General features: G+C 35.0%; 2 protein-coding genes across 13 annotated transcripts; one reads left to right on the top strand and one right to left on the bottom strand.

Moving 5' to 3' along the window:
• The first annotated feature begins 7,182 nt into the window (after window positions 1–7,182).
• On the top strand, window positions 7,183–35,066 carry GNPDA2 (glucosamine-6-phosphate deaminase 2). Of its 10 annotated transcripts, none has more exons than XR_003432132.1 (9): window positions 7,184–7,305; window positions 10,274–10,435; window positions 14,540–14,641; window positions 15,701–15,883; window positions 21,689–21,873; window positions 27,513–27,687; window positions 29,305–29,501; window positions 29,942–30,103; window positions 34,037–35,057. XR_003432132.1 is itself a non-coding variant. In XM_027103053.1 (9 exons), the coding sequence occupies exons 3-8, from the start codon at window positions 10,312–10,314 to the stop codon at window positions 29,466–29,468; spliced, it is 933 nt and encodes a 310-aa protein (XP_026958854.1). In that variant the 5' UTR covers window positions 7,225–7,305; window positions 7,863–8,073; window positions 10,274–10,311; the 3' UTR covers window positions 29,469–29,501; window positions 34,037–35,057. The 10 variants fall into 10 exon arrangements, 6 of the variants coding, with proteins under 6 accessions (XP_026958857.1, XP_026958852.1, XP_026958853.1 ...); XR_003432133.1 differs by having other exon boundaries at window positions 29,942–30,098; XR_003432134.1 differs by having other exon boundaries at window positions 29,305–29,481.
• A 2,375-nt stretch (window positions 35,067–37,441) lies between these two features.
• On the bottom strand, window positions 37,442–59,090 carry GUF1 (GTP binding elongation factor GUF1). 3 transcript variants are annotated; one of them, XM_027103048.1, is made up of 17 exons: window positions 58,747–59,090; window positions 56,579–56,690; window positions 56,282–56,430; window positions 55,920–56,000; window positions 54,937–55,014; window positions 53,219–53,302; window positions 49,788–49,852; window positions 49,071–49,274; window positions 47,452–47,591; window positions 46,210–46,333; window positions 45,727–45,859; window positions 44,767–44,910; window positions 43,699–43,832; window positions 40,821–40,922; window positions 39,825–39,944; window positions 38,481–38,517; window positions 37,442–37,645 (listed from the first exon to the last, which is right to left on the bottom strand). In XM_027103048.1, exons 1-17 carry the CDS (start codon window positions 58,909–58,911, stop codon window positions 37,508–37,510), a joined length of 2,010 nt encoding a protein of 669 aa, XP_026958849.1. In that variant the 5' UTR covers window positions 58,912–59,090; the 3' UTR covers window positions 37,442–37,507. The 3 variants fall into 3 exon arrangements, with proteins under 3 accessions (XP_026958849.1, XP_026958851.1, XP_026958850.1); XM_027103050.1 differs by lacking the exon at window positions 38,481–38,517 and having other exon boundaries at window positions 37,527–37,665; XM_027103049.1 differs by lacking the exon at window positions 38,481–38,517 and having other exon boundaries at window positions 37,598–37,645.
• Window positions 59,091–72,089: the final 12,999 nt, after the last annotated feature.

Raw genomic sequence — 72,089 nt, forward strand, 5'->3', positions numbered from 1 at the left:
AGGTATAGAAGTTACTTACCTCAATATGACAAAGACCATATATAGTAAGCCCAAAGCTAACATCATAGTAAATGGTGAAAAGCTGAAAGCTTTTCTTCTAAGATCAGAAACAAGGCAAGGATGCCTACTCTTGCCACTTTTAAATGTAATATTAGAAGTCCTAGTGAGAGCAATTAGGCAAGAAAAAGAAATAAAGGGCATCCAGAATGTAAAGAAAGAAGTAAATTATCTCTGTTTGTAGATGACCTAATCCTATATGCAGAAAACTCTAAAGACTCCACAAAAAAACTGTTAGGACTAATAAATGAATTCAGTAAAGTTTCAGGGTATACAATGAACAGGTAAAAATCAGTTTTGTTTCTCTACACTAACAAAGAACTATCCATATAGGGAAATTAAGAAAACAATCCCATTCACAATAGTACCAAAAAGAATAAAGTAATTAGGAATAAATTTAATCAAGCAGATGAAAGACTGAAAACTACAAAACACTGAAAACTACAAAAAACAGATGAAAGAAATTAAAGAACACATAAATAAATGGAAAGACATCCCACATTAATGGATTGGAAGACTTAATATTGTTAAAATGTCCATACTACCCAAAGCAATCTCCAGATTCAATGTTATGCCCATCAAAATCCCAATGGTATTTTTTACAGAATTAGAAAAAAAAAATCCTATAAGTGATATTAAGCCAGAAAGACCCCAAAGAATAAAAGCAATCTTGAGGAAGAACAACAAAGCTGGAGGCATCACATCTCCCAATTTCAAAATATAATGTGAACCTATAGTAATTAAAACAGTATGGAACTGGCATAAAGATAGACATATAGGCCAATGGAACAGAATAGAGAACCCAAAAGTAAACCCAAGTATAAGTGATTAACTGATCTTTGACAAGGGAGCCAAGAGTACACAATGGAGAAAGAACTGTCTCTTCAACAAATGGTGCTTAGAAAGCTGGATATCCACAAGCAAAATCATGAAATGGATACAAAAATCAATTCAAAAAAGATTGAAGACTTAAACATAAGACCTGAATTGTAAAACTCCTAGAAGGAACATGGGGGAAAAGACTCTTGACATTGGTTTGGCCATGATTTCTTGAAGATAACACCAAAAGCACAGGCAGCAAAGCAAAAATAAACAAGCAACACTACATCAAACCAAAAACCTTCTGCATAGCAAAGGTGACAATCAACAGAATGAAAAGACAACCTACGGAATGGGGGAAAATATTTTCAGACCATATATCTGGTAAGGGGCTAATATCCAAAATATATAAGGAACTCCTACAACTCAATAGCAAAATGACAAATGACTCAAATAATTGGCAAAGGAGTTGAATAGATATTTCTCCAAAGAAGACATAAAAATGACCAAAATGAAAAAGTGCTCAATATCACTAATTATGAGGGACATGCATATCAAAACCACAGTGGCTATCCTGCCACACCAGTTAGGATGGCTATTATCCCCTTGACCCCCACAAAGAAGATAACAAATATTGGTCAGGATACAGAGAAATTGGAACCCTTGGACATTGCTGGTAGCCACTACGGAAAACAGAGTCCTCAAAAAACTAAACAGAACTACCATATGATACAGCAATTTCACTTCTGGGTATATATCCAAAAGAACTGAAATGAGGATCTCCAAGAGATACCTTAACTCCCATGTTCACTACAGCATTATTCTCAATATTCAAACTATGGAAACAATCCGAATATTCATCAACAGATGAATGGATAAAAAATAAAATGTGATATACACATACAATGAAATATCACTGAGCCTTAAAATGAAGGAAATTCTGCCATATGAGACAACATGGATGAACTAGAAGTACATTATGCTTTGATTAAGCCAGTCATAGAAGGACAAATAATGCATGATTCTACGTATATGAGGTATCTAAAATAGCCAGACTCATAGACGCAGAGAATAGATCGTTGGTTGCCAGAAGCTAGGGGCAGGAGAAAATAGAATTTGTTGTTCAATGTATATAAAGTTTCGGTTATGTAAGATGAACAAGTTCTAGAGATTTGCTGCGTAACATAGTGCCTATTACATTAACAATACTGTACTGCACTCTTAAAATTTTAGTTAAGAGGGTAGATCTCATGTTAACTAAAGGCAAGAGGGAGACATATGCACATTTTTGGAGGTGATGGGTATGTTTATTTCCTAGATTATGATGATGATTTCACAGGTGTATGCATATGCCCAAATGCATCAACTCGTACACTTTAAATATGTGCAGTTTTTGTATATCAATCATACCTCAATAAATCTGTTTTTTTTTTTAACTTTAAACATAAAGATGTGAATAAGTTAAAAGAATGGAAAATATATTCCATTCAAACACTAATCAAAAAAATGTTGGAATGATGATACTAATATCAGACAAAGAAGATTACAGAACAAAGAATATCACTCAAGATAAAGAAGATCCTTTCATAATGATAAAGTATTTAATTCATCAAGAGTACATAATAAACCTAAATGTTTATGTACCTAATAACAGAGCATCAGAAGACATGAACCAAACACTGATAAAATGGCAACAAAAAATACACAAATGTCTGTAATTTCAAAACTACTCTCTCATTAATTCATAAAATTAGTAACATAAAATCAGTAAAGATATAGGAAATTTGAACACTATCAACCAACTTCACCTAATTTACCGAACAGGGTAATCCATCCCAAAATAGAATTCACATTTTTTTTCTAATGAACTTGAAAATATACCATATTCTGGGCCACAAAAAATCTTAATATATTTTTTAAAAATTAAGTCATACAAAGGATGTTCTTTGAAGAAAAATGAAGTAAAATAAAAAACAGAAAGCTATCTGGAAAATATCCAAATATTTGGAAACTAAGAATACACTTCTAAATAACCTGTGGGTCAAAAAGAAATCAAAAATGAAATTAGAAAGAATTTTCTGCTGAATGAAAATGAAAAGACAAGATATAAAAATTTGTGGGATGCCACTAAAGCAGTTTAAGAGGGGAAATATACAGCACTACAAGTATATATGAGAACATAACAAAGGTTGCAAAACAATAATCTTAGCTTCCACTTAAGAAACTAGAAAAAGAAGTGAAAATTCAACCCAAAGTAAGCAGACCTTGGGAAATAGTAAAGATCAGAGTAGAGATCAATGAAATGGAAAACAGAAAGCAATGCAAAACTCAATCAATCCAAAATCTGGTTCTTTGAGAGATCAATTAAATTAATAAACATCTTACCACGGTGATTAGGGAGAAAAAAAATGAAGATACAATTTACCAATATCAGAAATGAGAGCAGTGAAATCACTAAGGATTGCACAGATAACAACGAATGTTACAGTGTTATGCCGATAATTTTGGCAACATAAATTTTAAAAATCCTTGAAAGACAAACTGTCAACGCTCACTCAAAAAGTAATCAATTGAGGACTTCAGCAAAAATGGCAGGGTAAGGATATCCAAAAATGAATCCCCCCATAAAAACAAAAAGAAAACTGACAAACTATAAAAATTTACATTTCTGAAAACTGTGAAGACTACTGAAAGTCTTTCAGCAACCTGGGAGGCTTTTTCATGAAAGTTGAAGGACTATCAATAAGAACGGTCAGTTTTGTTTGTTTTAACTTACCTGTATCCCATCCCCTGCTCCCAGAACTATGGTAGCCTTGGGAAAAACAAAAACAAGTTTACATTCCAAGTACTATAGGGAGTAAAACTGGGCTGGAGCACTTTCAAACCCTCATTCCCCAAAACAGCCATTATTATTTTACCTCTCTCTCTCTTTTTTTTTTTTTTTTTTGGTTTGTTTTTTGCGGTACGCGGGCCTCTCACTGTCGTGGCCTCTCCGCGCGCAGGCTCAGTGGCCATGGCTCACAGGCCCAGCCGCTCTGCGGCATGTGGGATCCTCCCGGACCGGGGCACGAACCCATGTCCCCTGCATCGGCAGGCGGACTCTCAACCACTGCACCACCAGGGAAGCCCTACCTCTCTCTTTAAGACAGAAGAAACTTGGAAGAAGCCACTGAAAGCCTTTTTTAATTTTGTCTAATTCAGAACTCTTGCCTAATACTCAAGCCACTCTTGGGGAAAGAGTCATTTGTCAAAAACTATCCAGGCAAATGTTTAGTTGCTTCTGACTGAAAGTCCATGACCATGACAAGAAAAACCATGCCCAAGTCAGCTTTATCTCAGCAATGCAAGGTATATTTAATATTCAAAAATCAATCACCATAATTCACCAACAGATTAAAATGGAAAACCACACCATCATTTCAATAGATGCAGGAAGTGTTTGGTAAAACCAACATTTTTGATAAAAAACAAAACAAAACAAAGCAAAACCAAAAACTCTCAGCGATTAGTGAAATGCCTAGTACTATGGCTGGGGCAGGGAAAATACAAAATGAGCCTAGAGTCTTTTTGTGTACGGATTTTTGCTGCTATCATACAATCCCCACCCATTCTACTTCCTTCTTCCTAAAACACAATCTGCTAGTCTTTACTACACTCATAAAGCTTAAGTGGTTCCCCACTGCTTACAATATAAAGTCCAACTTGTATGCATAGCCTTCCAGATTCATTTTCTCTAGTTTTTGAAATACATCCTATCTTAGCCACTTGGTAGTCAGAATTCCATATATATGCCTTTTACTTTCCTGCCTGCATACCTTTGTGCAAACTATTTCCTGGGCTTACAGTTTCCCCCTCTGTATTCATTCTGGCAAAATCCAGCTTTCCCTGATCTACTCCTGACCCAACTTCAGTCTATTCTTTACAGGCATACAGGGTAATTTTTGTTTTACATACAAATCTGATCATGGTATGCCCTGCTAAAACCTTTTGTAGCATATAGAAATTGCATAGGCCATAAATTCCAATGTGCCATTTCTTATTTTTCTGTAATATCTCTATATAATATACAGCTTTAATGTAACTTTTACTTAAATCTCTCCCTCAAGCCCCATTCTCATCAGAGCAGGAAACAAAAGTTATCTTTCAGGTTCATTTAATTGTTTTAGTGTTTCCTTAGTCATTTCAAATGTAAATTCTGTCATTTCTATCCCTCTTCCCCACCTTTGACTTAGGATGGCATCTAAGGTGGGGAGGCTACTGGCATCTACATCGGTGGAGGCATCTGTTCTGGGGCCATTTTCTCTTCTCTGACATCCACTTAATGTATAGGTATCTCTTCCTCTGCATTTTGGTCTTCAGTATATATCCCCATTGGTGTCTGCTGAAACATCTTTTGTCCATCGGCCTCCATTTGCATGATACATGTTGACTGAAGCACTATTTCAGGCTCTGTATCAGCTAACTTCAGCTCCGTGCCAGCTATCAGGATGACAGGGTATGACTGCTGTTTGATGCTTCTCTTTGTGACCTGTAGTAGACCAGGGCTGTCATCAGGCATATTTTCCTGTCACCTATCTAACCACCTATACTGTACTGCTCTTATGCCGCTGTAAATCTATCACCTTCCCTGGGTGATAGCCTGTTAAAATTTTCCTACCAAACTCTTCATCTAAAACCTTGGTTCAGAGGATCTTTCTGTTAATCTTATCATTCCTTGGGGCTTTATCTGGAGGACAAGACACAGGTTCTTTCTATGCTCAGGTCATCCCCAAACATAAAGGAATGTCTCAATTAGAGTCTCATGACTGAGACTACTTTCCTTTATTAGGATTTGCTGGGTAATGTCTGTATCCCCACAAGACTCTTAGTTCACTGACAGCAAAGACTGTGTGTCTGTTTTCCTCATGTTGGTGTCTGACACATAATCACTAAATATTTATTGAATGGAAAAATGAGTGACTCAGCATACTTGTCCCTGTCCTTGTCAAAAACAAGTTTTTTCTGTTTAGTATTAAATATTTTGCTTTTGATGGCAGTAATTTCTTGCTTTAATCTTATACAAAGCATGGCATATGGGCTGCAAGAGGTGAGAAACACCAACTTGGGAGAAAAGGAAGACAGGACATGAAACAGTGCAATCAAAGCAGAATTAACCATTGCCAGCACTTACAGCAGGGACAGAACTTATTTTTCTAGTGTCAGAAACACATGAAGAAGTAAAACCATTGAGAAAGAATACATTTCACAAATATCACTCTATGCTCCAATAATATTCCCTGCAAGACTCTTTTTATTATTTGTAGGTCTTTTTGACTACAGTAGATGCACACTAGATTTTTGTTAGATGATAAATTATAGTACTGGGGTGGTATTTGAAACTGTCTTTGTAAACTAACTCAAAGCTATAGTGCCAAAAAACTCTGTCCCCTAGTACCAGTTTGTGAGAAATTTTGCTGTTTGAAGTTTTATCTGAGAATGGAACATTCTACTCTTGCCTTAAAAATGTGAGCCAGGGGGGTTCATTTGATCCAGAGAAGCAGGGTGGATTTACAACCCAGGTGCAGAACTTCAGATAAGGAATTTGGGATTGTAGCATTACACATTTATCTTAACTTTGCAGTGTCCAAGGAAACTTGAGTCTGCCTGTCACGCCAGAACTCTAAACAGTGTTTCTAATGGGACCTGGTGAGGCCACAAGACCCTTCCTTTGAGTGACTGCTGCTTTCTTAACAATAACTTCCCCAGCCCTGCTTCCTTCCATCCACCTCATGAACAAAGATCTATGATACTCAGTACAAAGCAGATTCTGCTTCCTCTACCCCTTTCCTAGAATCTCAGCACAAATTCTTATCTCATCAGAATTTCCTTCTAGAGTTTACGCTTATTGAGCCACTCCAAGATTTGCCTTTCTGCAGCATGTTAAATTTAACTTTGATGAGCTTATTGATAAAAAGCGCTTAGTTGTCATTGTGCTTGCAAAGTAGACATTCAATAGCTTGGGGTAGAGAGACATGAATTCATATTGCTATTATAAGCAGCAACTAAAGTAATGCTTATGTATGAGCACTGTAGTCCTACATGCTAAATCTCATAAACCCAAAGAATCTACCGCCATTCAACCTATGAGAGATGAAAAGCGAACAACGTCGAGGTGATGACCCAACAACTTGAGACTCACGTTAAGTAAAGACTTCCGGTCTCGCGCAACTCAGAAAGACCTCTTCGCAGCTCACCCTGGGCGAGCCGGAGGCGCGCGCATGCGCAGCACCAGCGCGCATGCGCAGCACCCGCAGGCCGCTCCGCCTTCCCCTCGGCGCCTAGATTTACATCCGGGTCCTACGCTCCTCGCGCCGGCTGGTGTTTCTCCGGGCTGACTGGCTGCTGGTTGTTTTCGCTGTTCCAGCGTCAGAAGAGCCGGTGGGTGGGCAGGTGAGTACACGGGAAGGGCCTGGAAGGGGAGTCGGGCGGGGGCCCGGCTGTTTGTTGCACCCACCGGTGGGCTCTATGCGGAGACGGGGACGCGGGGCGGTTGGGGGTCCCGGGAGCCTTCAACTTGACTAGTCGTCCTCTTCGGGACGGGGCTTTCCTGGCCCCTGCTCTTCGGCAATCTTCTCCTGACACTTGTTACAAATTCGTAATAGTCATCCTCATTTGCATTCGTTAGGGTTTAAGGAGAGACGGGCCCAGCGGCCTGGCAGGTGAGGTGAGTTTGCAGCCCTCGCCTTCCGGGCAGGGACCACAGCCTTCTCTGCTGCTTCTCGCCTCTCGTCGGGACCCTGACCTGGACCCTGCTCTGAGAGCCCCCTTCCTGGTCGGGCTTCAGGAATCTTTTGAGGTCAGGTGTAGTGTGTTTTAGGGAAAAAGCGCAGAGCAGGGATTCTGTAAGCCTAGATTCCAGATTCTAGTACAGATTCTAAAATAGCTGTGTAACCCAAGTCGTCTAGAAGTTCCCATCCAGCTTTAAAGTTCAGGTTTGTGTTTGGCAGCTCTTTGTCCAAGGGACGCACACCCAAAATGAATCAGCACCAGAGGAAGATGAGGGCAGAGGTGGTGCTGTGTCATTTTTTGAGTGCTGTCGGGTCAAGATGTCAGAGAATGGTCGACCGCAGCAGCAGTTCAGATGTGTGAGGATTGGCAAAAACTGGAAAAAGACACATTTAAAAATCTGAACACATGTGGCATTCTACTTTTCTCTGGGTGAGGTGATTCATTTGGGACTTTTAGAACTGAACTGTAGACTCGCGGAAGAGTTTAAGAAAGCAAACCGTGCCTGTGTTTGGTCTGAGAGGCTTACTTGAACCTCTGTGCAACGCAGTCGTCTTGTATGATGTTATTTTCCAAATGTATCCTGATTGTAAGAATCACCTGTGATATTTGTGCAGATTCCGTGGAACCATTGCATATCTTTTGAAACACCATGTCCAGGGAAAGGTCCGGGGAATCTTTTTAACAGGCATCCTAAGTGATTCTTCCTTATAAGGCACTTTTGGGAAGCAGGTATCTTTCAGTCAGATAGGCCCTCCACCACTTAATAGCTTTATAACTTAAGTAATAAACTTGTGAGTTGCACTTTTCTTTATCTGAAAAATGAGGATAAGTTCTTCCCCAGAGACTATTGAGTCTAAGCCCTTTGATAGTAGGATCCTTATCTTTGTCATTTTTGTGTCTACAGAGCTTAGTGCTTGGCATTTAATAGGCCCTCCCTCACAAGTGTGTTGAACTGAGAAAAGAAATAGCATGCCCCAAAACACAGAAGACACTTGGAAAGCTCGAATCCCATTCCTCCTCCTCACCTTACAGGGTTTTTTTTTTTTTTCTCTTTTTATCAGTAGTCATTTTGCTGAATATCCTTATTAGAGATAAGTATATCTCTTGATGGTTAAAACAGCCAGGAAATGTTTCTGATTCTTTGGTGTAACTTTGAAATTGTTTCTGCCATTAGATTATTAATGAATTTAAATGGAGGCCAAGTCCATCTGTTGGACTGAATTCATGACTTAACTGTAAATTATTGTCTGTAAATGATATTTATCTCTTGTTATTGTGCCATAACTCTAGATCATGGTGATCGTAAGTTTTTGTTATGCCAGAATCTAAATCATCATGTTCTTAAGGACATATTTAGATTCAGTGTTTTCATTGTAATATGACCTCCTGCTCCCACTAATGTAAAGATTTTGACTTCTGTATGTATGGTTTGTGGGTACAGAATTCAGGACTGCTGAAGCCATTTGTGAAAAGATTGGTGTGGGTAACAGATCCATTTAAGTATAATAAAACTAAGAATTAAAATCTGGGAATTATAGTTGTAGAACACATTGATTGTAAATGTTATAAATCTTGGCAGTATAAAATAATACATCTTACAGAAATCGGGGTGGGAGGAAGTGTAAGAATGTAATTTTCACACCTTTCATGGTAGTAGGTCAATCCACGTTGTCTAAAATGGAATCATATAGTTTTTAAATGATGCTGATCTCTTAATATTTGTATAATATTTTTTCTTAACCTTAGAATACTTTTAGGAACTGAAATTGCTTTTTGTGAATAATTTTTTCCCCCAGAGATCAGCAGTTTCTTTAGTTCACTTTATTTTCTTTTGCTTCTGTTTAATGCAGAAAGAATTCAATTCGTTATGCTTTTTGTTAAAAATAGCATGTCTAGTATGATCCCATTGTTAGAAATTATTTCTATACATCCTGTTTATATGTGTGCATTAGATAGATACCTGGAATGATGTATACCAAATAGTAATGAGCATTATTTCGGAGTGGCAGGATTTGGGTCGATTTTTTTTTTTTAACTTCTTTTTATCTTTCTGTATTGATTGAAATTTTTTTAAGTGCAGGTATCACTTTTATACAGAAGGGAGGTTTGGTTATTACATCATTCATAGGGAGAGTTCTGGATTTTAGTAAGTAACCCAAAAGGTGCTGAGTAATCATTACTACCATGAATTTGCAATCAATAAATGAGTGCTGCTTTGTTTGCCTTTAGATTTGTTTTATGTTGCTTTATATAGTATACCTGTAGAGATAGTGCAGTGTGATGTCTTTATGGTAAATTTGCCTTGATATAAATTTCAGCTTTGTCACTTAGTAACTGTGTGAACTCAGTCAAATTGTGTCAGTCCCTCTACTCATCTATAACTGGATGTTGTATGTACTTCAGAAGGTTGTTGTAAGAATTAATATTTGTACTTAAATGACCTAGCCCACTGCCCAGAACTCAAAGTTCGTCCAAAAGAGAACAGCCATTATTACTATTTTAAAAGTACAGATTGTATTTGTATACATGCATGTCTTTCTTAAGTACTGTCCTTTTAAAAGTCATCAATGTATTTTACTTCTGTTTGACTGTAAATTACTTAAAGTGCTCTACAATGGAATTTTCTCAGGTTTGAACTTCTTGTCCTGGAAGCTGTGCATCACCATAATGAGGCTTGTAATTCTTGATAACTATGACTTGGCTAGTGAATGGGCAGCCAAATACATCTGTAATCGCATTATTCAATTCAGACCTGGACAGGACAGATATTTTACACTGGGTTTGCCAACAGGTAATGCACCATTTTTTTCCATATTAGGTACTCAAGGTTGTGGGATTGAAGGCTTTTTCTTAGTAAAATATATTTCCTGTTTATTTCTTGTCATATCACTGATTTAACATATTAGGATATCAAGTCAAATGTATAGATACAGACATATCTGGTATCTAAGTTTCATTACTATTTGTTAAAATTCTGTCTCACCTACCACTCAAGAATTGAAAAGGAAATATAGCTCAGGTCATGGTCATGATATTTTTTGTACCTTTTTCTAGTAGTCTTTTGTTTGTATTTAGGGATGTTGCTTTCACTATTCATGCAATTTCTTGGGAGATTAGCCTTCTCATTGATCATTAAGAGGTACCTACAATATGTACTACTGCCTCTTAATTTTACCTCATATGCCTCATATTATCTTATTAGCCCTTTGCTATTTCTGTGATTATTTTCTATTTTAGAAGTATTACAGGTGAAAAATTGAAGACAGGTATGTCTTCATGACAGAATGAACATAAGCATTAATTATACACTTTATTGGATTTAGTTCTCGGTTAAGGTTTTTCTTAAAAAATAACCAAGTAGTGTCACTGATACATGGTACTTTATTTGATATTGTTGACTTACATAGGAAAGAGTATTGGACCTGGAATCAGAGCTGCTACTTTCTTGGTGACTGAAGGGCACTTATTCTACACCATAATCTTGTTTTCCTTACTTTTAAGGAAGATAAGGAAATTAATAGCTTACAGTGCTGTTTTGAAGCTCAAATAAGAGCAAGTCCCTTGTATACTGTAAACACTATGTAAATTTAAGGTTCTCTTAAGTGTGTTTTATTTAAACAGTATTTTTTCCTCTTGCTCCTCCCCCCATACATGTCAACTATAGAAAAGCTACAATCATAATTGTTTTTCACTTGCATAATTTCCATGAAAGATACTGTTAGCTCACCAAGTTGATTTTTTGTTTGTTGTTTTGCTTTTTGTTTTTCGGTCCATGGCAGTAGGTGTTGGTAAGAACGGCAAAGAGGAATTTTTTTTAATTGTGCACACCAGAAATGGGCCCCCTCAGCACCCACAGTTCTGATATGTGAGCCCCAGTGGTTGAACATGCCCTCTGTATCAGTTTGCCTTCTGTCAACCTGGGCCATGCTCAGACTAGCTGCCTTAATCACTTTGTCTTAATTATGAAGAAATAAGCAGTAATTTGAGTATGGGAGCAGAAAGGCTTCAGAGCCATAAACGCCAGCAGTGCTAAACATGTTTTTGTGTATTTTGATATACAATTCTTCTGCTTTATTTTGGATAGTATTACTGCCTAATAATACATCTGCCAAGGGTATATCTCTGGAAAACCTTTGTTAACATATTCTACTTTTCTCCTTCATTGACCAATGACAGTGTTAATCATGCCCCATCCTTACCTCCCCCCACCCCATGCTTTTGAAATTTGAACATACATTTCTGTAAACAACATGCTATGTTGTAATTACGCCCCACCAAGCACAATTCTGGGGAATATCTGTTCAGTATATATCTTTTTTTTTAAATTTTATTTATTTTTGGCTGTGTTGGGTCTTCGCTGCTGTGTGTGGGCTTTCTCTATTCGTGGCGAGCGGGGGCTACTCTTGGTTGTGGTGTGCAGGCTTATCACTGCGGTGGCTTCTGTTGTTGCAGAGCATGGGTTCTAGGCGCGCAGGCTTCAGTAGTTGTGGCTCACAGGCTCTAGAGCGCAGGCTCAGTAGTTGTGGCGCACAGGCTTAGTTGCTCCGCGGCACGTGGGATCTTCCTGGACCAGGGCTTGAACCCGTGTCCCCTATATCGGCAGGCAGATTCTTAACCACTGCACCACCAGGGAAGCCCTGTTCAGTAATATATTTATTGAAGTGATGTTGACAAACTTGATATTTAAGGGCCTGCATGCTGTGGGCCCAACCTGCCTCCCAGACTTATTCCCACTATTCCTCTACACTGAATCAGGGTAGGCAGGTTACACGGCTTGTAGTTCAAAGAAAAGACCTGAATTTGCTGGCTTTACTTTCATTCATGTTGCTAGCATACTGTATAATAAGAACTTTATGAGAATCTCTTGAATATCTGGCTTCACTGCCGTGTGTGTGATATTTGGCACATTCCTTAATTTTTTTACCCCAATTCTTCCACCTTCACAATGGGAAAGATAATGCCAATTTCCCAAACTTGTGAGATTTACATTAGCTAATGTTTGAAACACCAGCATAGCATCTAGCACATGGTAGGCATACAAGTGTCATCTCTGAACCTCCTCCCCCATCTTTTTTCTATTTTCAATTACAACTTAACCCATTCTTTGATTGTGGGAGTTTCACTTCTTCAAAGACTCAGTTGAAATGCCATCTTTCATCCTTTCTCCCACAAGCAAGACTATAGTGTTTTCTTCTTTGATTCACTATACTGCCCCAGACTTCTTATAGGTTATTTATATTTTTCCTTGTGTTATAGTTACTTTGTACTTGTCTATCCGTATTCTGTGAGTTCTTTTAGGGTAGAAACAGTCATAATCTTTGTTTTATCTGAATCATAGTAAGCACTTGCTAAATTAGTTATGTTAGTAAATGAGTATTGCAAAGCAAATATATTAAAATGAAGTTTCTTTTACCAGTTCACCGTGTACCATATCTTCCATTGATTTTTTTCTATTCAGCCACTTTGATTAAAAAGTAGAAAATGAATGTGATTTTTATCACTATTGTGACAACTTCTTTTTATATTCATATGTCCTTAAATTACGGAGGGAGTCCTATAACTATTCTCTTGACGCTGAAAGATACACACAGAAAATTTGTTATGCTTCTAGAAAAGGAGAAAGAAGAGCATACTTATCCATCTTTTATCCAGGTTTCATGTTAGTGGGCTGTAGTTCTTTGAGAATTGTAAAGTTTGACCACATAAATTTTAAATTATTAATGACAATTTAAAACAATATGTGTGCTTAACTTTAAGAAAACCTATTAGTCTTCTGTTCTGTGAACCTGTCTGTGTGATATTTAGCCACTTCTATTATTCTGTCATCTTAAATGAGAGTCAGTTTTTTTACTACTCTGGATTTTTTTTGTATTAGTTGTTTTTTTGTTTTTCTGGTGTTTTTTTTTTTTTGCCAGAGACTGCTTAGTTCTGCCATACTTCTCCCTGCCTCTTGAGTAGAAATTTTGTGTTTGGGTGTTTTATTTTGTTTTGTGATGGTGGGCGGACTAGAAACCAATACTCTGACCAGGATTGTGTGGGCCAGGTTGCTTGTTGTAAGAATGTAGTCAATCTAGTCTTCGAATTTGTAGTTAAAATGAAAAAATACAGCAGATTTAAAAAACAAAGGGAGGCCATCCTCAAGTGGCTAAATTCATTTATCTTTATTGTGTCGTTTCATGGAGCACTATCAAGCAGATCTTAATTTCATAAAACATAAAAGAATCACATTTATAAAACAATAACATTAAGAACTCAGATGAAGTATCCAAAGCCAAGATCCCATTTCCTAGAAATCATTTTACTTTATACATTTTAGCTGATATATGCTGAAAATAACACAAAATGAGAAACAGGAGCTCCAGTTAAAAACTTAAAGGATAAGCCTCCTCACTTGATCCTTGCCACTTTCTATTTTGAAAGTAGAGGCAGTGTTTAAATTCAGCTCTGGTTTCACTTTTGATTTCATTGAATGGTCAATACTTCACCTATTTATGTATCATTTATGCTGCAAATCCCTCTCTAAATAGTTTTTTCTCTAAAGGTGGGACGTTTGTTTTTCTTCTAATTCACATGTGCTCTCTAGAAGTTTCTAATCCTGGAATATACACCATTAATTCCAAATATCCAGCGACACAAGAATAATTTTCCAAGCTATAATTTCTGTTGACAGATTCCCAGCTTTATTCAGCAAATTCCAGTTTACTAAAATTTTAGGTTACCTTGTAGAGAGACTAATTCAACATATATTTGTTAACTGAATGTGTAAATTAATAATTGCCTAATAAATTAGAAATATAAAATACTATTAAGTAAGAAGAGAATAAGGTTAATATAAACTTTTTTTTAAATTAGATTTTCAAGTTATGTTAGAAAATGGAATGTTTATCTGTTTTAGGGAGTACACCTTTAGGATGTTATAAAAAACTAATAGAATATCATAAGAATGGAGACCTTTCTTTTAAATATGTGAAGACCTTTAACATGGATGAATATGTAGGTAAGCTATATTATTTGAATATATTATTTGGACATGTTATATATTTAAAAAATTAATATATTGAGAATATTAACATTATTTAAATTTGTTTTGAATGTAATATGAATATATTTCTAGAGTATAATGTATTACCTTGTAGTGGGGTTGGGAGTTTATATAAAAAAAACTATTTTTGTAATGACAGCATGACGTAGTAGAAGGACCGTGAGACTAGAAATGAGAAGATTTGCATTCGTCTTCAGCTATGCCACTTACCAGTCCTGGCTCCATCGACTTTGAGCCAATTCATTCACATTTCTCATTCTCTCTTTTTCTCTTTTTCTTTTTTTCTTAAGGCAAAGTTAAAACCAGTGTTGTTGTGGGGATAAATGAATTAATATGTATGTAAAAGTAATTAGTAAAATATTTTTTAAATATAAGGCTATTTGTAGCCTTGAAGCTTTTATAATTTATTGATTGTGACCTTGCTTAACTAGAAAGATCAGTGATATATATAAACTCTGTGTTAAAATTTAAATTTTATAGGTACACATTTTTAACAGTAGCCTGAGTCATTGTCAAAGAACTGTCGTAATTTAGTATACCTTGCATGTAAATAGGAATAACAGAGGAAGAACGTAGATCAAGATTTCAGTTGTGTGGCCATTTAATTTATGTTGAATTTAACACATAAATCAGTTTTATTGGTTAAAATTTTGTATTTGAGAAGGGGAGTATAGTGATTACATGCACATGAACTAGACTTCTGTGCTCCAGCCCCTTTGTGAGCTCTGTGACCCTGGGAAAGTTACTTTTCTGTGTTTCTGTTCATCTATAAAGTGAGATTGATAATAGTTATTTCCATAGACATTGTACACATTAATTAATACATACATGTACAGTGATTAAAATAATGCCTGGCACATAATAAGCATATATTCCGTATAAAAATGCTTTTAAATTGAATATGGTATAGAAATGTTACATATTTTAAATAGCATTTATGGCTTAATCAGAAAAGTAAACTTTAGATTTATTTCTGGAAATAGTTACATTTTTATTTATTAACTTTGTATTTAGGACTTCCCAGAAATCATCCCGAAAGCTACCATTCTTATATGTGGAATAACTTTTTTAAGCATATTGATATAGATCCTAATAATGCTCATATCCTTGATGGGAATGCTACAGACTTACAAGCAGAATGTGATGCATTTGAAAAGAAAATAAAAGAAGCTGGAGGAATTGATCTTTTTGTTGGAGGTACGTAAAACGTTTTGTCATTAATCATTTATTAATATTTGAACTAGGTGCTTTAAAAAAAAAACTTACCTTCGTGTAATGTAAAGAACATCTGTGACTGTCTGTAATACCCATTTATTCAGCTATTGATTTCTATTTTACTTTATTTTCATCAAAAAATAATCTTAATGTTGCAAGTAGGGATTGTTTAAATTATGGCTTGAGAAATAGGTCCTAATCCCTGCCTAATTACCTCTTTAGAACTGATAGTTTACCACATCTTAGAAAACGAGTGATGTTTCTTTTCCTCATTGATACTCTTATTCTTCTACTGTTTCTTTAAAACCCCAACCCAGCTTTCTTATCAAATTACGGCGTTAAATCTCTGAAAGTCTGCATGTGGAACAGGTGGATTTTAACATTTCTCTACTGATCATTCAAATTGCTTCATTTCACTAAGAAATCAGTTAAGAATGTAAAATTTTTATCATCAGCCTTTAGTTAATATGAATTAAGCTGTATAATTGTCTTAAAAAACTCTAAAGTAAATGTTTAATTAACTAAATTCCACTTGAAATTTATATATATACGTGCACACACAAACATACATATGTGTATGTATATTGTGTGTTCATGATCTACCATTGAAAGGATCTCTTCCTTTGTAATGACAATACGGTTTTCTGCTATCAGTATGGAGCATATGAATAGTACATCATCTAAACTGAAACCAAAATTGTTTTTTGCCAGATTCTTTAGTATTCAACTAAACATACTAAAGCTCTAAATTAACATTAGATATATAGAGATAGATATATCCATTAGATCCAGGTATATCTTACAATTAATTTATTAGAAGACTGCTCAAAACTATATGAATTAGATCTTCAATAGACCTGTACTAAGGTTAATTTATGGTTGAGGTGGCCAGGTATTGTAGAGGTGTTTGGTTGCCTTTGGAGAAAATTGGGTTTTATCGTCAGACAAAAATTAGCATCCTGTTTTGGCCACTTACTATCTGTAAGATCTTAGGAAATTTATTGATTTCAGTAAACTAGTTCAGTATACTAATTCAATATATTTAAGTTATTTGTAAAACAAGATTATATTAACCATTTCAGAATTGATGAGAATTAACCACATTATAACATGTATAAAATGCCTTGTGCATTGCTTGGTATGTAGTTGGTAATCCATTAAGTGTTACTCCACTCTGTCTCTGAGATGTAGTTTCTGAAGTAATTTTTCCTTAGTTCATTGAATGTCCTGCTCTTTTACTGATTTACCTCTAAGGGTATCCAGCAAGACTGAAGATTTTCTCTTTGAGGAAATTGTTATCTCTACCTAGCAGAACTAATATCAATTACTTTCTTAAATAGACAGTCTAGGATGGTTTTTTTATCTGAGCAAGAATCCAAGTTAGACTAGTTTGCTTTTCAAAATAGACAGTATCTATTTTTTAAATAAAACTTGCTAATATTACTTCACTATTCCTGGAAAACATTTGCATTCCAGTTTTGTCCGTATTGCTCAATTCTGAGATAATTACCGTTTGCGCCTACCAATATCAAGGCCAAGGCAGTAGATATTTGAAAATGTTTAAGGAGTGTGCTACCCACGCATTCTTTAGATTTTCTAAACTCTACCAAAATCAAGTAGAATTACTGTAAAATAATATACCTAAACTGTTTATCTTAGTTATATCAAGAAATATTTTCACTCATTTACCATTATACAAAAAGATATGCAACTATTAAAACTTCAGTATTAAAAATGGCTGAATGGATAACATAAATAGTATTTTTTTACTTCTTTATTTGAGGACTTATTTTTTCCTGTTAATTTATTGACCTTACATAAGGATTCTTGTGACAAATCCCTTGGGGTCTCAATGCCAGGAAGTAGAATTTACTTGGGGGAAAAAAAACTGATAAGAGCTCTTTAACTCCATTTTGTCCTTTTGCCTACTTTCCGGAAAATATTTTAGCTTAATGTAATGTTTAAGGTTTAATCTCCCTTTTCAGAGATTTATAGTAAACTTTCTTCTTTCCCCATAGCTTTAAGCCACTTCTTGTTTCTTTATAGCTAAAGTTTTTCAGTGCATTTCCTCACAATAACTCACCTTAGTTCTACCTTTGAAACTAATGGAGCATAATCATAATTATTTATGTTTATCACTGACTCTTACTACTAAAAAGAACTTTATTTTGTTTTTTAACCAATTTTTGTCTTAAACTTCCTGTAGTTCTCCCCTTGCAAAAAAATTTAACAGGATTTCCTTTCCTCTTCCATTAACACCTTCATTGTAGTCGTGGGCTAATCCAGGGTCTGACAGTTTATATTTATTATCGAAGGGACATATAATTGTGTATAGGGAACGGAGGGTTGGCTTATTACATTTTCTTTGAACTTTCCCCTGTTTGGGATACCCTATTATTGGATCTGTCTCATGAAAGAATCTCATTTGATTCTTCACCTTTGTTGATCTAGGTTGTTATCATTGGATATTCAAGATGAGGCTTGGTATCTGGGTCTTACCACTTACCCTTCTTTTGTTCCAGGGTTTGGTTAATAAAAACACTAAGAACTGAGCCAAATGGGATCAAAATATCAGCTTTATTAAAGGTAAAGTTGGATTAGAGATTGCAGGTTGGGCTTGAGGCCAGAATGGGGTTTCCTACTCCTCCCCTCTGAATTTGGAAATAGTAAGACCAGAGAAGAGCTCCAGAGTATTAATCCACCATTGCTCACTCCTGGGAAATGGAGCAAGAGTTCCCTTCCCTCTATAGAAAGGAGAAAGGAGGAAATACATACTCAGAAGTTCTTCATCTGATGACAGAATTGTTGGGAGAAAGAATAAGGTGTATCATGCAATTCCTGATCCATACCCAGCAATAAAGTACACAAACATGGAAATCTATAAATAGACTCTAAAAGCATTATTAACTTTAAAATTATCTTAAGATAATTTGTGTTTAAAAGGTAAAAATAAGACACTGGGGAAATTTTTAACCCTTTACTTTGGTTACACGATTAGATTCTTTGATTTGCAAGTAAATGTAGTCTACTAATGAGACTAAAAGTGAATTTATTGGAATAATTCTGGGGTAACTCACAGAACTGACATCAGAGTTGGAAAAAACAAGTCTTTAAAAGAACAAGAACCAGGAGCCTCAGATGAACTGAAGCAGGGACTCACCTGATCCTCTCCTGCAGTGCTGTCATCAAATGCCTCAGCTCTAGATGCCTTCTTTCTTTCTGTGTTCCTGGTCAAGTTTCAGATTTATAGAGAGAAATTCTGATTGTTTCAGCTTGGCCTAAGTACTTGTCCTTAGATCACAACAGTTCTGCCTAAACAATATGAGATATAGGGTGTTATGATTGGTCTAGCCCCTGTTGTGAGGGGAGCAGAGCAGGGTAGAAGGGGGCAAAAACTGTACTGAACATTCTGAACAATACCAACCATCCATTCATTTATTCAACCATTATTTATTGAGGGCCTCCTGTGTGTCATGTGTTCTAAATAGTAAGGATACAGTTATGAAGAAGAGAAAGTCTACTCTCATGAAGTTTACTTTCTAGCCCATAGAACTATAGACACAGGAAAGACACACAATCCAGACTCAGAGGTTTTAGAGATGTTTCATAAAGGTGTTGATTATCTCGGGCTTCCCTGGGGCGCAGTGGTTAAGAATCCACCTGCCAATGCAGGGGACATGGGTTCGAGCCCTGGTCCAGGAAGATGCCACAGAGCAAGTAAGCCCGTGTGCCACAACTACTGAGCCTGTGCTCTGGAACCTGCATGCCACAGCTACTGAGCCCGCGCACCACAACTACTGAAGCCCTCACACCTAGAGCCTGTGCTCAGCAACAAGAGAAGCCACCGCAGTGAGAAGCCTGCGCACCGCAATGAAGAGAGCCCCCGCTCGCCGCAACTAGAGAAAGCCCGTGCACAGCAATGAAGACCCAACACAGCCAAAAATAAAATAAATTAAAAAAAAAAAAAGGTGTTGATATCTTAGTCTACACTTAAAGACTGAATAAGAATTAACCATGGTGTTTAGAGTTCATGATTATTTTTAAGAAAATTTTATAAGGCTTTGTAAAACATTCTGAACATTTTAAAAATATAATTTTATTTCAGGAAAAGCTCAATTTTTGATAGTTACTGATAGTAAGGGAATGTATTGACGCTTCTCCATCATGAACCATTCCTGATAATTTCAGCTTTGTACACTTGTGTGACCCAAATCAACGGTGAGACCACTAATACTGATCTTTGAGGACCTTCTATTTTTTTCTGGAACTCTTTTATTTTCCTGGTTCCATCCTTTCCTCCATAGAGACATATAAATAAAAATATTTAGGTAGATGTATACTTAAGAGGAAAAGCAGAACAGTTTTACAAATCTAGAGAGAGATGCGTATCTGTGATTTAAAATAGACAAGCATATATATACTTAATAGTGGAAACAAACCATACATATTAACCACATATAGGTCTGGCTTTACGTACTAGATTAAAAATTAATCCTATATTGTTAAAAATTCCTAGATTATTGTGCTTTGGTAGTTCATATTTGCTTCCTAAGGTTTTCAGTTCTTCCTTCTTCATTCAAAACCAGGTTACTCTTTGTCATATTTTACTTTGTTGTAGCCTGGGAAAAAGTTGTTAGAATTGTGTGTTAAGAGCCAATAAGATACACCTATATATCATTAAATATGCAGAATATAAGTATAACCAGTATTTTGACCCAGAGAACTTGTGGGGTTATTTTTTTTGATTGAAGTTGCCAGAAATCTGACTAGCAAGTAGGGTCCATGTATATAAAACTTGATTTACTTAAGCCATAGAAAGATTCTTGATTTTATGAAAAGATTTACCTCCAATTTCCTTCAAATAAGAAATGTCATATTCTTATCTATATTTTAGAGGCAGTCCTAGAATATTTCAGCTGGCAGTAGATCTCCTTAAAGCAGAGTTTTCAAATTGTGGTTGTCACATATTATTAGGGCATGAAATCAATATGGTCAGTCACATCCACCATTTCCCTTTGTACGTTTTGTTAATGAAACAAAATGTAATAAAAAATAGCTTGAATGGCTCCTCGTAAGGGTATTATTTCATGCAATTCTTGTTTTAATTGTTTATATGTGTACTAGATTGCAGTGTCAAATGTATTTCTTGCAGTAGGTTGCAGTCAAAGTTTGAAGAAAACTACTGCCTTAGATAATATCTTGTCCAATCTAAACATTTTTATAAGTGAGGAAACTATACTACAGGGAGGTCCAGTAGTTAACTGCCCCATCTAGACTAGAACCAAGCAAGTTAAAGTGTGAATATAAAGACCACTGGGTTAGGAATCAGAAGATTTAGATTTGAGTTTTGTCTTAGTATTTACTAAATTATTTACCTTGAACAAATCATATATTATCCTTTAGCATCAAAGTTTCCTTTTGAGCTTAAAAAAAGGGGGAGATGAGGTAAATAGATATGGTTAATCTGACTATGTCAAAGATTGTTAAATATATGTGTTGTTGAGAGGATGCATGTGAAATTGCTTTATAAAGTATTATTATAAAGTGATACTTAATTTTGCTGTTAGAATCATGCTAGCTCAATGCTAAGCATATGGAAAACATTGAAATACTTGTTGAATCAAATACAGGAACAAATCTTTTACTGCAGCATTAGAAATTCAGCTATCAAATAAAACAAGGTAAGCGTGTTTATGACTATTTCTTTGGTCTTTAAATCATGTTGAACTTTGAGAAACCTTATTTACTTATGTATATATGTGTGTGTATATGTATTTCTTTTGAAAGGAATTGGTCCAGATGGTCATATTGCTTTCAATGAGCCAGGATCCAGTTTAGTATCAAGGACAAGAGTAAAGACTCTAGCAATGGACACCATTTTGGCAAATGCTAAATATTTTGATGGAGATTTATCAAAAGTGCCAACTATGGCTCTAACAGTTGGTGTGGGGACAGTGATGGATGCTAGAGAAGTAAGAATTAAATGTTCTTTGATGTTTTTCCTTTGATGTCTATAGACTTTGGAGAAATTGTGGTGTCAAATAAGTGCTATTTTGGGTTAATCCTATTTGCAGTATAAATTGTTGTCTGGCTTTCAGTAATTTCTTTTAGGCTCATTGCCATGTTTAGAATTCAAGTAAATTAAGTCTTTGGAGCTGGAAACTAAAAATTAGGCACCATCTCTTTTGGGGTACTGCTTTACTTGCCTCTTCTTGTTTCACAGTTTGAGGTCCTAAAATCACACTGATCATATAGTCTTGTGAAAGGACTGTTGCAACAAAGATGCAGTCATAATTAACATTAAACTGCTTTTGGAGGCTTAGGATAATTTAGTGTAATGTGATTCTTGACTGTAGGAGGATAGCTCAGTTGGTTTCCAGTGGAAAAAGAACCCCTTTAGGGCTGGATCTGTTCTAAATTTGGTATGTTTAAGAAGGCAAGAGTTCTGAACAGTAGACTCAAATTTTTTAGTTTTTAATTGGGCTGTCATTTCCTGCCCTGAGAATAACAGACCAAATTATAGTCAGATCATGATTATAAGTGGTTAAATTATATGGAAACCCAAAACTCCATTCCCTTCTGGCAGCAGGATTGGACAGGTTCAGAGGAAAGAGTACAGACAAGGTATGGTGAATGAGTAACTGATCTTAATGTAAATATATCTAGACTTGAATGCACAAATAGAACTGTCATTCAAAATGGAGTTTTACATCTAACGATAATTGGTTTATGAAAAAAGACCTTTTAAAGACTGAAATTTCATAGTAAATTGAAAAAAAATAGAGCAATCTTAGTTCTAAAATATGAAAGTTATGCAAAACGATTTCTTACATATAACAAAATTAAAGTTACAGTGCAACTCTTATGCTAATTCTTAGAATTAACAGTATTCAAACATTGATTTTGTTTCTTGTTTGACTTTTCCAACAAAATTATATGATGCTATTCACCTCACAGTATTCATTCCCAGCATGACTGTAAAGAAAATTATGGCAAAACTTTTATTATTTAGTAGTTTTCCCAAGGACTTTAGTGCTTTATTATAGTTGATTTACAATACTGTGTTAGTTTCCAGTGTGCAGCAGAGTGATTCAGTTATATATATATTTTTTCAGATTATTTTTCATTATAGGTTATTACAAGATATTGAATAGTTCCCTGTGCTATATAGTAAATCCCTGTTACTTATCTGTTTTACATATAGTAATTTGTATCTTTTAGTCCTGTACTCCTAACTTACCCCCTTTCCCGTTGGTAGCCATTAGTTTGTTTTCTATGTCTGTGAGTTTTTTTCTGTTTTATATAGATTAACTTGTATTGTTTTTTAGACTCCACATATAAGTGATAGCAAGCATATAGTATTGTTTTTTTCTGTATCACTTCACTTAGTGTGATATTCTTTAGGTCCGTCCATGTTGCTGCAAATGGCAGTATGTCAGTCTTTTTTATGGCTGAGTAATATTCCATTGTGTGTGTGTGTACACCACATCTTCTTAAACCAGTACTCTGTTGATGGACACTTGGGTTGTTTCCATTGTCTTGGCTATTGTCTTGCTAGATTTTTCATAGCATTCTTTTGAAACAAGTATCACATGATTATACTTAATGACTTTATCTTCAATTTTAATGGGCTTCATGTGTACACATTTTCATCTGCCAGTGGTTTTAACTGTGATGTGAGCTGTTCTTCAGTGTCATTTTCAATAACTGCAAATACATTTAAAATTTAAATCCACGTGTGGGACAGATGTCACTGTTGAGTGGAAAGTAGGTTTGAATGGGAGACAAATCTTTAAGTGGTCAGTGCATCAATAAGTATCTTCACACTTTGGCAACTCAGATAATGAGGCCCTTCTGTACAGACCCTGGAAGTGACAACCCAGAAGTTATTACAGGTTTCTTAAGACTTGGGAATTGTCCACTAGGTAATGAACCACACAAGTCACTGCCCTCAGTTTTCACTCCTTCCTTGCTTTGAGGCCTTACATTGATGTTAATTAATTGTGAAATGTTCTACTTCTCTAGCCCTTGCTTAGCTAAAATGGCACCCGTTTTCAGCTTTCAGAGTTCCATTTTCTGACCATAATTCTTATAATCAAAATTACTTTCTTTTATTCTTTTACCACAGTTTTTGTTTATAGCACTTTTTGCAGTTTATAATTGTTTCTGTATGTTTCGTTGTTTAATACCCTTCCTCATTAGTTTATAATCTCCAAGTGTTTATGAGTCATGTATATCTAGCACAGTACACTGCCTGTCACATAATAGGTATTCAGTAACTGTTGAGAATAGTTTGAATGATAGTTTTGCCTATAATTCATTTTGGACAAAGTTGGTTCTATCCACAGCTTGGCTGTCTACCTGAACCACCAGATCTGATTTTTATTGACTTCCGGCTGTTTGATGAAAGCCACATTTACCCTCAAAGGATTAAAATTTGTTTTTACTGAGATATATTTAAAGATAATGCTTTATATTTTAAAGGTAATTCCAAAAGAAAAGACACAAATTGTTTTTAATTACTGTAGCATCTTTAGAATTGCTTATTATATATAATTATAATAATTTGAATGTTTATTCTTGCGATGACATAAGGAAAAACCAGTAAAACTTAAAAATCTTCTTTTGATTTTGTTGACTTACTGAATGTCACAGAAGTCACCAGTGACAAGTTCTTAGTTGTTAAGACCATCATCTTTGCTACAGGTCTTATCCTACTGGGCTTCTTTTCATCATTTATTCCTATGGACTATTTCTTCCATCATAAACCTCTACCATTACTCTTCTTTCTTTCTGACCATTCTTTCTCAGTATGCTTCCCTGGCTCTTCTTCCTCCATCTGCCTTTTGAATGTTGTTGTTACCTAGGGGGTCATCTCCTAGCACTGCGTATTCACTATGCATACTTCTGGGCAGTGACCTTTTTTGTGTGGTGTTTTTTTTTTTTTTAATTAACACATCAATAGCAGTCACACTTTGGAACCCTGTTCTTGGTAGATTTAGTACTATTCTAAAAAGGTCAACTACGCTCAATACAGTGATAACTACCAGTACATATCTTTAGCCAGTTCTTTTTCTGAAGCTGCAGATTTCATATTTCCAATTGACTCCTTATACTTAAACTGTTCAAAATTTAAATTCATCTTTCTACCAAAATTGTCTCCCTCCCTTGATGAACAGCAACATCCTCCATGAAAATTATCTGAACTTGAAACGTGTGTCATTCTCAGCTTCTTCACATCTATATCAGTCACCACATTCCACCATTTAACTTAGAGATAAATAAGGATCCAGCCCTCCATCGAACAGAGATAAATCCATCAGATAAATCCATCGGAGCTGCCTTACTTCTGGTCTATATCAGTTTTTTAAGGATTATTGCAAACGTATCCTAAATCATGGCTATCTCCATTCTTTCCCTTTCCTGTTCTCTATTACAGCCTGAGTTTTTTTTTTCCCCAAAAACATAGTTATTACTCATGCATGTAATGAAGAGTCTCTGATTCCTTGCTGCTTCATCACAAGATGATATCTAGCCTCTTTGGCATAAAATGCTCTGTATTATCAAAATTCAGTTTTCAGCCATCTCATTTCCCTATGCTCAGCCTTACCAAATTTCTAGCTTTTTATTGACCACCCCATAACTGTCTGAAGTGCCCCCTTTTCTTTTCTGCTTATCCTTAAAATTTGGTTTCAGATAGGGCTACTCTTAAGCTTTTTCACAATACAAGAAATACTCTCCTTGAGAATAGTGGAGCAGATAGAGTAGAAATAATCACGTATTATCAACGTCAAATTATATTCCAAGAGGGATTTTCTTCAATTTCTGATTTTCCAGATATTTCTTCTTAATTCTCAAAGGTTATATATGTCTTATTGTAGTTGTTAAGGATATGGATGCTGGAATCAGACCTCTTGTTTATATAGTAGCCTTACCAAGACCTTGGGCAAGTTACAGAATATCTGTGCCTCATTCCTTATCTGTGAAATATGAGTAAGAATAGTATTTATCTCACGCTGTTGATGTGGGTAGTTAAATGAGATAATAATTCACGAAAAGTGCTTAAGTTCGGTGTTTAACTCTGAAACCACCAAATCACATTTTAAAACTCCTGAAAATAATTAAACTTCAGAAAATATCCATCATGCAGCAATCACTACATATTCTCATTTAATGTAGTGTGTGTTAAAATAGTTTTAAAAAGCCTTTTCAAGTGCTAGTATAAGGACTTCTGCCAGATTGCATACTAATCACTTAAGGGACCCTGATTCTTGGGTCCTAATCCCAAAGATTCTGAATTAGAAGACAGGATGGAGCAAAGAACTTGAATATTTTGTTTTTTTTTTTCAAACTCCTCTGTAACACGTATTAGTCTTAAGAAAAAAATATTAATTTCCAGTGAGGAAAACTAATAGACCCATTAATCAGTGCTGTGCTTACCTTAAGCATTGCTAATTTTTAAAAAATGCTTTTAATTATAGGTGAAGGCATATTAATTCTTCACTGAGCCTAGATCTCTATACTTATTGAACAAGAAGTATCAATAAAAACAGTAAGAATTCATACATATCTTATTTCATTCATGGGCTTTGATATTAATCAAATATAGCTTCAAAATGAAAAGTAATGAATCTTGATAAAAGAAATACAGTAATATCTGGTTCATTAATCTTTAATTTCCTCCCTGTTTTAGAAGGTCTGGTTATAAAATGTGAAATACAGAATTTTTACATTGTTACAGATATTTTAGAATTACAACCACTTTAACATTCATTTTTTTAAAAATAATCAGAAAAAAACATGTTTAAAGATTTATTACATTACATAAACTGTTTAACTTGTAAAAACAGGATTGATTTACTGCTAAAAATGTTAAAGAAAAGATTCATTCAGACACCTGTATACACTCACTCACATTTGCATACATTCTTTGACTTATCTCATAGGCTATCAGGGATCTGGGACAAAGACCTTGGATTTTCTGTACCTAAGGATGGTCTCAGTTATGTGTGTTTAAAGGACAGTTCCTGCATTAAGTAGATTCTGAACCCTTCTTTAAATCTAGTTTTGTTCCAAAACAGCTTTAGATAGCACCCGTTCAGTGAAACAATCTTTAGGCTCATTTCTCTAGATTACTTTTAAAATATCTTATTTCAGAGTCTTTTGCTTTTCCAAAGTAATATCTATTGCTTATCTGGGCTAGAGCAATTTGATATATCATTTCTGGTTATATAAATTCTTTGTTGATCTGTAACTCTGCTTTTGCAAAACATCCCTTTTGTTTCTTTTTCTTCATTCTCCCAGGTCTCTTCTTGTACATCAGTATTTAATGTGTTAATTATCATAGGCATTATGGTATATTCAATAATACTCCATTACAAGACACTATTTTACTTTGTTCAGCCAGAAGTAGAGATACACTTTGTGCTTGCCTGTTACCTTAAAGAGCAGAAATAAATACCTTGAACTATGAAGAAATATGGAGCTGTTTATTTTTATTTTAACCCTTAGAAAAATATTGGTGCTAAATTCTTTGTTTAAAAAAAATAGAGCTTCTTAGTCATTTGGAACATGTTTTAAGAATTGACAGGTAATGTCCACGATTTTTCAGGTAATGATCCTCATAACAGGTGCACACAAGGCATTTGCTCTCTACAAAGCAATAGAAGAAGGAGTCAATCACATGTGGACTGTTTCAGCCTTCCAGCAACATCCCCGAACTATTTTTGTATGTGATGAAGATGCTACTTTAGAATTAAGAGTTAAAACTGTGAAATACTTTAAAGGTGAGCACTGAAATTTCAAAAGCAGACTGGGAGAATATTCCATTGTAGATGACAATTAAAACTTAGTATGACTGGGGAGTTACATTCTGCATTGTGGCCTATTGAAAACTGGCACTGTGCTAAGGATTAGAAATGTCTCACTTCAGATAATACTAGCTTTCAAAGTAATTTCCTAATATTTTTTCTTGAAGAAAACCTCTTCAATCTATATTTCCAGTAAACAAGATGTTTCTTGAAATCCAAAATTAAATATTTTACTTTCATATTGAATGTACAAGATTAAATAGCCCCAAAGGAAATGTATATATGTCCTTTCTAATTTTTTCGTTGTTTACCTGTCCCACCCTAACCTCTCAGCTATGTTTAGAATGAAATCAGGGGATAAGATGGGTTGCCCACTATCTCATTTAATCTTCACAATAAATTTTGCTAAATGTCAAACAGTATGGAATAAACTGCAAGTAAGCAGAGTTTGCCCAGACTTCTGCATATTTAGCTTCCTTTTGCTTCTTCCTACAGTCTAGTTCAGTAATTTTTAAACTTTACCATACCATATATATATATATATATATATATATAACCATATAAACTTGCTGTGATAGGTGTTTAAGAGATTTTCAAGGACAATTTTGAATACACTCAGTTTAGAAGCCATTCCCTGCTTGAGTCAACTCCACATATAAATACACACACATAAACAAGCTGTATAAATAGGTACTTTTTACAAAGCACCTGTATTTATATAGCTGATATGAAAATATTATGTAATTAGTCATATGTATAGTTCAGTAATTCACAAAGTATGTAATAAGTGTACTACTGATACTATATGAATGAAAATACGTTTTAAATCTCTTTAATAAAAGGTTTCCTTAGTGTTAAGCACTTAGATTACTTCCAGTCATTTATATTTTTATCAGTTAAATTACCAGTTTTTTACCAAGTCACAAATATACCAAATTAAACTGAAAATTGTTAGCTTGTTAGTAATTTGACAGATAAAAGCAGGGAATAGCTCAGTTATGGGTTGTGAATAAGAGCTCTTAGATGGAGTTTTACCCATCTATTTCCATGTAGTCCAGGTTTCATCACAAATATTAGATTCCTTGAAAAAGTTAATAGAAGGAATCTTCATTATCCACATATTTTTTTGTGTGTGTGTGGTATGCGAGCCTCTCACTGTTGTGGCCTCTCCCGTTGCGGAGCACAGGCTCCGGACACGCAGGCCCAGTGGCCATGGCTCACGGGCCTAGCTGCTCTGCGGCATGTGGGATCTTCCCGGACCGGGGCACGAACCCGTGTTCCCTGCATCGGCAGGCAGACTCTCAACCACTGTGCCACCAGGGAAACCCTATCCACATATTTTAATAACAGTTTTGAGGAGATTCATTTAACATTGCCATTTTCTAGCACCAGTAATCCCCAGATAAACCCCTATACTTGTCTGATTTTTGTCAGTTTAGTTTTTATCAGAAAATTTTTACATTTTAGTGAAGTAAACATTTAATAATAGCCAATAGTTATATGACCAGGTGCTATTCTAAGCATATTATACTTGCTGATTTACTTAAATCTCACAATTATATGACATGGGTACTCTTATAATCCCATTTATAGGTGAATTAACAGGCTTAGTACGGATGTTAAAGTCACTTAGAAATTATTTTCCATTGGAGCTTTATATATTTCTGAAGAGATTCAGGACATCAGCCTCTGTCAGGATGCCTCCTTCAATATGGAGAAAAATGGATTTGCAGTATTGTTCTGGGCTATATATATAGACCTCATCTTACAGTAAGATATTTTGATATTAGGTAAAATGACTTCATAAATTTATACGTTATAAATGTAGTTTTATGTATCTGTCATATCCTTATTATTATATCACTGCAAGATATACTGAAGGAAATGAATCCCTTAGTTATAATCTGTAATTCTTCAAATACCATTCACATCACTATTTCTTCTGCCATCCCTTTAAAAGTGTCAAGAGGAATCTTAAAGGGTTCTAATTATTTAGCTCTTGAAGTCTAGGTTAACTACATCTAAAACAATAAAAATCATTAGCATATGGAAGTTTACTTCAGTATATATCTTTTGAAAGATATAAGTAAATCACAGGAAAACATTTTAATTTGTTTTATTCTAGTTTTTTGTTTTTAAAAAAATAAAACCTATGTTTTATGTCCTGAGATAATATATTTTCAAGACATCATCATCATGGTGAACATTCTTTTTGTTTTATCCTTTTTAGGCCTTACTCCAATAGCTCCAATAGCTTGATAGAGGCTGAATGAATTCAGATTGAACCAAACTATAAAATCTATTATATTTAACTTTTCTTCTTCAAGCAACATCAGAAAGTCTATGCATTTTTATCAATACTCATTAGAATTTACTTCTGTTTATGAGTTAAGTAAGCAGTTATTTATTTTTATCACATTCTTGTGTAGAACGTTGTCAGTTTTTACCTTTAGTCATAGCAAACTCTTGATTTATTATTCAGAAAGCAAGTACTAAAATTTCCAAAATTATTTTTAGTTTGGAACTAGCTTTATGTTATGTACAAGTTACAGCCAGTGTTTAGTTTTTAAAAAACTTTACAGGAGTTGTATTTTTAATGTTTATCCTGATGTTTTAAGTTGTGTGTTTTTAAGCTCTAATGTATTCTTTCCATGATCAAAGCTTTAAGTGAATGATAGATGAATTATATCAAGTAGAATGATCCTCAAAGAGCTGATACTCTGGAAGAGGTATATCTTCTAAACCACATGGCTGAGATTACCATTGTCTTTGTTTGTCCCCTCTCTTGGGTCTCTCCAATCTCCATTTTGCTGCTTTTTACATACTGGTGGTTAAACTTTTCAGTTAAATATTATTTTAAATAAGATTGGTTCTATTTAGAGCTAATTATTTGGTAAATATTTTTCATTAGCAGATACCTTTTACAGTATTAAAAAATTACCCTTTAATGTTTATTTTTGGTAAATGTAAACTATATTTTCCAGTTAATGTCATCAGCCAAGAAACATGGGTTACAGTGCCTTCAAGTACATTGTCTCATGTGTTGTTATACCCGAAAGAAGTACAAGTATCCCTGCCTGAAAGTAGTTGGCATTCTTCATAAAACTGGCTCACTAAGTGATTCGAGAAAATAAAATGTAGCTCCATGACGGTAGGGACTTCAGTTTTGGTTCATTGCAATAGATGAGCATCTCAAAGGGTACCTACCTAGTACACTGGAGACACTTGGTAAATTCTAGGTAGTTGGGCAGGTAGATGGATGACACATGAAGTTGATACCATTTCAGTTTAAGTGCTAAATTATGTAAATCACTGTGAAGTCCAAGGGATGTTAAGGGAGAGATTTTTATAGTTACATAGTAGTTGATGAAAACTTGAATGGAGCTGATGGGACTGAGAGCTGTAGAAGATGGTAACACTTAGATTTGAAGAGAATGCCATAATAGCACAGGTGTAAGGATGAGCTAACACAGTTGCAGAAAAAGTTCCTCTTAATAGAGAACAAAGGATACCGATAAAATGGGGCTACCTTATACTTTAAAAACAAAATTAAGAGTGAAAAGGCAAATGAGGGCTTGCATATCAGTGGCCTTTCAAAAGGGTATTGGGGGGGAGGGGTTATTAGCCCTGAGAAAAATATTCGTATGTATTAACATTTTTTGAGCAAAGAACAAATGCCAATAAACCAGTGTGCTTCAAATCCAGCCTCGGAGATAGTTTGCATAAAACAGTCTAATGAATGAAGTATTTGTTGGTTTGTCCACATACTCATGGATTTTTATCACAGGCTTTTTGTCTGCACTGGTAAGCACGGAAGGGAGGGTTATGTAACTTTATGGAACTGTCACTATAGAAACATTCAAGTATCAGAGATTACATTATCTCAGACATATATACCAAACATCATTATAAGACTTTTATGCACTATGTTGAGTACATTGCTTTCTTTTTTAAATTTTTGAGCTGAGGTTACTCCATTTTATAAGTAAGCCCAGATGGATAAATGGCTGCCATATACCTGAGGTGGAGGCAGAACCGATCAAGTGCCTTTATGCTTAGTTTGGTACTTTTTATACATAATTCTTTCATTTCCTGGGTTAGCTGTGCTCCTTGTTTTGCTTTCTTCAAACTCTTCCCATTACTTATTTTAACCTTTTGACCCTTCTGTCCCTCCAGCTGCATGGAAGGCTTAACTTCAGTTCCTCCACAGTCCTACCTCCAAGATTTTAAATTTATCCTAATCGTTAAGCATCCTTTCCTTTCATGTCTAGCCGTTCTGCCAGTGCCCTTGATACTTTTCTGTCTTCAGGACCTTGAACTACAGAATCTTGGTCTCTGCTCCCTCCTTTTTTCCTGCCTCCTTTTTAACTATATTCTAGATTCATTTTAAATTTAAAAAAAGCTTCCAGAGACCATCTCACTGAATCTTCACAGATTTTTTAAAGTAAATGTTTCTTGAGCTCCCAACATGTATCATGACCTTTATAGACCCAGGACTTAGAGCAGTAAATTTAAGGTCCTGGACCTCAGATTCTAGTTGGAGACATGGTAGGAAAAACATTTTCTAAGAGTGAAAATTGCTCTAAAGAAAGTGAAACAGTAATTCATTATAAGGTGACATTTGGGCTGAGACCCAAAAAGCCAAAAGGAGATAATCATGCTTTGCTCAGGGAGAAGAGCACTCCAGGCTGAATGAGACAGCAAATATAAGGACCCTGTACTATAACCAAGCTTAGCCTTTCTGAGGTAATGGCAACAAAGCCAGGGTTGAGTGTAACACAAAAGGGGGAGAGTGGGGAGGACATGAGATCAGAAGGATAAATGAATCTAAATAATATACATATATATAATATAATATAATATATATAATATAATACAATCTAAATTATATTCTAAGTGACAAGAGCAATTGGAGAATTTTAAGTTGGGAAATGGTATAATCTAGCTTCTGTTTTTAGAAAAATTGGACAATGGGAAGTGATGAAAGTAGGGTGCTGAGTTGGTAATCAGATTAGAGATGAAAGTGGCTTCGACTAAGGGCAGTGCTGTGGAGATGAAGAAATGTAGCTAATTTGGGATATATCAATATTTTGAAAGTAGTGCCCACCAGTCTTGCTGCTGAATTTAAAAAGGAAAGAGAAAAAAATCAACAGTGAATTTCAGTTGTCTGGCTTTAGCAGCTCATCAGAGGGTAACACCATATACAGTATTTTTAAAGAAATGGTTTAGAAGGGGAAAATGGGTCTGGATGTTGTTAACAAGTTTGAGGTGCTGATTAGACACTGAAGTGAGCTGTTGAGTTAATTAGCATTCTCTCTTTCAATTTCACGAGTGAATATTTCTCTCTCCTTTTAAGACTGTTCCACTCCTGGTTTTTCTTCTACTACACGTATACTTAAGTGTTCTCTGCATGTCCCTTTGCTTATCTCTTAAAAGTGGGTCTTCACAGTTTGGATTTTAGAGTGCTTTTGCAGCCTTTCTGACAAAGTACACCTTCTTACTAACAAGTACCCTGTCTCCTCGATCCAGTAATCCCATTTCCTAAGAAAACCACATTATGAGTCCCTTTCCCCAGCCTCCATGTTCTTAACAACCTGGTAAATTTAACTGATTTCTTTAACCTGCACAATATAAAATCTTTAGTTCATTAATTGGGACAGTTTATTTCCCTAAATACGATACATGTGCATTAAGACATGAATAACTGGAATATATCTCCCAAGAAGCTTTAATAAAATTAAGGACAGTTTACAAGCATACCAATTATAAGATGAAATTTAAATTTACTTGGAAATTGATATTTAGGTTATCTTATTGTTTTAGTAAACCTGTGTGGCTTGTAATCAACCCCTATTGTAAATACACATGTCAAAATAGTAGAAAATAATTTGCCAGATGAATGGATAGGGTAATATATTAGAGAACTGATGTAACAACAGTTCTGAGCCCTTTGTTGGAGTCTGTTAGATTAACTGGCAGAGGGTCAAACTCAACAGACTTTTAGATGTAATTAGTATTCAAATTTGTTATTTTGTCATACTGAAGGAAGTTCTAAAGACAAGAACTGCCCCTACTTCTGGTTACTCACAAAGAACCTGTACCCATTCCAGATCCGTGGTTTCATAAATAACTAAATTGATATATGCTAGGTAGTTAAAACTAAACATTCTGAAGCATTTCTATTTGCATTTTTCCAATAAATTTAACTATTTTGTACTAGATGGGAGCCAGTATACTTGTATTTTAATATTAAATCTTTTGTTTTCTAAATAAGATATAGTTCAAAATAAGAAATACAACTAGAACTGTGCTTTTTTTCTTTAAGGTTTAATGCATGTGCACAATAAACTTGTGGATCCACTATACAGTATGAAAGAAGCAAATTGAAGGAGACTGGATCAAAATTCTGCTTGAATGAACAGAACACTTTTATACATAGATGAATTTTCAGCTATGCAATATGATAAAACTTGGGGAATCTTTGAATATTGTCATTTTTGAAGTCTAATATCTATATGTTAAACATTCCATATTTACAACGTGTCCATTTTATACTAGGGTTTAGACGTAATTGGCTCTCACAATTGATCAGCTAGTTGTTATAGAAGCCACAGTCACTCTATAACATAGCACAGAAATGCAATGTCTGCCTGTTTACAAATTTAAGTCATTTTAAAGGTGACAATTCTGTACATAAAGTACCATGTATATGACTCCAGTGGCATTATTAGATTTTAATTTTTTAATCACAGGAAGACACTCCAAGCCTTTCAGGTATCAAACCACTATCATTGCAAGCCTTTACTTCCGGAATGCTATCTTTATAATATTCTCTCTGCACAAGCTTTCTGCACGTGGTTGCCTTAGTCATCTTCCTGCAGTAGCATCTGGACATCAAAAGTCCTGCTATATATTGTTGGTACAGAAAATTTGAAGAGACTGCAGTGCCTAAAAGTACAGTTTACGTCCTTTTGGAAAGTATGTATAAGTGCATGTTTTTTGTGCACCACCTTCTGTAGCACTTTTTTAAACAGATGTGCTCTTATTTTTAGTTAACGACTTGGGTTCACGCACTTAAGTATTTTAGCAATTAGGAGCTTTATACCTAGCAACACACTTAAGGAAATTATTTTTTTTGAAGAAAATTTTCTGATTATCATTAAACTTCATAAATGGTTAGCTTTATTCCTTACATATATATAATGTCTAAAAGGATCATATGATGAAGTATAATATAAAGTTACTGTAAACTATTTTAGATTGCCATAACAACTTGCGTTATTAAATTGCAAATAAAAGTATATTGTTTTCTATCTTTAACTCAAATAAAGCTTATAATAAACAAATGTAAGTTATCTAAATTTTATTTCCAACAGTGAAATTGAACACATACATCTGAAAGATTCTAACAATTAACAGTAGCTATGAGCTTGCGTTTACTTTTTATTTGTTGTCATTATGCAATTAGATTTAAATTAAAAGACAATGTCTCTGCCTATAATTCTTACTTCTGCTCCTTGGGGAGTAAAATATGCTTCCTTTTCTCTGCATATATTGCTTTCTGTAAGTCCACCTAGTAGAAGCATCACTTACATACCTGCTAATTGCCTATGTGATTGAAATGTATTTACAGCTAAGTTCCTTAAAACATTTAAATAGCAAATTTAGAAATAAATAGGACTGTTAAGATAAAATATGCTGCCTTAATTCTAGATAATGAACTTCTAATAGCGTTAAGTATTATACATGGTTTTTGAACAGGAAGTGAAATCAGTATTATCTCCCAGTCCCACACCTGGTAATAAAGTATTGGTTAGTGCAAACTACCTTAGAAGGTCATATAGTTTAGTGAAAAAGCTAAAGATTGGTGCACGGTTCAGCTGTTATTTCTGTGCTTTAAATGTGCTTGCTGAAACAGTCCAAAATCTCCTTTCCATCACTGCCCTGTAAGTTCGAAGTCCATATACTCAAGGTCCACAGCAAACTGCGTTCCTGCTACTTTAACTCCCTAACTCAGGAGCTAAGCTGCAGTTAAGCAAAAAACTAAGTCTATTGAAGATATTTCCACAAGAGGCAATAAAGCATGGTAGCTAAGAATTGGGGTTTGGAGAAAGAAACCACTGTTTGAATCCCAGCTGTCAAGAGCTGTGATGATGTTGGACAATACTGATACATAAGTGTGAGCTTCTTCCCCTGTGAAATGGGATGGTAATGGTGCCTGTACCTCCATTGCCATGTAGTTTGAATGAGGGAATTGTCTATAGAGCTTAGCACAGTGGCTGTCACATATTAAACTCAATAAACGGTGGCTATTCTAATACTAATAGTTTACATTATTTTAACGTACACAAAAATCTTAGTAATATAAGGCCCTCTGGGGGATACACAACTCTCAATCATGTTTAGGAAAGTGGCCAGGGGAGAGAACTTAGGAGTATGCTAAAAAATCTGGAAAATACTTTTTGTACTACTATTACAAGTAAACTTTCCTAAAAAGTCAGAGGTTAAAGGGGAAAAAAAAGTATCCAAACTGTAAGCATACTAATAAGACACAAATACTAAATAGTAGACACACCATACATACTATGTGCCAGGTACCAACTTGTAACTTTCCCCTGGCAATAATGGTAGAACATCTTGTCTTAGAAATGACATTAAAATGCTTTTCTAGTTTCAAAAATACTGCCATTTTCTAAAATATTGATACTTTGGTCATGAGATCTCATAAGCCACAGGTTATGTAACCCCCATACACAATTTTAGGTAAATCCCCACTATCTGAATTTATAATTATCTCATAATATAACAACCTTGTATAAAATTTATCACTGATAGTCTTATCCCTAGAAGACATTAACCTCATTCAATTCATTCAAAGTAAAGGACAAAAGTCAATGGCTAAATTATTTTATCTTACTGTAATACAGTCTGCCCTCTGGTTTGTTTATTGACTTGAGTAGACACGCTTTGAAAGTAACACAACTGTTTACTGGCTATGTGACCTTAAGTTATTTACTCAGTCTCCTCAATTATGAAATCTAGGCAATCATTATTAAACTGTCATTAATAACAGCTGCTGCTAATATCAAACATCTATCACTTTGCACAAATGCATTTTAATTCTCAGAATAAGACAGCCCCTATCATTTTAATTTATATGCATATGTAAACTGTCTAGTTTCAAAGTAACATTTGTAAAAATTTTATGAAAAACTACAGCACATGTCTAGATGCTGTTATTTGAATATTGAATAACAGATTCATATATATCTAAATATATCCATCTAACAAGTTGATACTTGAGGTGATTATGAAAATATTGTATCTTGGGCTTGAAACTAGATAGAATCTTAAGTACGGGGCCTTTTAGTGTGAGTAAAGAATATGCTTGAAAAATTAAGATTCACTGAGCACTGACTAGGTGTCATGCAGTCTTCTGAATATTGTAAACATATTTAATCTTCACAGCCTACGGAGGTAAGTAATAGTATAATCCTGATTTTACTAAAGAGTAAACAGACAAAGAGAGGGTAATTTGGCCAACGTCACTTTGCCTAGTGAGTGGTGGAACAGAAATTTGAAACCAGGCAATATGGCTTCAGAATCTATGCTCTTATCCACCCATGACTCTCTTTCGAAGAAAAGCCAAGAGGTTATTTAAAACTGAAAACCTGGAAAGTAACAAGCAAATTTTATAATTTTCATTCTGTTGTGTTCAACATATTATAAATTACAAAGAAAAAATAAAAGATACACAATTTTTAATTTATGAAAATTCCTTATATTTTCCCACCAATTATTTATCAGATTGTGTTTTCAGAACTTTTACAAAAGCATCTTTTGGAACTTCAACATTGCCAACTTTCCTTAGTTTTTTCTTTCCTTCTGCTTGTCTCTTCAAAAGTTTCATTTTTCGGGTAATATCACCACCATACTGAAAAACATTTTTAAAAACTACAAGTCCAAATCACTCCACAGAAAAATAATCCTACAATTACCAAGAGACATCAATACAATTACAAAAACTTTACAATTATTATCCATGAAGTAGACACCTGCAAAGTGTCTTCCTAAGGGTAACTTCCAAAGTTACGCCCAAGCAGATCCTAATTTTACTGTCTTCTCAAAAGAATAAAGGCTTTATTTATTTATTTGTTTTTGGAAGAAGATGAAGATCCTCAAGGAAACCCAGTACAACATTATGCATGTCAAGGAAAAGTTATCCATCTCCTTACTGATTCAAGGGCTTGAAATTTTAGATTTAGCTGTAGTCTAATACAGAGACTCACATAGGCTTAAATGTGTCAGTCCCTATGCTAAGGATTTAGAAAAAGCATTTATCATTTAATTCTCATAATAACTTACTCTTTTTTTTTTTAATAGACGAAACAGCAAACTTGGCAAAGTAATGCAGGAGAGATGGATTTCAATTTCAGTTTCAACTCCCATTGTAAGACATAGTTATTGTCTTCAAAATCTGTCCTTATAAATTAAAATAATAAAACATTATCCTGATCATAACTATTATAAAAATGTTCTTAGATAGTTGCACATAAGGAAAATTTTAAAAATAAGATGGGAAAATGTGATCAAAATGAGTATGCTATTATTAAAGTCAAGCTGAAATTTACCTATTTAAAAAGAAAACATGGAGATGAGATAAAAGGTATTATAAAAACCAACAGTGGAAACCAATGTATTTATACCCCCTCTGATTCTAAACTTATAAAATAGGTATATTACAAAATAGAACACATGTAGATACGTACGCATTTTGCCAAAACATTTTTCCTATAGGCTTTCACACTGTAAACGAGAAAGTTCTGTATAAGTACATAACTTATACTATTTAAAAGTACTTATTTTCAAAATCAATCTCCCCTTCAGTAAACATATTAAGATCAGGTCACGCCTATATAAAATTGCCGTAAGCAAATAATTAGATAGCTTAAATGCTCTTGTATTTATTTTCATGTATTTGGAATAAAATAGAAAATTAATTCAACATGAATATCAACACAAACTTTGTTAAGAATAAAAAAAGGTCAAGGCTTGTGGGCAGTCTTGAAGAGGTCAAATTTAAGCATGGTATGAGCTTGATTACAACAATTATAAAAGGTCATTTCCAGCTCAACCTAAAAATACTACTACTACTACCACTACCAAAAAAACTAAAAGGGTTATTATCTCATTACTAACTCTACCGAATGTGGGTCAAGAGTGACTAGGAATATAAAGAACGATATATTTTACAAAACCCATTTCAGGGAAAACAAAATAATTTTAATACAGTCATTTAAGGAGCAATAAACTAATCTATTTCTATAATGTATCTGAGAAATTTGGAGGATCAAAATTTGAAAATAGCTCCACTTTTTTGTATTCCATAAGAAGGTATAAAAGTCTTCTTTAAGGTATTCTCTACCTCAGCACATTTATGTTTGAATGATTATTTGCTAACTGTTTTAAATTGCATTTTCCTGGATGTTCCCCTATTATAAATAAACTTCACTCTGCCTAATCTCTGGGCATTTATGAAACACAAAATAACTAAAGCAAAATGGTGTTAGGAAATGAAATTCACTGCAAACAGAGGCTTACAATTTATCCCAAGACTACTGCAAACCCCTGAAGCCTAACATCATACCAGCATTCCTCTCTCACCTTTACAATTTACAACCTGACTGGCTCTGGGGAAGTGATATTAAATGCTTCAAGTAAAAATCATAATTTAGTTTTGTCTCTTGCAAGAATTACCTCCAACACCTTTTTAATTCCAGTTCCTATTAGTTTATAATCTACTTAAAGAGATAAAACCATAAAAACTTTATAGAAATTCATTAGCTATGAAATTCAGTGGGGTCACTGAATAAAATAAATGGAAATAAAACTCCTCACAGCATATATATTAATAACTAAAGAATTATCACCCAAAAGTGTCGTATAAGTAATTCAAAGTAATAGTCATCACTTTAGTAGAATTAAGAGATTAATGTATCTATAAGTAGGAATAAAGTTTAGGACAATGTTAAGTTTTTTAATATTCTTTCATTTTCTATGTATATCACTGCTAAAACCAACCAGTGTTAGTTGAAAAATGAATTTCAACTCACGTTTCTCTTGCAATGATTTTGCTTCCAAGAGCAGCTTGAATTGCTATCTCAAACAGCTGCCTAGGAAGAGAATCCTTCAGACGTTCACATATGGCTTTACCAGCAGAGTATGCTTTGTCTCTGAGATAGAAAAAATGCAGTTATTCACATATCCTAAATAAGAATATTTAAAGTAGCTTTCTAGTTAATATGCATAGTCAATGTAAAGGCTATTAAGGAGATACAAATGGAACTTGTTTAACATAAGCATCACTTAATCTCTGAATCGTATATGACCTTTCTGATTGCAAAACTAACAATCTATTACAGAAAATCTAGCAAAACATACATTAGAGAATAAAAACCATCCTTGATGGGCTTCCCTCACCCACAGAATACCACTGTAAAACATTCTAGAATGTTTGTTAAACATATATCCATCCTTGTAGTTATTTTTCTGCATACATATTTATATTTAATTGTTTTTTACAGTTTGGATCATAGTGTTTATGATATATTCTACCCTTTTTTACTTAATAGACATTTTTTACATCACCAAATATTACTCTACAATATAATTTTAATGGCTTAATAGATTTATTATATGGGTGCCCCATAATTTATTTTAACCAATCCACTATTTCTTGAACATACAGGGGATTTCATTTTTCATTATTATAAAAGTTTTAATGAAAATAAAAAACTTTTTGTTCTCAATTCTAAATTTATCATAGTTTAAAAAACATTTTCTTTTACTTTGTCTCATGTGGTAAGGGAAACATTTCTTTCCATGACACTACTACTTTTGGCTATTGTAATTCTATTCTCCCTTTAACAGTTTGGAAAGAGAAGCATGGAAAAAGAATGGAAGGAAAAACTAGTACATGGAAATTTGATTGCCTTTAATTAAGTTTTCAAAATGTAGCTGTCAAATAAAAATGAGCAACCAATAATTAAAATGAAAACGTCAAAAAGTGGGTACTTTCACATTCTGTGATTAGTTTCTATTAAACTTACTTGTGTACAACAGTTACTAGCTCTTCTACAATATTTCCATTCAGTAGAATATCCATTTTTACAAGTTCTGCAGTCTGGTAGCCTGCATCTTCGTAGTCAAAACTAACAAGGAAAAATGTCCAAGTGATAGATAAACATTATATTTCCCAAGAGATTACATTTTTTTTCTTTTCAAAATATCTTTTTTCTACCTCCTGCCATATCACTCCCAACAGATCTAACTTTCAAACAAAATGTTACATATAAATTTCAGATGAATTGATCTACATGACCACGGTAAGGAACAAACGTCCTCATCTTTTTACATTTATGAAATTAGGTACAAAAATCAAGGGGAACATGCTCTACTAAAGGAAGGGGAAAAAACTGAAGCCAGGCTAAGAAAATGGATCACTGAAAGAAAATGTCACCTACCCAATGTTCCCTCCTAGCAGCTGGCTGGCTGTAGACAACAGTATATTCTAGTGAGTCATTCTCAGACTCATGAGTTGGGTTTCTTTCTAGTTTTCTATTACCAGTTAAATAAATGCTATGACAGTGCTAAGCAGCCATTAATAAATGAGACTTCTGGACTTCATATATGGCTCTTCAGTGTGAACCTTCACAGGGCTTTTTTGAGAATGAAATGAGTTAATACATGTAAAGCACTTGAACAGCCTAGTACATAAAAAGTGTTAAGAACAGAGCCTAGCTGAGCACAATATGCATTTAGTAAGTGTCAACTATTTCTATTAACGATATGGTCAAAGCTTAAAGTGCTAATCAAAACAGGTTTAACTTACAAAACTGATGTCTTATGAGAAAGAAAATTTCAATTATGCTTTCATGTCTTTGCAATTATGGACGAGAACATGTGTATTCCTCCTGCCTTAATTTTATTTTATTTTATTTATTTTTGCGGTACACAGGCCTCTCACTGTTGTGGCCTCTCCCGGTGCAGAGCACAGGCTCCGGACGCACAGGCTCAGCGGCCATGGCTCACGGGCCTAGCTTCTCCGCAGCATGTGGGATCGTCCCCGACCAGGGCACGAACCCGTGTCCCCTGCATCGGCAGGCAGACTCTCAACCACTGCGCCACCAGGGAAGCCCCTGCCTTAATTTTAAAACAAACCGGTGCCTAGAGTTGCAAATGTTTGGCTTCAAAAGGTTTTCAGCAGGAAGGTCACTAAGTGACACTAATACTCTCTAAAACCCGATTACTGTCTAAAGTGTTGCCAAAATCCTTTCTTTTTTCAACAAACATCATTAATCATATACTATATAAAGGTACCATGTTAAGTACTATGCAGAATAAGAGGAGATAAGACATAGACTTAGTCCCTAGACTTTCCACCTTGTTTACAGCTTTATAATTTTCTATCTTAGAAAATCCAAATCTTAGACTTTCAATATTTTAGAATGTGAAATATTATCCACATGTATTTTTGAACATAAGAATTACCTTAATTTTGGAAGCTGGAATTATTTTTACATAGTTCACAATAAACCATGTTCTCTCACTTAATGTGAAATATATTTAATTTTCCAAGCTAAAAGATTTTTAAGACCACTTAACTCAAAGTCGTACCCAAATGCAAACTAGAATTCAAAGACTTTTGTTAAAAGTGTTATAAACACTTAGTAATCATTCTTTTAATTATAGTAATTGTTTAACAACTTGCTGCCTCAATTCAGTTTATTTTAAATTACATTGCTACCTATTTGCTCAAGCTCTTGTCTGAAAGAAGACATAGGAAAAGAATTCACTGACGTATTAGAAAAAATAAATTCTCAATACAAATAAAGAAGATTCCTTTGTATCAAGAGTTACGCTGACTCTCTTCACTGAAAAGCTCATTTCACAAAGTAAACTTCCAGGTCACTGTAGCATGTTCTTCAAAACGTTGGGATCTTTCTTTGAATGTTAATTTTAAGTATGAATGTACATTCATGCATGTTTTACAGATGTGAACATTCACTTTTCCATCAACTTCCCCATTATATTTTACATTTCCTTTATATCCTAGTATATGCTATCTAGTAATGTAGGATTTTAGGACACTAAGGGCACCTAGAGTTATTTGCCTTAACAAAAAATACTCCCACAATGCTATACTCTTTCTTCAGTTTTACCAGGCTGTTCCTCCATGTACTTTTATGGGATAAGATAATGGTTTTCATGATGCAGACCACTCATTCCTGAGAAGACCAAGTTATTGAAGTGTTCACAAATACAGGGGCACACCTAGCATTTTTTACAGACTAAATATGTACTTCTATTTTCCAAATGTACACAGATGCTCCTAGGATTACATAACATACAAATACATTTTAAAAGTGTCACTGAGGTCATAGTAGCTTTTTCAAATTATTATAATTTTTAATCGAAATACAGGAGTACAACTCCTCTCATGAACAGGGCACTAAAATTTTTGCCATTAAGAGAGGAGTAATAGGGGCTTCCCTGGTGACGCAGTGGTTGAGAGTCCACCTGCTGATGCAGGGGACACGGGTTTGTGCCCTGGTCCGGGAGGATTCCACATGCCGCGGAGTGGCTGGGCCCGTGAGCCATGGCCACTGAGCCTGCGCGTCCGGAGCCTGTGCTCCGCACCTGGAGAGGCCACAACAGTGAGAGGCCCACGTACCGCCAAAAAAAAAAAAAAAAAAAAGAAAGGAGTAATAGTTTGATGAATCAAAGAAATTCATTCTTCCATTAAGCAAATTACAAGTACTCTGTAACACCTATAAGCTTGCTCCAAGCTTTTCTAACCTTACAGTGTGATTCTCAACCATCTTCAAGATCACTGAGATTAAATAAGTGGAGTATTAGTGAACACTTGCTGGTCAATATTTCATAAAAAAATTGTCTAAGTATCAGAGTTTCCCATTAAATTTTTACCTAGCATATCCAGAAGACAGAGATTTCAAAGAATCATAAAAATCCACCACAATTTCATTCAAAGGGAAGAGATATTTAAGCATTATTCTATTTTGATCAATATACATCATATTCTTCTGAACTGCTCTTCGAGCCTGAAAAGGGAATAAAAAATGTATTGAATGATAACCTAATCAAATAATGGTTTATTTAATGGATATAGGAAGATGTCAATTATCAACTTTAAAGAATGGGCAAAACGAAGGAATATTTTTTTAATCTAGTAAAAACATCTGACCAATATTTATAATACAGGAAGAACCATTTTGTATCTCAATTACAATATATTTGCTACCAAAGCTTTTAATCCTTTGTCTTTATCAAACTACTTTGTCTTTTTTAATTATACAGTATTTCATTTAACAATAAATCAAATTAGCTACAGATAAAGTCAAAGTTCTAATTTCTTATTTTACAAATAAAAGAAATTTAGGCCCAGAGAAATTAAGTGACTAAAGTTAAAGTTTTTTGTGACAAGACAATTAAAATTCAAGTCCACTAGTCATTTGAGAGTTCTTTTCAATATATGTCAGAATATTTCAAATACGTATTTTTTAAGGACTATGATTATATCAAATTTGTGGATTAAATCATTTATTACAATGTGGCAAGAACTAAAGCAAACTGAGGAATACCTTCCCAACAAAGGTCTCTCAAGTATTATAATTATCTTTCAAATGATACTCAATTTCAAATACTCAAAAAGGCGAAAGGAAATTATACTTTACTCAAGTTAAAAGGCCATCAAATTCCTTTCCTTTAGGCTAAAATATCAATTCAATAAACTAACACAGATGATCAAAAATTCTGGCTCTATTTTTTTATTTAAAAATCAAAATACTGTAATTATATATATGTATATGTACATGTATAAATAGGTAAAATATATAAAGATACAGATCTTTATGAAAATTTCTTTTGTTAAATTCAACGTGCACTGCCAAGAGAAACAATTCAAAACCTAAGCTGGGTACCACTGTTTGAGAAGACTGAAGTTTACTTTTGTATCAAACAGTATTACATTTATACCTGGCAAAGCATCATTATTTTTCCAATATATTCATCTGGTGTGATAATGGTGCCCAAAACAATCGGCTCCAAATATTCTGTTACTTTTGACTTATCAGGGAATTGTGCAGGATTGATGATTGTAATTTCCTTTTCTCTGTATTCCTAAAAATAAGAAAAATCACCAATAGTTAAAAAGAAATCTTAATAATTACAATGTTTTAAAATTTGTTATTTATAATATATATTAGAATTTACTGTTACTGAATGTGTTGCAATAAACACAAAAGAATTCTTAAAGGTTAGAATATTATCTTAACACACTTTAGATTAAAAACTCTCCAACTGTAATCTTTAACATTAATAACCATCATTAATATATTCTGGTTATTGACATTTACTAAAACACATTGTGTACACCACTTAGAAAAATATGATGGAAGAATACATTTTAATCTGCCCCTTATAAGGCACTGTAAGTAGTTTCCCAAGTTAATTTTGTTGGAAAATATTTACAGATGCCAGTTAATATTTGTTTAAAATGAATAGATTGCCACTTAGACTGAATACAATATTGTCTCTACTGTTAACTTGAAATCTAAATTTCCTACCACCACGTAGGACAGAATGCTTTACTTTTCATAAGATGAATTACTTATGACCGAAATTATACTCTTAATCTTTGTGCTGAATTTTGAACAGTATTTTCAGAACTAACTCTACTTTTTACCCTTAGTAATAGACTAGTATTGATAATGTGGATGTTTTATCAGGTTAAGAAAAATACTGCATAAATTAGTTCTCAAGTAACTTCTCCATCATAAGGTAATTCAACTTTTATTACTATTAATCAAGAAATATTTAGTTTTAATAGCTATTCAGCTACTGGTGTACTAAAATATTTCTCTTGTATTCTGCACACACATACACACACACATACATTTATTGAGTTTTCCTTTGTATGCTGACTCACAACAGTACCTTTATCAATTTTGCTGATGAAAGAACAGCTTTATATGGAACAGTAGGTGTTGTCAAAATAACAGAAGCATTATATTCTTGCTCAAGTCGCTGGTTGAAAACTTCCATATGCAAAAGTCCAAGAAATCCTAACCTGGGGGAGAAAAAGCCAAACTCCAAAATGTTTATGTCCCACGGGCTGTATTTTCTTTGATGAATATACTGCTACTTTGTGGGGGAGGAGTGGAATCAAAAGAGTCATTCAGTCTATCATATCATAATTAAATGCTAACATAAATTCATTAAATAAGATAAAATCTTCCATTGGTAAAATAGCTTTAAAACTTACCCACAGAATATGAATCCACAGTGAGAAATAGGCAGACATTGTTTAGTTCATTTTACACTAATATGAACTTATCTTCAGAAATGTTAAAGAGCAATACACCATTTAAACTTTACTTTTCAATAAAAATGGAACACTACAACATAACTGAATCTTACCTCCAGCCAGCACCTAGGGCAAGGCTACTATCCCGATGAACTGTCACACTGGAATCATTTAGAGTCAGTTTTTCTATAGCACTCTTCAGGTTATTATATTCAGATTGGTCTATAGGGTACATTCCTGGGGACACAATGATTTCTAATTATCACATGTGAAACGCTGCCTAGAAAAGCTAATATGCACTGCTGCCAAGTTCAAAATTAATCGCTTAGCTTTTAAATTACTTTCTGTATTTCACTGACCAAAATACTGGTTTGCTAAGAAAACTATAAATATTAAGTTAAATCGGCTTCAAAGTATTTTGCGAGTTTCATAAACTTTGAATTTACCACTAGATTCACAAAGTGATGTTTTTGCTTTTGCAAAAAATACAGAGAAAACAAAAAAGAACCATGGGAATTAAGCCTATCAGGATAATACATTGTGTTTATTTTAAGAAACAAAAGTGCAAGACATCCACAACCACAAATGAAATTCCATGAGCAGATAAAAAGCAGAGGTAGAAATGAAAACAAGAACTACTGATTCATCAGATTCTCTTTCACCTCAAACCCAAGTCCTCACCTCTTAAGTTCTTCAAAATCCAGATGACTGACTTTGTCTTAACAGGGGCAGGGAGAGTTAAACAACATTTATAATTCCCAATGAGAAATACAAAAGCGAGAAAACAAGGAATGGATACCCGGTACAGAGTAACCAGATGACCTTCAATCAGGTCTTCCTTTTTCAAATGTATGTAATGTAATGCAGAAATAAGAGGTTCTGAAGTTATGCATACATGAGGTGACACTCTTTTCTGCCATGCCTACACTAGTATAATACAGTATTAAAGAAAGGCCAGCTAAGGGGAAGGCAGTCAGTAAATGTCCACTGATAATTAGTAATAAAAACATCCTAATTAGGAAAGTATTTCAAACACAATGACCTACTCTCTAGTGAAACAAGAAGGAAGTTCATATTACTGTGCTCTTCCAATATATCAGAGGGCTTGTTTAAAAGGTTAATTTTTAAGAAGTCCTAAAAAAATTTAGGCAATTATCTCCCACATAAAGTTTCACCATACATATGCAATTAACTGCTATGTAAATAGCACACCCACAAAAAAAAAAAATTAAGAAAAACAGAGTAACTGTTATTTTAACAGGAATTAGGTGCTCTTTAAAATGAGTATTTCTAATAAATTTTATTTCAATTTAGAGTAAACTGGCCCTTATCCTTTGAATATGTGCGCTCCTCACCTGCAAATACCATTGGCTTCGCTGATTTAAACCCAGGCAAGGGTTCCACTGGTTGTTTATGTAAATATAATGTATCTCCTACTTGTGCTTCAGTGACATCTTTCATCCCAGCAATCAGATAGCCCACCTGTCCTGCATATCTAAATAAAATTATTATATGGAAATATTTACTGTTTTCATGTTTCATGTGCACACTCACAATCAGCTCTACTCTTCTAGGAAATGATCACACTTTCCAAACAAAACCTCATCAAACTGAAACTAAGTGCTACATATCAATTCTCAACTCTAAGAATCGTCAGCAAAAGAACATCCCATGCCTTACAATCCATTACCAAGGACCTCTGCAATACAATAAGCCTAGGGACCTTCTTAAAGACTCTGCCCACCTCTGCATATTAAACAACAGTGAAACTGATAAATGCAGAAACATAAAACGCTCCTTGTAATATTTGTTTTATTAGTGAATTATATTACAAATGTCCTTTAAAAAAGAAAAGAACAATTTTAACCAAGCAAAAAAATGTGAACTCTCAACAAATCTGATTATCTGTTTGATGTGCCTCTTGCAGGAAGAGCAAATCCAAGATTTCAGAGTTGTAGCTTTTTTTTTTTTTTTTTTTAAAGCAAACTTCCTAAATGATAATTTCCATTTAGGATGAGGTACAAAAATCTTTACTAAAGATGCAGTAATTGTCAATATATATGCGACACAATATAGACAGACTTTGCATAGCACAGGGAATTATAGCCATTATCTTGCAATAACTCTTAATGTATAATCTATAAAAATACTGAACCATAATGCTGTATGCCTGAAACTAATATAATACTGTAAATCAACTATACTTAAATAAGAATATAGACAGATTTTAGAAATATTTGAGAAAATTACAATAGACTTTATGACTTTCAATTACCTAAAAAAATGACAAAATAGTGCAGTTTTAGACATACAACATTGAACTATCAATTGTGGCCTATATAGTCACCTGGTTCATATCCTGAATTTGACAAATGATGAAACAAAGACCTTAGAAAACTATGTGCCCAAGGTAATCTATCTTAGTATCTGGGGTACTGATGGAATAGGCACTCAATAAATATTTGTTTTATAAGTGAACTCAGAACTCAGTTTTATAATGTACACTACCTTGCTAACCTCAAACGCCATAAATTCTTGTTAATCAAAGTTTTACCATGAATTCCACACTAAAGAAAACAATTATCGAATTTTCTTCACTATTTTATGTTGAAAAATCTAATTACAAAAAAATTAAATGTCAAAAATTGATATCCAGTATGGATATGGATATGGATGAGAGAATTATCTCTTCCACTGTCTCATCAAGTACATCAATGTTGGACCCAGTCTGCAACCAGAATATAAAATTAGTTGTGGCTAGTCAAAAGGAATAAAAAAATACATCAAATCCCTACTGTCCCTCACACATGAGATTCTTTTTCAAAGAGGATTCACTATGTAGTTGCATTCAATAATCAGGTTTTGTTTTTTTTCTAAGTTATCAAATTGGGATCATTCTAAGCGCACCAAGTTAAGAAAGGCTGTGACAGAAACACATACAAGTGTCTTTTAATCACTAATGCAGATTACTTACAGTTTGTGAGTTGGCTGCTCATTAGGATTCAGAACTCCTACTTCGTTAACTTCATACGTCTTTTGAGTATGCGCAGATACAATTTTATCTCCTTTGGAAACCACTCCATCAAATAATGCTACATTGGCAATCACACCCCTATACTGGTCAAAGGTGGAGTCAAATACCAAAGCTCTCAAGGGATTTTTGCGATGCACTTTAGGACTATTAAAAATAAGTAAAGAACAAACACTAATAAATTAAATTTAAATAATAAATAAATTAAAATCTTAATATAACATCTTTTTAACTCAAATATTATGCTTAATTTATTCTAGTACAGTTGATTAACTGACAGCTAAAATAAAAGGACGTTTCTATAAGGTATAATGCCTATATTAGTTTTAATTCGACCTCAAGTTTTAAATACATTTTAAATGACTGTTTTTAAATTGCTTATGAAACTGATTAAATATATTTGTTCAGGATTAAGAAAAAACAATAATTACCAATGTATTCAAGTCTATTGCAATAATTGTTAAGAGATCTCTATCATCCTTTTTTCTTTTATTTTTCTATACTGTATTTGCCTTCTATATGTTACTAAAAATAAATTAAAAATTTATTCTCACTGACTGCAAAGAGTACATTTGCCATAGCTACTAAGCTAAAATAGCAGATCAAACTGATGGACCTTGTACTGTTAAACAAATAGTATAAAAAGAGCAAAATACATACGGGGGTATTCTTTTGATGACTGCCTGAAGAACACTTTCAACATTCGTTCCAAGTTTAGCAGAAATCTAAAAATATGTATGTGAAACAAACACTGAAAAAGTTAAGACTTCACTTTTCTATCCTTGTGACTGAGCTTTATAATTAGAAGGGAAAAAGAACTCTAAAATTTATCAATTTGCTTGAAGAACTTGGTAAAAGGAAGCACAAAGCATATAACATATCAACAACTGCCCTTCCATTACAGTTAGGTGATTCTCTGGTATTAAATTACAAAAGCATTCTGATTATGGTATTGAAAGAACAGTGGACTAAGAGTTCAAAAAAATCTGGGTTATAATCATCACTCCACATGTAATAAATGACTTCAAACAATACACATTTCTTTAAGCTTCAAATTCTTCATCTGATAAATGAACTGATTTTTCATATTTTACCTAAACCTCAAGGTTGCTGTGTGAATAAGCAGTATTTGTGGATATCATACAGGTAACTGTAGGGCATATTATTACTATTGTTCTCACACTGAAAATACAGGTCAAAAGACTCAAAACACATGTGCATTTGACTCACCTTTGTCATTACCAGTAATTGAACTTATCTCTGAAATCTTTATTTCAAACCCAATTCCATGAATACTTCCTCTTACCCTTTAAAGTCCCTCTAGATCAGAGTTTCTCAACTCGACACTAAGGACATTTTGGGCTGGATAATTCTTTGTTTGGGGGGCTGTTCTATGAACTGTAAGATGCTTAACAGTATCCATGGATTCTCATCTACCCACAAGATGCCAGTAGCATCCATCCCCCAGTGTGACAACAAAAAAGGACTTCAGACATTGCCAAATGTTTCCTAGGGGCAAAACTACCCCCTAATGAGAACCACTGCTTTAGACTCTAGTACATTCTTTGCAACAATCCTTTACGATCACAACCTCTAATCCACTGAATAGGCTACTTTTTTTTTTCATTATCCATTCACCCCCCTGCCTCTTTTCACAGCTGAGACTCCAAGGGTCAACTGTTTGTGATCACTCTGTTTAACTACTTTTTATTCTCTATCCTAAGCAGTTGGTAAAACCTCAACTGTGACTGCATCCAACTATGTGCCTTTTCTATGCCTATAATCAGAGCAGCTTAACATTGCTGGAGAAAAGTCAAGTAACTGGTCTGGCTGGTTTCTGTAAGTTCATGACCACAGATCTCAATGTGCAGTCAACATTTCCTGGTAGTCCCAGGACACATCCCTTACTAAATTCACATTGTCGCTCATTAAGATAATTCACACCACCTTCCTTTTCAATCTACACATTTTCCCTATGGCCAATTCACTCTCAGATACGGTTGCCTCTTACTTCATTTAAGGAAACAGAAAACATCAAAAACTCCTTTACCCAAACATACAAATCCATCTGCACCTGTATACACAACCTCTTTGCCTTCTCTCTTGTTACAATCTATATTCTCACCTCTCTGAAAACTCAATCCTTGCATCCTCCTCTTCTGAATCCTACTCTCTAATACTTCTCAAATTCTTACTCAAAACCCCCTACAAATTGATAATAATGTAGTGTAGTCTGGCTTCTAGGACCTCTTTTTCTACCTACACTTCCTCCCTAGGAAACGGCATCCATTTCTGTGGCCTCAATACTACATACATGCTAGAGACTTTTAAATATCTTCGACTCAGCCCTCTCCACAAATGCCAGAATTGTAGATTTATGCAATATCTCTACTTGGATGTCTAACAGGCATTTCAAACCCACTATGTCCAAAACAGAGCTTTTCATTTTCCCACTATGTCTGTTCCTCCCCGAGTCCTCTCCATATTAACAAATACCAGTATTCAACCAGTTGCTCAAATCCAAACCCTCCTTGATTCTTTATTTCACTTCCTTACACGTAACACACCAGCAAAATCTACAGTATCCACAAAATACACATCAAATTTGCCCACTTCTTCAACATCAGCAGCACATACTTAGCCACCACCATTTTGCACCTGGGCTACTACTACAAGCTGGTTTCCCCATATCTCCTCTTACCCTTTTTTAATCCATTCTCTATAAGGCAACCTGAATGATCAGCTTATTTTCCTCTCTTGCTTTAAAATTCTTTCATTATCTTGAAAATTTTAAACCCTTTAGCACAGCAAGAGTCCCAGAATGACTTGATTCCCACCTAACCTACAAAGCCGTTTCATCTAACTTGCCTTCTTTCTGTTCCTTAAACATGCCAAACCTTGCCAAACATGCCAAGCCTTTACACTTGCTCCTTCCTCTTCCAGAAATGCATTTCTCCCAACTCTTCATTTCTTCAAGTCTCAGTTCATCAGAGAAGAATTCCCTAAGTTACTCTGCATCACAGCTCCTCTCTGAGAAAAAGACTTTTTTCATTGTTAAGTATGGTAATTCCACCTGGAACAATACACTCCGTTAATGTATTTCCTTGATAACATAGGTCTCATTCAATAATTACTATACTTACTTCTCTTTTTACTTATTCAGTGAGTGCCTCCCCAAGCAGAATATAAACACGAGACAGAGGTCTTGCCTGTACTGTTCACTGCTATTATCCCTAGCTGGCACACACCAAATTAAGTATATGAATGAATTTGGTAAATATTTATTAAAATCTGAACAGTTAATTATACTTCAATATAACATAATCCAAGTCATGATACCATAATTTCAGAACTGCCTTACAATGAGGTCCCTCTTCATAATAAAAACCATTAAATTCTACATATATATCCAAGAAAAAAAATTATTGCTTTTTCTCATTATTATCAAGTTTATATAATCATCCAATGTGTTAAAATTAAAAAAAAAACAAAAAAACTCACTTCATCAGCTGAAACTTGCTTTTTCAAAACTCAAACAAGATTGAAAGTGGAAGCTAAACATTATATTACTGCACTGACAGACTTACTACACAAGCATGTAGCACAGCACAGTTCAGTGATGGCTATTTAACACCCAAAGCACCATTTAAAAGGTAAATTTAAAAATTCAAATTTAAAATAGTATCAACTTTGATATAAATAAAATCTATTTCCAAGAGTGATATGTACATATGCCTTGAAATTAGTCTGACCCTGCTCTTCAAAGAGAATATTTCCATAGAGGCAAAATGGCATACAAGAAATAATACTATAAAGAGTTGCAGGAGGCCTACATTTTAGTCCTGGCACATTAGCTAACTAGGTCTATAACCTTAAGAAAGTGATAAAATCTTTGACTCTTAGTCTTTTCAACTGTATCATAAGAGTAATTTCTATCTGTCCTAACCATATAATAGGGATTTTTGGCAAAGATCAAATAAAATATCAGTAAAAAGAACTTTGTAGAACTGTAAGATAATAATATACTTAGGCCAATTACCTGAGATTTTTGAAAGTAAAACCAAGTCTTCTAAAAAAAAAGAGTATTTTACCTTAATACATTCATCACTTGGAATATCAAACACCTTTTCAATTTGTTTTTCAACGCTTTCAGGATCAGCATTCTTCAGATCTATCTTAAAAAGAAAAATTCATTATGTCTTAATATAATTAAATTAAAATGTATTATTTATTAGTGGTATTTGGAGATAGATAAAAGCATACCTGCTTTTAAGCTAACTGACCCCTTTATGATTTTATTTTCAAAAGTATTAAAATAAGAATAATCTAGAAAAAGGCAATATAATTTTAACAAGCATGGCCACTGAAAATAGGCAGACAGCAGAGCAAGCATGAAACTGAGGCAGTTAGCTATTCAAGGCAGAAGAGTTCAGTAACACCATGTAAACCGATTTTATAAGTTAGATATAACTTATAAAAACAAACTGTCTTACCTATAAGCAACCTTGCTTCTTTTAAACCTAACTTCAATATCAAAAAATAAAACTGAATGCCATGCAGATTTTTAATTAAGACTCTTAATTTATTAATTTTAAAATATAAAAGTAAGCTTTATCAACACTGCTCAATTTAGCACTTAACTGTTAAGTGTCCGGTGTTATACTATTTCATCCTAGTTCATAAGGTCCTTTTCTTTTCCTTTATATGGTTTAGTCCAACACTGTTGTGCCTGCCCTGCCCTTTACTACAGAAACAGCCCCCCATCACTCCATGTAAGTCAGGGAGACCATCTTCTCAACTACATGCCAGGGTATAGGAGCTTGAGCTGCAATTTTATCATATGCAATTCAAAGAAATAAATCCCACCAATATACAACTGACCCTTGAATAACAAGAGTTTCAACAGCACAGGTCCACTTGTGTGCAGATTTTTTTTCAATAAATATGTAAAAATACACTTGTAGAACATCATGTGCAAGACTTGTATTGAGTGGATAGCCTATCCCTAGCAAAGGCATAAGATGAGTGATATTTAACATAAAATTAATAATGTGTTGGTTTTCTTACTGTTTTATAACTTTGCTTTCAAAGAATTACATTACCATACAGTATGCCTCTCATAACTGGAGAAACTGCATATCAGCCTATAATTATATATAAGCATATTTTTTTAAAATGTAGCAATGTTTCCAATACTGTTATAAATGTGACTGTAATACTGTATGCCATAAAAACTTTATAAGGATTCATTCATTAGTGTATATGCTAGGTTTCCATGAAGCAATCACATACAGTATCATACCATAAAGCAATCATATTTCTGCTTCATTATCAATGTGTGAATCATTATACCTGCAAATGAATATGAAGTTCTTTTTCACATTATGTTTTAATTTTTTGATGTCTGGTGTCAGTAATACATATAACATCTACGGTGTTTTGTATCACCTAAGACAATATTGATGTAAGTACTGAGAGATGATTCACCTTATAAACAGATGACATAAACTTAGGGTATTGATAAATAGAGTACTGTAAATATATTTTCTCCTCCTTATGATTTTCTTAGCATTTTATTTTCTTTAGCTTACTTTATTGTAAGAATATAGTATACAATACATATAACTACATATAACATACAAAGTATGCATTAAGAGACTGTTTAAGCTACTGGTAAGGCTTTGGTCAACAGTAGGCCATTAGTAGTTAAGTTTGTGGGGAGTCAAAAGTTACACGCAGATTTTTGACTTTTCCTTTATATAGTTTACAAAGTAAAATAATAAATAGCACTGTTGTGCTAACAAATTACCTTGTTTATGACTGGAATTACCAATAGCTGTGCTTCAAAAGCAAGAAAGAAGTTTGCTACAGTTTGGGCTTGAATACCCTGGAAATAACAAGACACAAGACACTAAGATGATCATTCCACCATTTATGGCAAAAGTTGTAATTCAAGACCATTCCACACATCCTCATCAAAAGCAAAGGTACAAGGCAAACTATGGTATCTATACTTCCATGCATCTGGATCATTCCCTGTGAAAATTTCTTTCAGTTCATGAAATGTTTTTTAGAGGGCACTGTATTAGGCTTTGGAGACAAAGTAGTAAAACACAGATCCTTAAAGACCTCTAAGCCTCCCAAAGGACTCTTGTGACACATTTTGTAAAGCCCAGTATATGTATGTAAGGTAGAGACTGACTCTCCCTGACAGGCTCAGGGAAGATTTAACACAACAACAAAAAAATCTTTGGGTTTTGAATGAAGAGTCTGTAAGAAACTGAAACATATCAAAAGCTTACTTTAAATAGTATATCATAGCTCTTATATTCTCATCTCAATATGTTATTATGGTTATATTTATACCAGAGAACTTGGTAATGTTATTGACATGTTTCTTTAAACCTAACACTTCCCAAATTATTACCTTAAAAACACCCCAAATGACCTCAAAAATAAAGATTTATTTTCAAGTTGTGCTAAAAAATTGAAACCTCAGATTAAGAACTGCTTAAAATTGAGGTTTTTTTGGCAGGATGTATATATAACATGACATACTTCAAAAATCTCTTGAACAATTTCTCTTAACATTTTTGAAAGAATGAACTAGTCAACTTCACAGACAACTTTAGTGTAATAAAACTTCAAATTAACAGGACCAAAACATAACTTTAAGTAATAAAATAAATCTTATTTTCTTCAAACACAAAAATTCTATTTCCCAAAGCATTTTAAGGAAAACCCTGGAACAACCAAGTAGCATATCACATCATATAAAATTAAAGTACCTACCTCATTTGCATCCACCACAAGTAAAACACCCTGGCAAGCTGAGAGTGACCTGGATACTTCATAACTAAAATCAACATGGCCCTGAGAAACAAAAAATATTAATGCCTCTAAGTGTTGGAGTTTAAATGTTTCTTAGGGAGGGGCACTATGGTAAATATATTGACTCCACTGGATAAAAAGTTAATAGGTTTCTTTTTTAGCCTGTGCTTGTGAAACAACTGACACTAACATAAGAACACTGAGAAAACAAAAAGCAAAGTGAGGTGTTTAATGTTCAGTTCAAAACCTGAAAAAAGGATTTGTTTGCAGTATTAATACAAGGCTGACTTTAACAATAGAGAAAAAATTGATATTAAATTTACCGGTGTATCGATGAGATTTAAAAGGTACTGCTTTCCTTCATAATCATAGAAGAGAGACGCTGTCTGTGCTTTAACAGTGATTCCTCTTTCTCGTTCCACTTGCAATTTATCAAGTACTTGTTTATTATTTTTTGTTTTATCAATTGCCCCTATAAATACAAATGTTTATTGATATTTCTGAGCTTTTAAAAAGAGACAATACTGCATATACAATTAAAACCAAACTTTTAAAAAGCATGGTAAAATTATCAATTATTCATTGCCATTAATTAGGTATAGAATATAAAATGAAAATACCTGTTAGTTCCAGGAGCCTGTCTGCTAAAGTACTTTTGCCATGATCCACATGTGCAATGATACTGAAATTTCTAGTGTTTTCAACAGAGAATCTAGACATATCAATTTTTTCCTAGAAAGGGGAGAGACATATTACATTTATGAGTATAAATTGTGCACAATATGAAACAAGTATACTAAATTAAAGAATGTTCTTTTAGTCTTCTTAGAACAATTTCATTTATAGCATTTATATTGTTTATATTATTCCTCTGACAGTAAAGAGACATATGGCTAAAGTCGTATTACAAGCAATGGATTACAACAGGACCATCAAAAACATTGGTTTCACTGTCAAAGGTGACCATATAGCTAAATAAAAGTCTCATAATATTTCCATCACTCGAGGGCCAATGAGGAACTGAATGTACTTTCATGAATGGAGAACACAAGATACGTAGAACTCTACAGCCTTAGAGCAGCGGTCCCCAACCTTTTTCGCACCAGGGACCGGTTTCATGGAAGACAATTGTTCCATGGATGGGGGGCAGGGGGAGGTTCAGGCAGCCATGCGAGTGATGGGGAGTGATGCGGGGCGGCAGAGGAAGCTTCCCCCCGCCGCTGGACCTCACCTCCTGCTGTGCGGCCCGGTTCCTAACAGGCCTCAGACCAATGCTACCACTGCCGTGGAGCACCTGGTCTAACAAAATCTCTTGAAACAAAAAAGCTACAGAGAAGCTGAAAGAATAAAAGGAAAAGTTTTCGCCCCCATCACATAATTTAATCAACAGTCTACTTAAAAATCTGTGCTCCTAGTAGAGCCTTCAGAAGTTTAATTTAGATGATTTTGTTATTTGACAACTTCTTTGGAGAGAGAGAAGGAAAAAATATGACCACATCAGGAAAAAAAGCCTCTTTTTTTATCACTTTAATTCTTAAAATATTTTGAAAAGTTAACTTCTGATTTTTAGTTGCATACACCTTTACTGTTTTACTGAGACTCACTGCAAATTGCTAAAAACTGGTATTTAAGCAGATATGTCAGTTTTTTGTACTCAAAACATTTCATTTTTCCAATCAAATTTTTATCTCCTAACCAGCAAAAAAAAGTGAAATTACAATGAAATACACAACTCTCGTGAGCTTAAGTTTCCTTTTTTTGGTAAGTGCTCCAATACAAGGCGCACAATAAGAGTGCAACTACACCTGAAAGGAATTCTGCAAAAAAACTAAACCTGATTTGTTTGCCCCGTGGATTCCCCCCGCCCCCAACATTCAATTCAAAAGATATACAGTCCTGCACCATTTTTAAGATCTGGGAATTGCAACATAAATCCATTTTACATTCCACAGGCATTTTAGAAAAGGGTAAAACCGAATAATTATAGTCTTTTTTATCCGCAGTTACTCACAACTTGCATTCAGTTACTTTACTGCCTAAACTGTTATCTCTTCACAGTTATCAGACAGTACAGTTTTTAAGAGTCGCTGGAGCCCCACCTCCTCCAACCACAGGAATAGTCAGAACTGCACAAGCCTGCTCCGGCTGAGGCTAAACGAAATAATAAAACAAACAGAAGCTAAGGCATACCCAGCACTCCTTACAGTCTAGGTACTGGGCTAAAAGGTCTGTGCCTTACACCGCGCAAGCCTCACAAACAGCCATTCGGAGTTTTATGAGCATCTCATTCAACAACGTTAGAAACAGTCACAGGAAGGTCAGGTAACTTGCCCAAGTCCCATGGCTAAAAAGTTGCACGAAAATGGAACGAGCAGCTTCCCCAGTAGGCTTTTAAAATTAAATACATGCTGAGACCAGCACCTCGCATAAACAATAAAAGACTTCTGATATCACCGATGAGGAAAGTTAGGGCGTGACTTGCCCAAGGTCACACTGGTGAGCAATGGAGTCAGAAACCCGAGCGGAGCCCGCGCCGTTCTCAGAGGCGCAGCCTGCGTTCACAGGTAGTCCTAGGAAGGCCGACACATTCCCAAATTCCCAAATTACTTATAAGTAATTTAATATGGATGTTGGTGTATAATTTTTATCTTCATAAAATGGGCGAAGGCATTAGGATTAGAAGTGTTTAAACTGAAAAAGTATCCAAACCCAACAAGTACAACATTAGCAAAATAAGCCCCCTCCCAAGTTTTAAAACTTGGCTGACGAGAAACTCAGAGGCGGTCACCTTGCGGTCCGCAGAGCTGTAGCTCCTGTCCGGAGTCTTGGACTCGGCTGCAGCTCCCCGGGTCGGCGCGGGGCGAGGCCCGGGCAGCCCCCGACGCGCCGCCCGGGTGGCCCAAGCCGCCAGCGCGCGTCTGCGCCAGCAGCCCTGACCCGCAAGCGTCCACATCCCCCCGCGCAACAGAATCGTCAGGAGAGGGTCCCGAGACGCGACGGCGCCATCACCCCCGGCTCCGTTTCCTCCAAGACGCCCCCGCTAGGAGCTGAAAGACAGGATTCAAACACGCTTTCGGAAGCAGGGAGGAAGACTTAAACTGCGAACCACGGCCCAACTAAAGGCCCCGGCAGGACGCCCAAGACGCTCGGCGACTCGCTGACGTCCGGACGTCGCATGACGTCTTGACGTCAGCGTGCCTCCGCGCGGAGCTCTAAAGAGGTCACGTGAGGGAAGCTCTCGCGGGCAGTGTTAGCAGTTCTCTTAGCGAAACCTTGGGGGTTAACCTACCAAATGGTAAAGTACGAGAGTAACTTTTAAAATCTGGAAGCTGAGGTGTATTCTCCATGTTATCTGCGGTATCGCTAGTATTGAAGTGCATCCGAATGGAAACGGGCAGTAAAATTTATTGCAATAATGTATCCTAGGAAAGTTTGGGCCAGAAGTGAAGGAGGAAAAAAATTACATCCTGAAAGCCCTCAGTCTCTGTCACCTTCGGGTTACCACTTCAACAGTGTTTACCTTGTGGGGCAGGCAGAGCTCTAAGGTGGAGGATAATGATAAGAGATAATGAGACCTGTATACCACATCTAGTGTCTGTCTCCCACTATCTCCCGTGGGCTTTTATGCAATATCCAGGGTCTGGTACAGAAGAAAAGCAGCAGCTGTGTTGAGTTCACCATTGTACTGTTTCTAGTTTTTTCTTGGGACTACTGTAAAACAATACTTGATACATCACTAATTGCTACTGTCATCTTACAGAATGAACTTAATAGCCACCTTGAAATGTATTGAACACAATCGTTTCTAATAATTCATATAAGTTAGTGTTGCCCAAATTTCAGTAATTTTAATATTATCCTCGATTTTCACCATGTCCTCATACCACTATTATTAAGTGATATTTTTCTTTAAATCAACTTACCTTTTATACTTGAATGAGTTTATTTTAAAAAGAAAAATTTGTATCATTTTCTATAAATGGAAAAAGCACTGTGACCTGTCCTAAATTTCAAAGTAAAAATAAGTATAATTAATAATAAATGTGATTCAATTCTAAATAAATGTTACCTGATAAAGGCTCAGAATCTCTCTTGATTAAAAATGGGGATGAATAAGCATTAAAGAATTTTAAAACATAGCACCAAACTGAGATAATTCTTCTTGACCTAATCAGCAGTATTGAAGTAAAATTGAAAGAAGAATTTTCTCTGTATGATTCAGTGTCCTTAAGGCCATGTCTATGTTCAGCCTAAAATTATCTTGGTACCTCCATTAGTCTCACACTTTGGGAATACTGTAATATCTTATGTGGTTGACATTATCCTCCCAGACCCAAGATGAAATATGTATTTATTAGAAAAATACTGAGCATGCCTGTCATGTAATGTACTAGATGTGCAAACTCAGACAAATTAAGCAAATTGTCTGAAATTGTATAATAGGTAAATGGAAAAAAATCTATATTCGAATTCAGATTAAAAACCAAAGCTCAAACCTCTACAATACCTTTGACAACACAAGATCATTTAGTATTCAACCTGGGAAGAAAGGGGAAGTGGAGTCACTCTCAAAGTTGAGGTATCATTTTTTTTCTGGGCCTTGAAGGATAAAAAGGTTTTCTGAAAGAGATAACTGGAGCCTAATCAAGCAGAGGGATCATTGCTAGCATAATTGTACTTACTATATTCCCAATACTATTCTACACACTTTGTATATATCAACTCAATTCTTACAGAGCCCTCTAATGCAAGTACTCTTATGATTGTTTCTACTGTACACATATCTGAGAAAAATGTGGCCCAGGCTTTTTAAGTAACTGCCTAAAGTCACAGAGTTAGTGATGAAGTGGGCTGTGAGCCCAGGTGGACTGGCTCCAGAGTCTACACCCTTAACCACTCCATTAAACTCTGCTGAGCGAGAGTGAATGAGTAAAAAGGTATGACATTGAGTTAATGCTCAGAAGAGGAAAATGGCCAAGATTAGAACCTCGGCGTTTTACTTGAGGCAAGGGTTTCTGAAGAGCACACATAATTAAAAACATATAAATGGAGGCTCATTTCCCCATACAAGGGAATGTATAATAGGGAAGTTACATTCTTGCATAGTACAGTAATCTGCAACTATTGTATTTATGTTTTTAAACATATTTGAAGGGTCTATTGATTTGCTAGGGCTGCAAGAACAAAGTACAGTAGAGGGGGTGGCATAAACTGAAATTTTTTTTCTCACCGTTCTGGAGTCTAGAAGTCCGAGATCAAGGTGTCAGCTGTGTTGGTTTTTTCTGAGGCCTTCCTCCTTGGCTTATAGATGACCATCTTCTCCCTGTGTCTCCATATGGTCTTCTCTCAATACCTGTCTGTGTCCTAATCTCCTCTTCTGATAAGGACACCAGTCATATTGGATTTGGGCCCACTCTAATGACCTGTCTTTAACTTAATTACCTCTTTAAAGACTTTATCTTTAAATATGGTCACATTTTGAGGTGTACTCGGGGTTAAGACTTCAACATGTGAACTTTAAATATCAATTCAGCCCATAAGAAAGGGAATCATAAATTTAAAAATTATATATATAAACAATAATTTTTATGACCTCTAAATTCTGTTTCAAAGTTACTGATATGTTGGAGCATTTTTAACAGTAATACCATTAATAAATATTTAATATCAGTTCAATAGTTATCACAGGTACACACACAAACTTAGAGCAACTTAACATGATGTTAACAAAGGATCTGGATCTCCAGAGTTGCTATTAACCAGCTAAAATGGTGCCCCAACATGTCTACAGTGGAAAATACAGCTTGGAATTCACGTTTCAGTTAGTTTTTTAAGTCTTCTGTGACTTATTTTTTTTGATTTTCATATTGTTTTTCAAATTGTGCACATAAATTAAGGCTTTATAAATATTTTATATCAGAAAATAGCAAGTATCTGGGGAAAGGAGGAGAAAAATTGGCTGGTGTTATATATGGAAAGAACAATTTCAGCCAAGTTTCTGAAGGACCTTGGATAGGGTCTTTGCTACTTACCGTTTCACTATCATTCCGTGCAGAAGTGATTGTAAGGAAATAACACAGGTTTTCCTTAGGAAGCCTACTATGACAATGGTGTGTAAATGAATTGAAGAGGAAAGTGGATGAAGTAATGAGAGAGAAACAGAGGCAGAGAGAGGAGAGTCTTCTATGTTATAATCTAGGTGAGACACAGTAAGGGCCTGAAGGAGTCACTGGAGCGAATAAGGATGAAGGAGTGATTGGTAGACATTTTGAGATAGAATTAACTGAGTTCATTTGATGTAGAGAGAGAGGGAGGCATCCAAATTTTCTAACTCTGCTAGATTGGAGAATGTAATTGCTGTTTACCAAAATGTGAAGCATAAATATTAAATATCTCACAGGTAGTTGTAAATGGAGCTTGGGAAAAAGTTCAGGGCTAGAGTTTTGGAACCATATATAAAAAGGTAATAAAACAAAAACAGTGGTATTGAGTGAGTTTTTGAGGTCAGAGAGTAGAAAATAAAATAGTTGAGAAAAGCACTTGCCATATCTTAGGGTATCCTTTTGTGAAATGAGAAAAACAAGTTTTACAGTCACAGAATAGCTTGTATGGTGTGTGTTGACATTGTTCAGGAATTTCCTTATGTATCCAAGAATACAGTATTAAGCCATGAGGATGCAAACATGAAATAGATATGATTTATTTATATACATTTATAAAGAGCTAACTATCTGTCACATACTCTTCTAAGCATGTTATAAATATTACCTCAATTAATCCTCAAAACAATCCTATGATTAGTATAATTGTCCATGTTTCACACTTGAAATGTATCAACTGGTCTCTGATTTCCACTCATCACAGGTATTATCTACTGGTTTCAAAAATTCACTAGGACTACAAGAGAAAAAGCAGCATTTCGTTCCATTTTGCACTTTTGAAACTTTCGTGGTGGTCTTGTCAGATGAAAACCAACCTGATTACTTTCTAACTTCATGGGATATAGGTCTTTATGGTTTAAAAAGATCCTTAAAAGCAAAGTCCACAAATTTCTCAATGGAAAATTGATTCAGGGATTTAGAAATAACTAAAATGACTTGTCTTTGGCATTCTTACTCTTACTGTTTGGGGTGTATAGAAACCTATTTGATGCCCCAGTTTAAAGTCTTTGACCTGCTGAGACGATGGGGTGCTCCTGCATCAAATTAAGTCACACACGAATGGCCCAGAGCTTTGGTTCTCAGTCGACTAACTTCCATAACCCCAAGGGAAAGCCCAATGTTCTTTGGACTGTCGTATGTTTGGGCACACACAGCTTCACTAGGAAGAAGGTGAAAGTTATGTCCTCTTCCAAAACTATGTCAGTGAGCAACTGTGTTTCATTTAAGAGGACTTCATTAAGAGTTTTGATGGATTTTGCTATAAAAAATTAAATTACTTATAAGTAATTTAATATGGATGTTGGTGTATAATTTTTATCTTCATAAAATGGGCGGAGGCATTAGGATTAGAAGTGTTTAAACTGAAAAAGTATCCAAACCCAACAAGTATAACAGTAGCAAAATAAGAGACAGCAATAAAAGACACATTAGCTCTTACAATGTTTCTACCAGAAGGTGTACTGTCATTCTAGTCAGAATCACATGGCTTTCACACAAAGTCAGCAGGGTCTTCTTCAAAGGAAAAACTAGGTGCTGATAGGAGAGAAAAATGAAGATGGATACTGGGGAACAATAAAGTTCATTACAGGGATGAAAGGATTCGTAAACAGCCCAGCGAAGTGCATTTCTAAGTGTACAACTGCCAAGGAAAATAGATATTTATTCCTGAAGGGAATTAATTTTTCTGTGACTTCATCTTAGATAATCACATTAGCATCTAGTTCTTACCTGTTTTATTTTTTGCTTCTCTGACATCTTTTATTCTTTCATTGTGAATCATTACTTGCTGATTAATTTGCCTCTTCTAATTGCTTTGATTCTTAATGTTAGTTTTATTAAACTCTTCACATAAATATTCATTTATTTGAAAGGGAGTTAGTTACCTTAAGGACAGTATCATTTCCAAAATTTTGTGCTTATTTCTCTTTGGCAGTTGTAGAACTTCTTTCTTGCTCCCAAGGAAAGAAATTGTCACATCTAGAGTAAAGAATAAGAAGAATAAACCCTTTTAAAGTTGCACTAAGAAGATGAAAAAAGTAAACAACTGTCAGAAAAAAAAAATGCCTAGGGGCTCTACTGAAAAGCATCTCTGCAGATTGCAGTAGATTTAAGTTTGCAATAAAATATGTGAGCAGAAATTGTTGGCACATTCAGGCTGTATATCAAACAGCTTTGCATCACAGGTAATAGTCTGCCATCAGAAGCTTCTGCTGTGGCTACATTAAGAGTGTAGCCTTTTATTTATTTATTTTTTAAGGTACACTTACCTGCAATATCTCAGTAGTTATAGGAGATGTTTTTATACATCATATAGTCCAAAAACTTCATTCTATTGATGAGAAAACTGAAATCCAAAGAAGCTAATTAAATTGGCTGAGGTCAAACAGTGGGGAGAAAGCAGCTTGTGTTACTGGATGCAAGCCTACAGGTTTGCAGAAATGATTGCTAGGGAAATCTCGGAAATGAAACTCAGTGGCTGTCTTAGTGGAGAAACTTGATTCTGTTCTTCCAGAAAAAGATGATGTAGGTCCTCTGGTATCATTTCGTTGGATGAATGTAATGTCTCCTATCTCCCTTCTTTGTCAAAATAAATGATTTATGGGCTTCCTTGGTGGTGCAGTGGTTGAGAGTCCGCCTGCCGATGCAGGGGACACAGGTTCGTGCCCCGGTCCGGGAAGATCCCACATGCCGCGGAGCGGCTGGGCCCATGAGCCATGGCCACTGAGCCTGCGTGTCCGGAGCCTGTGCTCCGCAAGGGGAGAGGCCACAACCGTGAGAGGCCTGCGTACTGCAAAAAAAAAAAAAAAAAAAAAATAGTTTTAGGGTCACAACAAAATGGAGAGTAAGGTACAGAGATTTCCCATATCCTCTGTGTGCTGCGTATTAATTCTTCCTCCTCCCAACCCCTGGCAATCACTGACTGTTTTTTTACTGTCTCCTTAGTTTTGCCTTTTCCAAAATATCGTATAGTTGGAAACATACAGGATATAGCATTTTCTGTCTGGCTTCTTTCACTTAGTAATAAGCATGTAATATTTCTATATGTCCTTGCATAGTTTGATCACTTATTTCTTTTTAGCACTGAATAATATTCCATTGTGTGGATACACCACAGTTATTTATCCTCTCACAGACTGAAGAACATCTTGGTTGCTTCCAAGTTTTGGCAGTTACAAATAAAGTTGCTGTAAACATCAATGTGTAGGTTTTGGTGTAGACATAAGTTTTCAACTCCTTTGGGTAAATACCAAGGAGTGTGATGCATCTATTTTTTAATAGAAATGTTTGTCTTTAATATTTGCTGTTATCAATTAATTTATCAGTTTTGCTAATTACTATGAGTTATTACTGTTTCTAACTCCATGATCTATATATCACATTATATATATATATATATATATATATATACTAAAACAAGCTCATGTAAGTTATAAAGGCCATTCCATGATGTGAGAAATATATTTTAAATGGTCAGTCCTGAAAATCAATTCTGTCAAATGAATTTGGGAGTGTATTCATTATTAGTCCTCTTTGTTAAATGCTGTGAACAAGAATAGTGGATATTCAACTTATCATTGAATCAATTTATCCGTTAATTGGAAGCACAGAGAAGTAAACATATAAGTGAAACAGTTTTAATAAACTGCAAATTGGAAATGACTGAGAAAAGAGAAAAGTTAAAATTGATGGGGATTTCACTATGTTATGTGATATTTTAGAGTATGTTACTCTGATAAAATGTTAAGAAATCCTGTTACACAATTTTTATTCATAATGCATATACATTAATCTTGAGAAAATTCTAAAAAATGATACAAAAATGTTCAGTTACCTTATTTAGTTTTCATTAATTCAACAATTTTCATTGAGCATTGACTATATCCAGGTACTGTGCTATATACTATGATGAAATACAAATGTAAATAAGCTCTAAAGTATCGTCCCAGGATAGAATATAAGCCCTGGATATAATTATGGCAAGTGGTAAATTATGGCTGTAATGAGATATGTAAAAGAAAGATTTTCAACTTATAGCAGTAATTGCCTGTGATATATTTAGCCTAAATTCTGTGTTTCACCACAAATGCTTCTAACCAACTGAAGCTATTAGGCCATCAGGTACATTGAACTTTCACCAGCTATAGCACAAGTGATATACTTTTGGGCCTGGGGTTTTCTCTTTAACACTGGGCACAACTGAAAGACCCTTTCCTGACCAATGTACCATGGGGCTTATTTTTAACTAAACTTGTAGAGACTTACGTACCCCTGTGCTTTATCCAGAAAATAAACACCAATCCTCATCTAACAAAACCACCATGAACTCCCACCACTTCCCTAGCTCATAATGCTTCCTGCAGTTTCCCCTCAGAAAAGTATTCATTGAATTTTTCACAGGTGTGTGTTCTCTTGCTTTGCCAGTCAGTAAATTCTGTGCTCACTTTGATGCTCACAATAGTGGTTCTGTTGTTTCCTTCCGAGTTTTGGAAATTAGAGCGAAAACATTGCTCTCTTAAAGCCTAAAATCTATCTGTAAGAGATGAGATCATGAATATCCAAAACCACTTCAAGAAAAAGGAATGGTGTACAGGTCAGAATGGTTGGTATAACTTAATAAATGGTTTCAGTATAGCTGAAGAAAAACATGTGTCCATCAGAATGAAGATAAACAAGAAACAAAAAAAGAAGAAAGGGTTCAAGAAGCAAAGGTTGACAGTGCCCTTACAGGGTCCACAGCTGTGAGTTCCTTGAACCAAGAACTTTATCTGCTGGCCAGACGTGGAAGCATAGGGAGCTGAAATAAAGTCCCCAGGCTCTGATTCCACCTCACTAACTAATCTTCCAATTATCTTCTGCCTTGCATATAGATTTCTCTGCAACATTCTTGGTCAAATGTACCTTTTCAGGTTTGAAGTTTAAGATTTGAAGCCCAGTAATTCTCACCTCTCATGAATGATGTCTCCTCCCTGGTGTGAAAGATTTAGGATTAAGGGGACGACGCTAAGACACATATGCACTTTTTATAAGCGACTACAAATATACATATTGCAACAAAAAGAACATGTACTAGTTGCAAAGTTTGTGTAAGAATTCTTACTGTCCAAAAATTGTACCAACTTCCACTGAGAGAACAGCGAAGTATCTGCTGAGCGAATATGCTGCCTCCCTTTTTGAGTTTTTTATGGATCAATTTATAAACAACCCGACAATCAATATTTCTTCCCACTACAGTCCCTTTTATCACTTGGGCCACTCATGTGGCTGCTGTGGAACATTAACATTCCTAAAACCCCTACAGTTTAATTGAGAGGGTCTATAACTGTAGTGTAAGCCCTGACATTTGGGTCTTTTCTTTTTTGTAATGCAAGCGCCTGACTTAAGCTTTGCCTGCAGAGGCCTCCACGTCAAAGGTGGCTGTCTCAAAGAAACATATTGCCAGGCACAGGATTAGTTCAAGAGCCAGGCCATGCCTGATCCCCTCCTTTGTTTCAGAGACCTTAGTTGGTTTTGATAGCTGACCACGTGGACCACTTGTTTTTTTTCTCCTCCCACACTTTAAAGTCCTGCTCTGATGTTTTAAATTCACCAATAAAAAGTGGGCTCATGACTCCTTAGTCCCCCACCCTTGATCCTAATAAAGGTAGAACCCCAGGCCCACGTTCTCTCTCTCTCTCTCTCTCTCTCTCCTACCTCTTTGTGCGGCCCCAGTTGTGCTATGTAATTTCCAGAACTTGTAAGTAATAAACCTTGTTTCTTTCAAAGTTTCCTGTGATTATTGCTGAGGGCAGCTGGCAACATAAGAATGCCAAGGGCCAGTCCAGCCACAGCATTGGTGTAAAATCTAGATCTCCAAGGGTCTCAGGAATCTTCCTAAGTCATTTCTATGGGTGGGCTGTCCTTGTGCACTTGTTCCTCAATGGTTAAAATCATTTTTCTTGGGAATTCCCTGGTGGTCCAGTGGTCAGGACTCTGTGCCCCACTGCAGGTGGCCAGGGTTCGATCCCTGGTCTGGGAACTAAGATCCCACATGCCGCACGGCGTGGGCAAAAAAAACAAAAATAACATTTTTCTCACTACAGAGTCCTCAGCTTTATCATAGAAATTTTGCCCAGACTCCGGCAACAGGTGATTCCAAGTATTTTCAGATAGTGGAATACTGATCTTTTTTCTAAACCACCATAGGTATTCTGCTGGGAATTGTGAAGTAATTTTGCAGCCTAGTGCCATTTTAAACAAGAGACTCCAGATTTTTTTGAAAGAAAGTTGTATTCAAAATATTATTTTGTTACTCTGTACGCTACTTTCCCCAGCTCATATCAGTGAATGAAAATATAAATACTGCAAAGAAGAGAGTTTTCCGTGATAGGGCTCCTCTGTATCAAGGCAATGTTTGAGTAAATGTCCTATTAAGTTAAAACTCTAAGCTGTAAGTAGTTTGTGAGGTCCTCATGCCAAACGAAGGTTGCGATATTGTTTTATGAAATAGAATTTGTACATTGACAGTTACATTTAGATATAGGCCATGTCTGATAATTTTTAAAAATTCTGTAACTACCTTCACCCAGTGAAGATAATAAAATATTCAGTTTAAACTTGGAATATCTTGGAAAAAATCTCAGTAATGGTACAGTTGCAAAGGTATAATTATGGCAGAGCATTGGGAAAGAGTTTGCCCTTCACTGATGAAAGCAATATAGCCAGTATATGCTTGTGTCTTTACTGATTGGTGCCTAAGGGAGGTTAGTCAAAATAATAAGGGGTATCTTGGCAATAAAGTTCACTCTTAGCCTTTCTGTTGTTAGAAATCTTATTTCTTTATTAAAAAATAAGGGATGCACGATGTTTTATGTCTATAGTAATAAGATGTAAGAGATGTTTTATGTCTATAGTAATCACAACCTGTCTACATGACAATGTAAGTACTCTTCCCACCTACCACCATCTTCTGGGTAAAATGGATTTTTCATACAAATTTGTATACTATCAAAGTAGAGTTTACTAAAAATATTTATGTGTTGAGTGACTGTGAATAATGAACACAAGAGTAAATACAGTCACCTTCTATTGATCCAACTTCTTTCCCACCTAGAAGTTATGGGCCATGAACAAAAAACAATGGAGTCATTTATGTCAAAATGGAGCTGGGAGACCACTAGGGAAGAGGAACTTACACATGTCCACATCTGGATGCAACATAAACTTTTGATTAGGCCATCCTGAGACCACCTGGGACTTGTTTTCTTTACTCTCTAGAGACGGCAGCTTAGCAACCAACCTGCTGCCAACAAGTGACTGAATGCCTGCGACACCAATCATAGTTCTGTAAAAATAACCTTCTGTGGAAAGTCTTGTAAGTTGCCTTTATAAACTCCCGCCATTTTCCATTTACCTCGGAGCACCTTTGAGTTGCTACTCCAATCTATGCCTCCTGAATTGCAATACTTAAAATCTCAAGTAGGGCTTCCCTGGTGGCGCAGTGGTTGAGAGTCCGCCTGCCGATGCAGGGGACACGGGTTCGTGCCCTGGTCCAGGAAGATCCCACATGCCGCGGAGCGGCTGGGCCCGTGAGCCATGGCCGCTGAGCCTGCGCGTCCGGAGCCTGTGCTCCGCAACGGGAGAGGCCACAACAGTGAGAGGCCCGCGTACCGCAAAAAAAAAAAAAAAAATCTCAAGTAAACTTTCTCTTATTTGCAGCTTTTTGTGTGTCTTTGTTGTTGTTGTTGATAAGTATAATCATCATAATCATAACAGATAACATTTATTGAGCATTTGCAACTTGCCCCTGCCTGTGTTAATTGTTCCTGTTCAAAATCCTGTTTAATCCTCATATTTTATACACAAATTTATTTATACATGTACATGTATACACACATATAAATTATATACATGTATCGATTGATTAATAATTTAGGTATATTATGAAACACAGGGAAAAATAAAATTAAGTTCATGAGATAAAGATAAAATACATAGTAGCTACGAGGTAGGAAAAAATTTTATTCTTGCTTTATGAATGAGGGAGCTGAGGATCCGTGTGGTTAGATAACCTGTGGAGGAACTTATGTAATTCCTAGGAAAATTTTCCTATAAAATTAGTTATATCAGTATGCTAAATTTATATGGTATGTAAATTTAATTCATTATATTTAAAAATGATTATTATAATAATACGGCTACTAAGAATGTATAAATTAACTACTACTCATATCAATTTTCATAATTTCAGGTGTAAATTATATTTTGCTAACAGTTAGTTGCTATCAAACTAAAAACTTGTACGTGTTCAGTAATAATTCTGCCAGATTCCAATTTTTTCTTCTAAGACAAAAGTGGAAGCTAACAAGAAATAGCCAAATTAAAAGTCAGGGATAATTATGTTAGCATTAATGAAAGAAAACCCTGTAATTTTCTTTTCTTTTCTTTTCGTGTCATAGGACACATTGAACTCTTTAAAATGCATGCAACAAAACAGAATTTTATGTCCACTTTCATATGACTGTGTAATATTCAGGGCTGCAGTTTCAGGCTTATAAAATAGAAGCAGCATGGTCTTTAAAGGGCAGATGATCAGAAACAAATCTTATGTGGTATTAACAAAAGGAGCATGTAGAGAACACTGAGCAAAACGTATTTTAAAAAGTAATGGAACACAACATGTATTATTTTTTCTGCCTTAATAAGAGTAGTAATTTATAGTATAATGCACATTAAATTGCAATACAGACTGCCAAAATAATTACTTCATAAACATTGATAGCAAACAACCCATTTGTCTTTCGGCAGAGGTAGAAAATGATGACATATTTTTCTCCTGGTTCATTGGCAGCTCTATTCAGCTGAAAATAATTTGTTGGAGATTGTGAATAAATATCGTTTAGTATTTTCAAACCGGTACATCCCAAAACTAGTGTTTCAGACAGCCATTGATAGTGTTTTTGGGGAAACAGTCTGAGTTATGAAAGGAAATGGGGCTGAGTGAGAGAACTGATTTTCCAGATTAGGTTCTGTCACATATTAGGTGTGTGACTGTGCAGAAGTCAGCCTCTTGGAGCCTCTATTTTTATATCGAATGGTTACAGTAATGGATGTCATAATCATATGTGATTCTTAGAGAGCCTTACACAATTGAAATACTGGTTTCTGAGTAGGCGAGATTAATAGTAGTGATTATTCACCCAACCATCTAACCCCTAATCCTTTAATTTAACATAAATATGTATGCGTAATTGTCAGGTACAGGGCAAATTATTTCAGATACAGCTGTTGATCAACTTACAATCTTTTGACACTTGACAGATCACCAGAGGGAGATTAAGAAATTACAGATGGGGATTCTTCTCCTTATTCCCACTGCAAATTGCAGTCAGCAACCACAAAAGAAACTTTTTCCTGATTTGGCAAGTCACTGTCCATTAATGGTATGATTTTTACAGTCTTTATTATGTACACTTGTATGACCACCTACTGGATCTGCTACTTTAAAAAGAGTATTTCACTTTATTGAATAGTTACAAACAAAAGTCTAAGTGGGAGAATGCAGGAGCACACACCAGGGTTACAGCAGTTGAGATGGAGAGAGTTAGTGGGAGATATATTTTACAGATAGAATCAATACAATTCACTGAAGGATTAGATGATTTTTGATTTGAATGAGTGTTTTGTAATGCCATCTCCTGAAATGGAGAAGAGAGAGTTGGGTTGGGGAAGGTAGAAATTAAAAAAAAAAATCAGTTTGGATTATGTCAAGTTTGAATTGTCTATAATATAAACAGTTTGGAGCTGAGAAAAAATGTGAGGGCTACATATGTGACTTCAGGAACTCTCTCTATATAGATGGTCTGTAAAGCCAGGGGAATGGTTGAGATGACCCCAGAAGAGAGTTTAGAGAGAGGACAGAGAAAAGCGAGGAAAGGATGGCAGGAAGGAGAAAGGGAAAGGAAAGGAAAGTGGCTGTGAGTAGAACATGGTG

Source organism: Aethalodelphis obliquidens, unplaced genomic scaffold, assembly GCF_003676395.1.
Source record: "Aethalodelphis obliquidens isolate GAN/ISIS:26980383/991018 unplaced genomic scaffold, ASM367639v1 scaffold6, whole genome shotgun sequence".
NCBI classification, from domain to species: Eukaryota; Metazoa; Chordata; class Mammalia; order Artiodactyla; family Delphinidae; genus Aethalodelphis; species Aethalodelphis obliquidens.

Bases quoted from the DNA above. Each gene is read 5' to 3' on its own strand.
- GNPDA2 (XM_027103051.1), top strand. From the start codon at position 10,312: ATGAGGCTTGTAATTCTTGATAACTATGACTTGGCTAGTGAATGGGCA. The intron at 10,436-14,539 runs GTAATGCACCAT...TATCTGTTTTAG, and splicing joins TACACTGGGTTTGCCAACAG to GGAGTACACCTTTAGGATGT. The intron at 27,688-29,304 runs GTGAGCACTGAA...TCCCATTTATAG, and splicing joins AACTGTGAAATACTTTAAAG to GTGAATTAACAGGCTTAGTA.
- GUF1 (XM_027103048.1), bottom strand. From the start codon at position 58,911: ATGTGGACGCTTGCGGGTCAGGGCTGCTGGCGCAGACGCGCGCTGGCG. The intron at 56,001-56,281 runs GTAAATTTAATA...TTTGTTTCTCAG, and splicing joins TAAATCTCATCGATACACCG to GGCCATGTTGATTTTAGTTA. The intron at 53,303-54,936 runs GTAATTTGTTAG...TTTCTTTTTAAG, and splicing joins TAATTCCAGTCATAAACAAG to ATAGATCTGAAGAATGCTGA.